At 42.1% G+C, this 72,089-nt stretch overlaps 3 protein-coding genes and 1 long non-coding RNA gene across 5 annotated transcripts; 1 reads left to right on the plus strand and 3 right to left on the minus strand.

Moving 5' to 3' along the window:
- Positions 1 to 532: 532 nt before the first annotated feature.
- LOC112572864 lies at positions 533 to 1,409 on the minus strand. The gene is made up of 2 exons (XR_003101090.1): positions 1,101 to 1,409; positions 533 to 1,056 (listed from the first exon to the last, which is right to left on the minus strand). It is a non-coding gene; the product is annotated as an uncharacterized LOC112572864 (long non-coding RNA).
- Positions 1,410 to 2,769: 1,360 nt separating this feature from the next.
- On the minus strand, positions 2,770 to 10,071 carry LOC112572857. 2 transcript variants are annotated; one of them, XM_025252790.1, is made up of 4 exons: positions 9,877 to 10,071; positions 4,536 to 4,820; positions 3,673 to 3,807; positions 2,770 to 3,304 (listed from the first exon to the last, which is right to left on the minus strand). In XM_025252790.1, exons 1-4 carry the CDS (start codon positions 10,052 to 10,054, stop codon positions 3,063 to 3,065), a joined length of 840 nt encoding a protein of 279 aa, XP_025108575.1. In that variant the 5' UTR covers positions 10,055 to 10,071; the 3' UTR covers positions 2,770 to 3,062. The 2 variants fall into 2 exon arrangements, with proteins under 2 accessions (XP_025108575.1, XP_025108565.1); XM_025252780.1 differs by having other exon boundaries at positions 3,048 to 3,304; positions 3,664 to 3,807.
- Positions 10,072 to 16,561: 6,490 nt separating this feature from the next.
- Positions 16,562 to 31,431, plus strand: LOC112566805. Its single transcript, XM_025243174.1, has 3 exons — positions 16,562 to 17,282; positions 28,605 to 28,757; positions 29,098 to 31,431. The coding sequence occupies exons 1-3, from the start codon at positions 17,099 to 17,101 to the stop codon at positions 29,802 to 29,804; spliced, it is 1,044 nt and encodes a 347-aa protein (XP_025098959.1). The 5' UTR covers positions 16,562 to 17,098; the 3' UTR covers positions 29,805 to 31,431.
- Positions 31,432 to 31,968: 537 nt separating this feature from the next.
- LOC112576202 (X-linked retinitis pigmentosa GTPase regulator-interacting protein 1-like) lies at positions 31,969 to 34,663 on the minus strand. The gene is made up of 3 exons (XM_025258491.1): positions 34,155 to 34,663; positions 33,620 to 33,787; positions 31,969 to 32,883 (listed from the first exon to the last, which is right to left on the minus strand). The coding sequence occupies exons 2-3, from the start codon at positions 33,753 to 33,755 to the stop codon at positions 32,030 to 32,032; spliced, it is 990 nt and encodes a 329-aa protein (XP_025114276.1). The 5' UTR covers positions 33,756 to 33,787; positions 34,155 to 34,663; the 3' UTR covers positions 31,969 to 32,029.
- Positions 34,664 to 72,089: the final 37,426 nt, after the last annotated feature.

Consider the following 72,089-nt stretch of genomic DNA (forward strand, 5'->3'; position numbering starts at 1 on the left):
AGCAAGAGCTCAACATCACAATTCACGCACACAACCAGACTGTGAGTAGGTCATTCACCCTAATTTGCTTTTTAACAAGGGGGCTACACTTATCATTAATCTAGGCAATGAACTATAGGTCCCTAATAGGTCCGTGTGTGTGTGTGTGTTAAGTACTTATAAATAGCTCAGTTAACACCTTATAAATTTAATTATATTCGTAAATTGGTCATTAACTTGTTGTTAATTATGGGGATGAATATAGTTCTATACACACTAGTGTTAAAGTACTTCACTGAATATAAATTGTAACCCCTTCAAGCCACAGATTGGGATTCTGAGAGGACCTGGCCAGTGTACCTGAAAGGTGCCAAAGTTTAACATAACTTGATATAATTTATATCTAGTTTTCTTTGTTGTCGTTGTACATTAAGAAAAACACTTGAGAGATCACATATTAAACTAATGAATTTTACCTCTGTAATGGCAAAGAATACAGAAAAGTGGGTTCAGTGCACTCTGCAAAGTCGGACACAAAGTATCTCCATAAAAATAAATCTCAATCAATTTATTGAAAAATGCAAGCAAATATATACATTCTGACCTTAAACGATTAAAATATATTATCTATATACATATAAACATTTTCAGTTATGGAGAAACACTCGGTCGCGGTAACCGGAAAGACGGGAAGACAAGCAGGTCTTCTGTCGGAAGACTAGACAAGGCTGTAGCAACTCGACAGGAATCACTCTCAAAAACAAATTTTTTTTTTTACAAATAATGTCACATTACAACAGTGTAGTGTTTCAGATACTGTCGACTGGTACTTCTAGACTGATTGGTAGTTAGATGCCTCTACAAGGAAATGTGTGTGCCCCATCACTCTACTTACGCGACACGAAATAGTTCAGAACTGTCTGCGAAAGCACTTTGTCACTTACATTATTTACACACCTGTCACTTACATTATTTACACACCTGTCACTTACATTATTTACACACCTGTCACTTACATTATTTACACACCTGTCACTTACATTATTTACACACCTGTCACTTACATTATTTACACACCTGTCATTTATATTATTTACACACCTGTCACATTATTTACACACCTGTCGGACTAGTGTGGACTAGCATAACAACATTGGTATATAGAACACTGATTCCTTCATTGATATCATGTTACACGATACTCAATGTGACAAGCACACAATTACATACAAGTTCAGTAACTAAGAACATTTTTCAGTCTTTCCTGCCGACAGCAGCAGCCTGTGGGAGGTGACATCACGTGACGCCGCCAACATGGACGCTGCTCACCACGTCACTCTATCATTTCGCAGTCTCGTGGGGCTGCAGGGCTGAGTAGGCTGGGTGGCTGAGTAGGCTGAGTGGCTGAGTGGTTGAGTAGGCTGAGTGACTGAGTAGGTTGGGTGGAATGAGTAGGTTGGGTGGACTGAGTAGGCTGAGTGACTGAGTAGGTTGGGTGGACTGAGTAGGTTGGGTGGACTGAGTAGGCTGTGTGGCTGAATAGGCTGGGTGGACTGAGTAGGTTGGGTGGACTGAGTAGGCTGAGTGGCTGAGTGGCTGAGTAGGTTGGGTGGACTGAGTAGGCTGAGTGGCTGAGTAGGCTGGGTGGACTAAATAGGTTGGGTGGACTGAGTAGGCTGAGTGGCTGAGTAGGCTGCAGATAAATTGTCTCCACATTAGCATCGATACAGACATCGTCAACTCACTACAGTCTGATTTAAAATAATATAAAGTCAAACTTAACATTCTTCTTTCACGTGTAAAACATTGAAGCTTAGACTCATTTCATAATGTCATCATGCCAGGTATAATGTCATTAACGTAGTATATCTCTCTGGGTTGTTAATCAACCCTTTCTATGATCAAGAAAAAGTAGTTGAAGTGGAAGACAAGACCTCGCAGCAGGTGATAAACAACAGAACTTTGATCATTGAAACGAGGACAAGCGCTTGCGCTACTACAGTTACTGTGGGGGGAACTTCTTTGGTTGTCAGACTTGACATTGTTTGCCATCCTATTAAACTTCAGATGTTTTTGGATGTAAAGTGAGTATGAACCGTGTAGAATCTCTGACAACAATGTGACCTTCTCAGGAAATGTCGACCATTGAAATCTCATCTCTACACTTCCTTCCGCTAACTCCACTCCACAGAACACACGACTCGTTCAGTGAAGTCTTTATTCACACACTCCATCACTCACACTTTCCCTTTTATGGCCTGCACTTGTCTCTCACTTCGAAACGAAAACTGTTTCAGAAATAGTATTTATGTTCATGAGTTAAGCTGACTCTTAGCGAAGATAGTTTTGTTTGTTTTATGTTCATAGCTCGAGAAATGCATTGATCCTCATTTTCTGTTTGTGCTTCCCGTCGCAGGTTTGTTGCTGGTTGGGACCAGTGTCCAGGTGTCCACAAGAGTAAGCAGACTGAACTTATCTCGTGCTCTAAACACGTGCATCCCACTGACCCTAGGAACAGGGGATGTATTTTCACTTTTAAGAAAAATCAAATTAGACATCTGAAATAAAATCCTTTAAATACCCTTTCCCACGGCCCACACACCTGACACACTTCCCCGTGCCCTCTAGGAAGGAAATAATCAGCAAGTTGAGGATTGACATCGAAATCCAGGTTTTTATTATCAAGCATTTTAAACAAATCTTTGAGCTGGTCTCTGGGCAAGAGGGTTATAACCACACCTCCCTAGTTCTAATTCAGACGAGCTTCCTCATCCTAGACTGATTGCAGTCTACATGTACTGTGTTGATTGTAGTATTGTGGTTGTGGAGTTTTTCCTAAGTTTTTTTTATACTTCCGTGAAAGATTAATTTTAAGAAAGCTTATATTCGAGACACCTGCTTATAATCTTGTAATAACGGGTTTCACAATCTGAGGGAGACATTCATTTCTCGGCCAAACGGTCAAGCGTTCAAAAAACAAAAGATCACATAAGTCGAATAGCCAAGCTCGAAACTGGCGATCCCCCTTCTTCTAAGAGAGAGAGAGAGAGAACACACTTATATACATGAGTATAAATAAACCATTAATATGTGTGTGTGTGTGTGTTCAGGCGCGGTAAATGTGCGGCTGTTAGCCAAACGGTAAATATCATCTTACTTGTATCGTCGTAACCCTTGAACTTAGAAGTCAGAAACGTGCTCAGAGCGCATGACAGGCATCCAACTATGTCCAAGGGAAGACACCAAGAATACTTGACCCAACCTCCGCGGAGCTCATTTTGCATTCCGTAAACAAACACCATCGCTCCAGTAAAACCTGCGAGACCTGAAAGACAGTTGGCATCGTTTGTACGGTGAATGCAGCATACATCACAGTGGGAAATACACTAAAATGTTATACTGAAAGTTTACAAACTGTTGATACCCTTACCTTTGTCATACTAGTGCTGCTAATGTTTATATCGCTTATACTACTACTACTACTAATAATAATAATAACAACAGCACCAACAACACCCATTCCCCCACAAGGAGGCAAAAACAATGCGCTCTGTAAGAGACGAGGACCAGTACAGAAGGATGTGATATAACAGAAACAGGCTTCTGAATAAGGCAAGACACACACACACACACTAATATTAGTTCTTGTAGTCAGACGATCATGAACATGTAGAGGACACTCACTACCCAGACCTCCAGTGACCTCAGTGAAGTAGCGACACGGAAGCCCGCCATCAAAGAAGTTGGTCTGCACTTCATTCCATGTTGCCAGGATGAGTCCTACCAGCCCCACACACTGTAAGGCCTGAACAGCTATGGCACCACTGTCTGAAACATTGATATGAACAGTAATCTTAAACATCAAACTCAGACAAATACAAGGATCGGGCAGTACCGAATGATGTTCTGCATTCATGTTTGTATTGGGATGATACTACTCCGAAACACACAAACAAACACATCCACCATCCCACCCCCACGTACACATAATTACGAGCTCTCAGACTCGTACTCACATGTGAAATACAGAGAGAGAAAGAGAGAGAAAACAGATCCCAAAAGCTAATTGAAAAAGTCCATTTATACAGAAAGGTAAAAACGCGTATTACCACAGAAAATTACTAAATTCAAAGACAAAACATGTCGTCTGTCAGGAAGTACAAATACAGACATAACCAGGAATTTTTCAAGCAAGGGAGGGACATTTTCTTTCATTCTGTGGAGGAACACAATCACGGCTGAAAGAAAGTAAAGATTTAGTCTGTGTAAACAACGACATTTTACAACAAACAGAAAATCACTTAGTAAAGACTCCGACTGCTGAAAGAGTGGAAAGCGAGGTGGGTGCTTGGAGAGAAAGAAGCAAAATGTTGTAATCAATCCTGATTTAAACATCGGTCCTCTACAAGAGTTTAAAGGCAAGGACTAGTATTTTCATGCCCAATATGCTGACTTGTGTTGGCCATAAAAATATATGAACATAGTGTACACCGTGCAGGAAGCTGCATAAAATTGCATTCTTTACAAAATTGAAAACCAAACTTTGGAAAACTTACCGAAATATTTAGCAAACAGCACAGGATGTACTGAATAGCAAATCGTGGGATATCTTGAGCTGTACTCACAGCGCTGCCAAAGACCTGTATACTCTACTCGTACATAATATTCTCCTTCTGACTCATATTCTCCTTCTGACTCACTCTTCTTCCAGAAAGGAGCACTAAAGGCTATGATGTAGAGGAGAGTCCCGATGACAAGAAGAATGACACCACCTTTGTATCCCCGCTGCTTGCCAGTGAAGACTGACATGTTGAAAGGCATGGCTTGTGTGTTGTGAGATCCTTCAAAACATCAAACACCTGTTCAGCAACCAATGAAGTCTTTTATATAACCAATTTGTTTTAAAGACAGAAGAGAGAAAACAATCTCAACACACTCCTACAGCCTGCTAATGTGACGAGGAACTTTCTGGAGCTCAGAAGCGATGTGTGGGCGGGTAAAGATGGCGAGCGGGTCAACACCATGAAGGGAAGAAGAGTTGGGCGGGATCGGAATGTGAATATGAAGACAGGGGGAAGTAAGTCTTTCGGGCCAATCGCGATTATCTTTGCTTACTGCACATACGGTAAGAGGGAAATGTTTACAAGCGGATGGCACATGCGCTTGAGTTGATACTTCGTCCAATGTCTGTGCCTGCCCTACAGAAACATGCTTTTCTCGTCCAACAACACAGGAGATACACAAATACCAAAGTTTAGCTCGATAAATGTACTTCAGGCAACTTTTCAAGCCACAGTGGTGTCGCTGTGACCGGGTAAACAACATGTCGCTATTAACATGAACACAGTAAATGATGAGAAGTATCTGCAACAGCGTTCCCCAAAATATATCTATTTTTTCATATTTTTTTTAATTCGTGGAAGTTTTTTTTTTGTAATTACTGCTATTTAGATGAACAAACTATTTAAGCAGCAGCTATGTCCATATACACGTGAAAAATAAGTCTCTATGGTAAATTGTCACCCGAGGTTTTGTGACAGCCCATAAGTAAGTAAACAAGATAACTTTTAATGGTCACGTGCCACATGACAAACATGAGCAATGCTTGCGATATAGTAGTATCAAGTTGTTCTTCGTCGTCTGTTATAATTAAATAATAAATAAAGTGCTGTGTTTAAGGCACTAACATGTATACAATATATTTCTATCTACCTACTAGATTGCTGTGTTGCTACATTGTCATCATCTGTGATCATCGGTACCCACAATGTTCACAATGATTAAATGTTATTCCAAGAGTTTCTTTCACAAAGACTTTGTAGCAGGTAGTAAACAACAGAATTTGATCAACAACAGTTGGACAAAGGTTTGCACCACTGCACCGATGATGAGAGGATCTGCTTTGTTTGCCAATATGGACTTTATTTTTACCAGCAATTAGTGGTTACAGGCTGTAGCATGGAGCTTGTCTAATTGTTACAGTGTGACCTCAGTCACTGTCGAACATCAACATCTCATCTCTCTACACTTCATCTTGCTCATTCCATTCCTGTGGACACTCGTCTCCTCCAGTAACATCTTTAGTCTCACAAATTCCTTTACCTGCTTTTTTCACCTTTTATGGCCTGCACTTGTGAAACACATCTTATTTCTGAGGTAGACATCAGAAGTCATTTTATCGTTCATCGAAACCAAAAAATGTGTCGTAAGTATTACTTATGTTCATCGTATTAGCTGGCTCATAAGGAAGATAGTTTTGTTTGTTTTATGTTCATACCTTGAGAAACTTATTGATTCTTCTTTCAGTTTTGCTTCTTCCTGTCGTCAGTTTGTGGCTTGTTCGGACCAGTATGTGGTAAGTTTCAACTGTCCGCACGAGCGAATAGGATGAACTTGTGCTCTAAACAATTTTAAAACTTACTTTCACTGAGCCTACGCAAGGGGATGTGTTTTCACTTTTAAGAATAATCAAACAAGACATCATTGCAAACAAAAAATCCTTTGAATATTCTTTCGCACGGCACACACCCATGACACGCTTCCCCTGCCCTGTAGAAAGGAAATAATCAACAAGATGAGGATGAACATCGAGATTCAGGTTTTTATTTCACTGTCGAAGCAAGCTTTTCGTGCAGTACAGACATGACTAACATGACTGACATCAGACAAGTCTGACACGACCGACATCAAGTAAGTCTGACACGACCGACATCAAGTAAGTCTGACATGACTGACATCAGGTATCTCCATGAAGCTCAGTTGACCGTTAGAGTGTTTTGTCAGAAGAGTTGTGTTGATGAAAAGATATTTCTGTTTGCGGAAGTTTGGCCAAGGCACCGAAGATTGGGAGTGTGCTGTCCATACAAATGTCACAATAAGTTTCACATATTTTCGGATGCAGAACTTTACTGACATTGAAAATTCCATGTAATGACAGGGCTGCATTCACCGCGTGTGTTCAGTGTGACTGTTGGTGTCCAACCCTCCATTGTCTTCCCTGTAACAGGACAGGTCAGCGCAGAGTGCGACCTCCCTTGGTGGTGATGCTACTGGATACCAGAGCGCAGATTAAATGAAATGAAATTTTCAATAGAAACTAAATGAAGACCATCTCCGGGAAAGCTACAGTTCAGAAAGTTAAAAAAAAAACACACACAAAAAAAAACAACACACAATATAGTCTATTCTGACTTGTTTGTTGATGGGTAATGTCCCTTGAATTCCTGAGACCAATTACAGTCATTATGGGGAATTATCTCAGTCATGAAGACAATGAAATCAGTGAGAAGAAAGGTGGAGACCACGTGTGTTAACAGGACATTTGTTAATTGTCAACAAACGTCGACAGACTGAACGGACTAATTTTTTATGAGATCTTCTCCAAACTAAAAAATGTTTAGTCACTGTGAGGGGTTTATGACTATACATGCATATGCGCCCATTGTTTTAATAAGTAAATACACAAAACCTTTAGCGCGATTTGATTGGCCGGCTGAATCACGTGACTGAAGCACACGGGTATCTGTTGAGCTTCGTTTTGTGAATTGTAACGTGAACGTAAATACAAAACATGTCTAGACAATATCAAACAAAATACAACTTGGAATCGAAGAAAAAAAAGCAAAAAAAAAAAACAAAAACAAAAAACAAAACAAAAAAACAAAAACAAAGAAGAAAATTTTAAGAGATCACAGATAAAAAATTATCTAACATCTGTAATGACAAAGAATACAGAGAAGTGTGTTTAGTTCGTATCACATTCACTCTGAAAAGTGCGGACACAAAGTCTCTCCATGAAATATATCTTAATCAATTTATTGATAAAATACAAGAAAATATATACAGTTCGACTTAAAACTATGAAAATTGGTTATCTCTCTATACTGTATATATTTCAGTTATAGGGAAACACTCGGTCGCCGTCACAAGAAAGTCAGGGGAAGACAAGCAGGTCTTCTGACAGAAGACTAGACAATGCTGTAGCAACTCCACAGGAGTGACTCTCAAGAAACATACATTTTCATCAATAATGTCACAATACAACAGTGTAATGTCTGTCGACTGTTATTTCTAGACTGGTTGGTAGTTAGATGCTCATACAAGGACAGTTGTGTGCCCCAATCACTCTACTTACGCGACAAGAAATAGTTCAGAAGTCTCCTGTAAAAGCACTGTGTCACTTACATTATTTACACACCTGTCACTTACATTATTTACACACCTGTCACTTACATTATTTACACACCTGTCGGACTAGTGTGGACTGAGATAACAACATTGGTATATAGACACAGATTCCTTCATTGATATCATGTTACACGATACTCAATGTGACAAGCACACAATTACATACAAGTTCAGTAACTCAGAACATTTTTCAGTCGTTCCTGCCGACAGCAGCAGCCTGTGGGAAGTGACATCACGTGACGCCGCCAACATGGACGCTGCACATCACGTCACTCTATCATTTCACAGTCAGTCTCGTGGGGCTGCTGGACTGTGAGGTCTGAGTAGGCTGCAGACAAATTGTCTCCACATTAGCATCATATACACATCGTCATAGACTACAGTCTGATTTAAAATAATGTAAAGTCAAACTTAACATTCTTCTTTCACGTGTAAACATTGAGGCTTCTACTCATTTAGTTCTTGTATAATTTAATGAGGCCAGGTATAACCTCATTAAGGTAGTATATGTATATATGGGCGGCAAATCGACGGTTTATATGATCCAGAAAGAGAGGTTAGAGCGGGAGACAAGAGTGGGTGAAGTGGACGATGGCCACATTTCTACATGGCTAAACGGTTGTTTGTCAGGTTTATCTGTAATTAACAGTACCCATGCTGTTCTTGGGTTACATCTACTTGCAGAAAGAATCTGTTTCTTTCACGTAGACCTCGCAGCAGGTGATAAACAACAGAACTTTGATCATTGAAACCTGGACAAGCGCTTGCGCCACTACAGTTATTGTGAGGGGAACTACTTCGGTTGCCAGACTTGAGATTGTTTGCCATCCTATTAAACTTCAGTTGTTTTTGGCTGTAAAATGAGTATGAATCGTGTAGAATCTCTCACAACAATGTGACCTCAGTACATGTCGACCATGGTAATCTCATCTCTACACTTCCTTTCGCTCACTCATTCCACAAAACACGACTCGTCCAGTGAAGTCTTTATTCACACACTCCATCACTCACACTTTCCCTTTTATGGCCTGCACTTGTCTTTCACTTCGAAACGAAAACTGTTTCAGAAATAGTATAAAATTGTGTATAAATATACCTGTACTGTGTGTACACACTTAAATACTTATGTATAAATAAACTATTAATGTGTGTGTGTGTGTGCACTAAATGTGCGAGTATGAGCTGAACAGTAAATATCATCTTACTTGTATCGTCGTCACCCTTGAACATAAAAGTCAGAAACGTGCTCACAGCGCATGACGCGCATCCAAGTATGTCCAAGGAAAGACACCAAGAATATTCGAACTGACCTGTGGGGACCTCATTTTCCATTCCATAAACAAACACCATCGCTCCAGTAAAGCATGTGAGACCTGAAAGACAGTTGGCATCGTTTGTACGGTGAGTGCAGCATACATCACAGTGGGAAATACACTAAAATGTTATACTGAAAGTTCACAAACTGTTGATACCAATAGTTTTGTCATACTAGTGCTGCTAATGTTTGTATCGATAATAATAATAACTACAACAACAACACCCATTCCTCCACACGGAGGCAAACACAATGCGCTCTGTAAGAGACGAGGACCAGTAGAGAAGGATGTAGTATGACAGAGAGAGGATTCTCAATAAGGCAAGACACACACACACACACACAAATATTAGTTCTTGTAGTCTGACGATCATGAACATGTAGAGGACACTCACTACCCAGACCTCCAGTGACCTCAGTGAAGTAGCGACACGGAAGCCCGCCATCAAAGAAGTTGGTCTGCACTTCATTCCATGTTGCCAGGATGAGTTCTACCAGCCCCACACACTGTAAGGCCTGAACAGCGATGGCACCACTGTCTGAAATATTGATATGAACAGTAATAACAAACATTAGCTCAGATAAATATAATTATCGGGGCGGTACGAATAAAGATGTTCCCCATTCATGTTTGTATCTCGAACCCAAACACACTCTCACACACACAAACACAAACACCGTCTAACCCCCACGTTCACATAATTACGAGCTCTCAGACTTGTACTCACATGTGAAAGACAGAGAAAGAGAAAGAGAAAGAGAAAGAGAAAGAGAAAGAGAAAGAGAAAGAGAAAGAGAAAGAGAAAGAGAAAGAGAAAGAGAAAGAGAAAGAGAAAGAGAGAAAACTGATCCAAAAAGCTAATGGAAAAAATCCATTGATACAGAAAGGTAAAAACGCGTATTACTACAGAAAGTTACTACATTCAAAGACAAAAATGTCGTCTGTCAGAAAGTATAAACACAGACATAACCAGGAGAGCGAGGAAGGGAGGGATAGAGAGAGATTCTCTTTCATTCTGTGGAGGAACTCACTCATGACTGAAAGAAAGTAAAGATTTACCCTGTGTAAACAACTACATTTTACAACAAACAGAAATCAGTTAGTAAAGACTTCGACTGCTGAAAGAGTGGAAAGAGAGGTGAGTGCATGGAGAGAAAGAAACAAAATGTTGTAATCAATCCTGATTTAAACATCGGTCCTCTTCAAAGCAAGGACTAGTATTTTCATGCCCAATATGCTGACTTGTTTTGGACATAAAAATATATGAACATAGTGTACACTGTGCAGGAAGCTGCATAAAATTGCATTCTTTAAAAAAGTGAAAACCATTCTTTGGATAACTTACGGAAATGTCCAGCAAACATCACAGGCTGCACTGAATAGCAAGTCATGGGATCTATTGAGGTGTACACACATTGCTGCCACAGACCTGTATACTCTCCTTCCACGTAATGTTCTTCGTCTGGTCTAGCCTTCACCCAGAAAGGAGCGCTAAAGGCTATGATGTAGAGGAGAGTCCCGATGACAAGAAGAATGACACCACCTTTATATTCCCGCGGCTTGCCATTGAAGACTGACATGTTGAAAGGCATGGCTTGTGTGTTGTGAGATCCTTCAAAACATCAAACACCTGTTCAGCAAGTAATGAAGTCTTTTTATATAAATAATTTTTTGAGGAACGAAGAGAGAAAACAATCCTAACACACTCCCTCCTACAGCCTCGTCATGTGATGGGGAACTTTCTGGAGCTCAGAAGTAATCTGTCGGCGGGTAAAGATGGCGAGTGGGTCAACACCAGGTAAGGAAGACAAGTCAGGGCGGGATCGGGATGTGAATATGAAGACAGGGGAAATAAGTCTTTAGGGTCAGTCATGCTAACTGCATAGACGGTGAGAGGAAAATTTTACAAGCGGAAGGCAAATGCATTCTTATTTTTAGAAATCGTTTGCAACTGATTGCAAAGTTTCCTGGTTTTGCAGATCTGCTAGAGAATGTTTTATGTTCATTGCTCGAGAAATGCATTGATCCTTATTTCACTTTTGTTCCTTCTTGTCGTCCTTTTTTAGCTTGTTAGGACGAGTATCGAGATTGAGAGTTTTATTTTCACTGTGTTCTCGATAGTCAGCTGACAAACACTTTAAACCAATCTTTAAGCTGGTTACTGGGCAAGGGAGAAGGTGAACTTCCACTTCTTCAAGTTTTAATTAGTGGGAGCTTCCTTATCCTATTTATTTGTTTGTACTTAGTTTGTCTGTACAATATGTGTGTACGATGCTGACACCAGTATTGTGCTTGTGGAGTTTTCCTGAGTTTTGTTCTCTTTCTATAAAAGATGTGTTTTAAGAAAATTTATATTGAAGACATATGTTTATAAACTAGTAAAACTGTTTTGATACCAAAATAGTTTGTGGCGAGAAGTGTGTGTAAATAAAATGAGAAGAATGGAAGTCTCTTCCTCTAACTGTCTAGAGAGAGGCTGTCCTCCCTCACTGTTTGTATTCATCCGTAGATGTTTGTGAAGTTTTGTGTCTAGTGTTCATCAGTTCATCTATGTTACATGTTTAAGTGATATGAAACGGTTTCTAATCTTTTCATTGTCACGAAGTTTCTATTTTAAACATTAAAAAATAACTTGAGCCGCCGATCTGCGCCTGTCCACTTTAAACTGCTTTAAAAAAAAATTCACTCATGATAATCTCAAGCAGTTCTTTGAGTCAGACTTTCAATGATAGCAGCGCCGTCTGTAAAGTGAACAGCGAAAGTGAACATCAAAGAAGATTTACAAGCTGATTTCTTTATAATCAGTATTCTCACAGAACATACAGTGAAAGGGATTTGCCAAGGCAAGAGCCAGGATGTTTGAAACAAATACTGTTAGACTGACAACAGGCGCAGACAAGATGGAGATGAATTAAATAAAAAAAAAAATTTATGACACGAGGAAACAAGACTCACAATGCAGGCTTTTCGTTGTTAAAAAACTTTCTAGGGGCAGATAAGCATTTGAGACCACGGGAGGTTATTGGTTATTTCCCTTATATATGTTAGCAAAACAACTCCATACGAAAACAATAAAACAAAACAAAATGCAAGCAAGCAAGCAAACAAACAAGAACAAAAAAATACAACCTCGTTGTGGGTGTCATATTTCAGTTGTATGTCTGTGTAATCGTGACGTCAGTCCGGCCATGCGCATGTTTGTAGGACAACGGAGGGGAAGGGGAATTTACCCAGAGTTTGGGAAATAGTATCTTGCCGACTACACCGCTACTTTTTAAATTGTCCACCCCACTGGACCTTTAGACACTGTCCCTGCCTGTGAAGCACGAGGGAGGAGAAGTGGACAGGAGTAAGACGCAGCGGTTAAGTGATGTGAGCCCGGTGTGAGTGGTTCACTGGCTGTGTGAATGTAACAGCTGTCAGGTACACGTGTGACGTATCGATTGATCTGCTTTGTCTTGCGGGTAATACAACACCCAACATAGGTACACTTATAAAATAATCGATTGGAGAGTTATTCTGGTCATCGTAGAGCGTCCTGTGATGTCCTTGTTAGTGTCTTTAGAAAGAGAGAGACCTCTACCTTGTCCCCTTCCCTTCGTGTGCCCTTTGCGAACTCCTTACTCCAATGGCCGTAGTCAAGTGCAACTAGTTCAATGTCCGCACTGTTTTTAAATTTTAAACACTAAGGTATTAGAAAAGCAAAATAAATGTCGTTTTCCCCGAGAATTTTCCCCTGGTGGCACCCACTGAGAGTATCAATGTCACCAACTCTCTCCTCGTCCTGCTGAATTGTTTAACAGTTGTGAATAATGCAGCCCGGTTGTTTACCACGTTTCCTTGGAAACAGCCCAGACACAAACAACAGGATGGCCTGCACCTTCCTGCCACCCACAGCTCACATCGACTTTTTACCTGGTGTCTGTCAGTGTGGAGTGTCCGGACAACTTCCCTACAAGGTACACGACACGCTTTGTCCCTCCCTCCTCACACTGCACGTGCACACCTCCTGCGTGGCGCCACCTGCTTCATTCATTCCTGCTTGTTCCTGCTTTACCTGAAGGCAGGTAGTCCGGCAGGTGGCGACAAAGGGATATTGATTTGTTATCGATCCTTCTCTCAGCTTCGCCGCGCAGCAGATCGCATCTTCCTCAGGTCGGTGCACGGGGTGGAGAAGCGGGAGCAGTTTCTTTGCTGGTCAGGTCAGGGGAGGTCAACATTTCGCATTGTTGACTGCATGAGCTGCGAGAAACCTGTAAGGTGTACTTCAAAGACTTTTTGTTGTTTGAATCACGTGATTTGTCGAGGTTTAACTGCAGTTGTTCGAGTCTTTCCTGCAGCAACTGCCTGGTTTGATGGGCTTCAGCTTCATGATTCATTGAAACATTCGAACCTCTGCCACGGTCTGGTGAGCAGGAAAAATCGAAAAGCAGGGATGCCGCAACAGTGTGTGGTCAGGTGTGTCAACGCTAGAGGCTGTGGTCAGCATATCGACCTTCCGCCTCAGCTTCACGTGTGATGCAGGTGTCATGGACTTCCGGTTCGGTGAGAGGAGTCTGCCTCAATGTTTTAATTGTTCACTGAACACAGTCACTCACCGGGTACTTGCCAACTTCAGGTAGCTTCACGTTGGCGCGGATACTGACTGCTACGTCTTGTAACGGCCGTGACACATGCAACGTCACAGGTGTCGCCGTGTTCGTGACCTTTTGACCCGTGTCAGCGAGGTCACCGTACTACGCACGCCGACGCCAGAGGCTGTCGCTGTCCGACCATCAAGCCATGCGACGACAGCCACGATAACAGTGTAAGACTTTGCCTGATGAGGGCATGAAACATCAGCAGGTGGATGCTCCGTCTTCAGGTGGAAGCAGTTCAGTGACTGTGGTAAGACTGAGTCGACTACAACATCCTGAGTCTTCATTCTTTTTATTCCTTTACACTTGATTTCTGATTGTTTTCTTGTAGCATAGACGTAGTCATTACTATACTACAGTATTCATAATAATGACTTTTTCTTTTGGTAATTACAATAACAGTGATGATGATGGATGATGGATGATGATGATGATGATGATGTGAGACAATTGTTCTCGATGAAGGGAAGTGAAACGATAGGTAGATTGATTTCATAATGTGTTCGTTTCTGTTTCAACTCACATGTTCAGAAGCGTTGTGTCCGCAGCGTGCACTCACCGTGTGCTTGATGTTGTCACTCGATCCACTTGTCTCAAACACAGTCACACACACAGTCTCTCACACACAGACACACACAGAGTCACACACACACAGTCTCTCACACACACAGACACACACAGAGTCACGCACACACAGACACACACATAGTCTCACGCACACACAGACACACACAGTCTCTCACACACACAGACACACACAGTCACGCACACACAGACACACACATAGTCTCACGCACACACAGACACACACAGTCTCTCACACACACAGACACACACAGTGTGGAGGAGCTAATCACCACATCGCCGCGGTGTTGTGTTCGCACGCTCGAGTGACCTGACCTCACGCATTTCCATGGCATAACGATGTCTTCAGGTCGTCTGTAGTCTGACTCTCTTTGTTGTCATTTGACGCGTCGTTTGACGATAAAGCATTGCTAAAATGGCGCCTGCTTCTCTTCTTTCGCATGATTCAAAGTTTCAACAAGATTCTATCTTACTCCTGTCTTTCTATACACACCCACCCACACACAGAGTGCAGCATCCTTGTTCCTGGCAGGCTGAAGGGAATTCCATCCACACAAACTCCTACAGCATCCAAACCCGCCAGCCATTTTCTTTAGGTGTGGGCTGTAAATTTTGTTTGTTCCTTTCTATTTTTGTTTCAGATGACTATTGACTCTAAGAACAGTTTCTCATGTACCCAACCTTCTAACATTCTGACCTTGAACTGGCACTGACCCGTCAGCAGTCTTGTGATAAGTACAACTATATAGTCTCCTGACAGAGCAACCTGCCAAAGCTCACTGGCCAATCCCACAGAAATAATGTTTATGAATTCCCTTATGTATGAGGAGGAATATCAGCATGTACATGATAATCCTGTGTGTGCTTTCATCTCCTGTACCTTCCGGCGTGTGGCAGACGCCATTGCACACCTGTGTGCGTGTGTGTGTTGACACCTGTGTGTGTGTGTGTGTGTGTGTGTGTGTGTGTGTGTGTGTGTGTGTGTGTGTGTGTGTGTGTGTGTGTGTGTGTGTGTGTGTGTGTGTGTGTGTTGGTGTGCGCACCTGTGTGTACGTAGGTGTGCGCGCGCGGGCATGTATGTGAAATAACATTTTACACGTTCCCTGTCCGAGTCGTGCTGAAAATATTAATGTATATATTTATAATCTATATATTTTATTCTAACTTTGGGAGGAGAAAGTATTTGGTTTATATTTGTTGAGAATATATTTATATATGTTGTCCAACTCGTTTTATACACAATTCAATATTTACATATTTAGCTTGTTCATTCATTTTATAGTGTTGGGTGGTAGTGGTGGGGGTGGTGACAGGTGTGCAAATATTAGACAGACGAATCTGTCACAAGTAGTCCTGTACCAGACCCAGAGGGTAGTAATACATTGTTCACGTGTTACTACGGTTCCCCACCTCTCATACAACAATATAAAACAATTACATAAAAATCACGATTGTGATCCAATTCTTGAAATGTCAACGTTGAGGAGAAGGCAGTGTACCAAATGACTATATATTATATCTACATGTTAGTTTAGGCGTGACTTCGCTACATAATATTATCAGTAATTACCACTGGGCTAAAATAAATGAGAAGGGGGGTTAAGATGGCCCATTTCACTTCACAGAGTGGAAATCACAGTCACGTATACCCGTTCACCATATATCAACGCCTACTCAGCAATCCTCGTTCACCCCTCCCCACCTACCCACCTACCCGCCCTCCATGAAGTGAGCAAATAGAAAACTGTGATTGTTTAAAAAGGTGATTGTAAGCTCGTTTCTTTGTGAACGGTTTTGTACCTGGGATTTACATTAAAATTAATTTTCTTTTTCCAGGTGTGTACCTGTTTTCCTCGGCAGGCACACCCCAATGAGCTCAGGTGTCGTGTGCGCCGTGAGGAAAGCGAGTTTACGACACAGAGTGGCCGCCCCTCGCCAGGGGCCTGACTCATTGAGGACCTGGCCACAGAGCTACATCAGGGCTCACCCACAAACACACAGCGTGACGGTCGAGGTCGCAGCCAACCCGAGCTGTGCCCCCATTAAATGTAGCTCACGGACCCTATAGGGGTGTAGGTGTACCCCACCCAGCAGGTTATCGCCGTCGCACCTGTAGCTCTGTGACCTGTGGTATGTCACAAGCACAGCCCGCGGTAGTCGCAGCCCGCCTTGTGTTTTCATTCCATCGTCTCACACACACACACCGACAGGGCGCAGTCATCACCAGCAACAGCAACCTCTCACCCGTCTGACCACACCATCAGTTTGGGAGATAACTATTTTGTTGAGAACGAGGAGTGAGTGGTACAGTGGCGCCAGTGAATGTCCCCCGACAGGTAAACAGCACAGTTGCAAGGAGCGGGTGTCGCGGTGCTAGTTGAGGACAGACTCACCATGGGGAACCGTCCCACTCTCTACGTCCTGTCTGCTCTGCTCTTTCCGTTGGCCTTGGCTGGCTTCTTCGTGGGTTTTGCTTGTCCAGTGTGGACAGTGGACAACAACAACAGGAATTACGGACTGTGGCAAACATGCGAGGTTGTGATCCAGAACTGCAGCTACCTCAGCTTCTATGACCACGGTAAGTCACTAAACCTAAAGTATTTCTGTTTTGTAATTTTTGTTTTTACATCTCTCCCCCACCCCTAATACGCTTGTATCTATGTATCGTTGTATGTTGTACCCATCCTTGGGTAAAGTATGGGGGAACTTTTCGTGAGGAGTTGGAGGAAAGACCCTTGCGTGTGTGAGTCCCAGAGACCGCGTGCCATCTGATACCCGTCACATTCTGTCCCGGGTGGCGGTGACTGGCATTCATGTTGTACAGTCGCTCACCTGTGACTACATCAGACCCTCTACAGACCGGGTGGACGAGACTACAAAGTACACACCTACTGTTGATGGGCGTGGACCTGTCGTCTGCACTATCTTCTGTTCAGTTCAGCATCTCGTGATCATGATGTTATCAATGGCTGCTCACCGAAATGTTCATGAGTATGTAAAGTGGTATAAAGTTAGTTTTCTCTCTAATCTTCTATTTGATGTTTGAAGTGAGCACTGATTGCTCCATGTTCACAGTATTTGTCGTCTACGCCCTCTGTAGTTGTCCTTCTACACCTACCTGTGTAGATAAGTAAGCTGCACAAATACGCGCGGACAAATGAATATGTATAAGCATACACAGGCACAATCGCACACATTGTGTGTGTGAGAGACAAACTCTGTCTACCTGTTGAATGTTCTTTCTCTCGTTTTCTGTTCTTTGCCCTCTGTATTATTCTGTCTTTTATCTCTTTCTCCTCCACCTGCCTCGAGCCGCGACTCCAGGTATCGCTCACAGACAGGTATAACAATCAGGAGAAACTCGTGTTGATCATAATAAATGTTCAAAGCAGACCTCACCTTCCCCAGCCCCTGATACAACCTCAGTCTATAGTTAACAGTGTTTCAACGAGCTTGTAAGAGGATGAAGGGGTGTTTTACCCCCGGTGCTGACCAGCTACAGTCACCGTTTCCATGACACTGGGTCATTTACCACTTGTGCTGGACATTAACAACTGAGTGACAATGTTAAAACGAGGACAAGAAATATTTTCCAGAAAAGTTTTCTTAGTGACTGCTCCTCCTAGCCCCGGTGGCCCTAACAGTCCCGCCTCTGAGGTTTAGCGGAGTGCATTTAAAAAAAAATTGGTAAAGCTCAGCACAAGATACTGTTCACAACATTGAGTGAACACTCCTCCCTTCCCCGTCCACTTTCCCTTGTCGAGAGCCACGCCCACAAATCCCGGCATGCTCCGTGCTCAAAAAGACGTCAAGACCGCGAGGCTGTGTTTGTCCATAAATAGACTTGATTAACATGTGACCTAATTAATGCACAACTAACATAATGATGACCTCAGCTCTCCGACTTTCGCCGTGCAACGTGTTCCTAGCCATGAATAATTGTGATGTCTGCGGTGCTGACCCTCACCTGTGGGTCGGGATGAAGGCGACGGTAAACAGGACTTTGCCACAAATGTCACCACCTTAATCATGCACTAAAGTAATCATCAGGTTACTCAAACTAAAAACTAAGTCCATGAATTACTAATGAGTAAAGTATGCCGGGCAAATGTTAGTCGAGGGTTTGGCGCTGATATGGCGCACAGTGTAACGCCCCGTGTAACGCCCCGTGTAACGCCCAGTGTTATTCAGTGACTGTAGACGGCGCCACCCGTAATGTGTCAAGAGTTACTGTCACTCCTCTCACTGTCGGGGCGACACCTTTGATGTGGAGGCTACATCCTGCTACACTCCCACTATTGTCCCAATGTACTTTGATTGTGTCTTCTTTATTCCTTTTTTTTCGTACCTTTCCTTCATTTTCTGCTCTAGCTCTTTGCTTTATCCTTTTCCTGACACCTATTTATTTACTTAGTTTTACATACAGGTGTAGTTCTATCTGCCAAGAGCCTCGACAACACGATGGTTCTTTGGGGTCAATTGAGGATATTTTTACTTTGTGAACATTAGTCAACATTGAGCAACATGCACTGCAGTCACATGTGGACGGTTTAGCGGACGAGTGTTAAGAGGTGACCTGACCAGAGGGAGACATAATTAATGACACCTTGAGTCAGCAGCAGACACCTCATGTGGTTCAAGTACCATCGTCACTTAGTGGTCTGGGTGGTGACCACTATTTATTTGTTTATCTTTTTGTGCTGCTGTAGCGGGTGATACTATCATTGGCTGCACTTGTCATTGACTAGCAACAGTGGGTTCAGTGTTAGACGTTAGTGAAGTGAAATCTTTATTTGTCTCACTTCACTTTTTGTCTTGTCTTTATATTTTGCGCATCCCTCCACCATCTGATGTACAGTTTCGTGCTCAGCCACTAAATGTGTCTTATTCCCATAAATCATTGACTCAACTGTAAGGAGGAAGTCGTGACAGAATTTTTGAATTTGCTTAAGTGGTAAACAAGAAGTACTTGATTACACGCTCACATTTTCCGTGCTTTTTTTTTTTTTTTTATCTGACGATGCGCATATCACAGGAAGAATAAATCCCCATTTGAAATTCCGGTAATGAAAGTGTTTCTCTGAAACCTATGTCCTGCGGCAACATCCAATCAGCATCTAGCAGTCCTTAGTGCCGTGCGCAAAGAGGATGTTGAGTGAATGTGGGGGACGTCGCTGATGGCGTTCTTCACTGTCGGTGTCGTCCACAAGCGACATCAGTTGACCTCTGTTGACATGAGTAATTAGTGATTTCAAGCAAACACAAGTTCTGAGTCTGACAAAGTCGCTTTCATAGCCGCCTGCTCTCACCAAAGTAACGATTGTAAACAACGGGCAACAGCAACAAAGCAAAACGATGAAAGAGAAGCCTGCTTAAGCATGAAAGAGTTCAACACAGTTTCTCTATGTCTGGCTCTTTCATCTTTCACTGTGCGCTGGCAGAGAGAAGATTTATCGTCTGCTACTATCGTCAACATCTTTCTTCCCGAGGGAGGGGTGGGGCAGTGGAGAGAAAGAAGCCGATGTCCCATTTGAACCCTTGATGTACAGTAACTTGTACATGAAAAACATATTCAAGTGAACAAGAATAAATTCGTTTAAAAATTAAAACTAGTTTATAATGAGAAATTTAAACAATTATTTTGTGACTTGTATTTTTTATAGTTTGCGCGATAGATTTTACGAACCGTGTACTTGCTTGTCACACGAACAACCGCCATTGTTTGTGTTTGGCAGGGTGGGGTCTACATGGTCGTTAAACTGTAATAAAAGTATCCTGTTGCTTTATATCTTTTGTTAATCACATCGCCGGGAAATTTAAAGACAGTAATCAAAACATTCCTCTGACTATGCAAGGGTTTTTCCTTGAAAAAATATTTTATGACAGATTTGTGGCTTTTGATATACGTGTATTTAGCAACAGTGCTGACTTTCACACTTATCAAAGTCATTTCTCCAACTGCTATTTCCGAATTTCTTAGATTGATGTTGTAACATGTATAGAGATACTTTTCCCCAAGCCTCGCAGTATCCCTCACAGCCACAGTTTAGTTTTAGAGTTTTATGTATTTACCATTGAAAACAGATAATAATAAGTTTTCTTTTGAATCTTTTAAGATTTATTGTAGTGACAGTTGATACCACAACATCGATATTTTCCGTCTGTTTGCGTTCCTATGTCTCGGTGAAGACACCGAGTGGCTAACAGACCCCCACTTCCGTTTTAACCACCCGATGAATGTGTACCGTGCATGCGCTGAATATTGACTAAATACCCAAACTAATTCAATAGGATAGTATATTTATTTACACGAGAGTGAGTTTCATTCACCAGACCTTGTCATGAACAGCTTACTACGACCTCTACATGAACTCTAACGGCAATGGCTGCAGGTCGTGCTGAGTTAAAACACGTTTGGAAGGGGACACAACTGAAGGTCTGCATTTTCCTTCAAGGAACTGCGTTATCGCAATTTACTTAGTTAAGGAAAAGGCGACATCAGTCATTTACTAGGACTATTTCTGTTTTATCTACAACAAGCAGCTTGCTATCTGCTGCTTGCTCTTATCTCCAGCAGTGGTGTGGTGCTGAACCAGACACAAGGTAAAAAAGAAGTAGATAAAGGCGTCCTCTGGTGTTGGGATGACAGCAGTGAGTTCATTTGTCGCGGACTGTAACTCAGTTACTCAGGTACTCGGTGTTAAAGGTTTTGAGAAGTCAGAAATGAAGACATGGACACAGACAGGCTGTTGACTGACTTTTGTCCTTCTGTTTCTCGCTCTTAGACGGGTAGACAAACGGTTGGCATAAAGAAAGACACTGACATTTGCTCAACCTGTCTTATCTCGGCACAGTGTAGGTCAAAGGGCACCATTTAGCCGTCAACCATGATGTATGTGTCATTAAATGTCGCGATAACTCGCAAATACAAGAGTAGACGAGAGTGCTGATAATGAATATTGGGATATTCTTTAAAAAGAAACTTTTTCAGACTTTGTTAGTTTGTTTTGAAAGTCTTATTTAAATTTCGCTTTGTGCGATTCCTGTTCCTGTATTATATCATCTGTGCCATTGGATGCACCTAGCCAGGTGAAACATTACTGTTTGAATGAAGCTAGGGGTGGTCAGAGTTGAACAGAGTCAACGAGCTGATAAGCATAATTGCATCAGAAGGTTGTAGACATATTCAGGACAACTTGAGGTGCAGATACCTTCGTTGTTACAAATGTTGAAGGGTTTGGGTCCTGCAGGTCTCCCTCCCTCTCTCTCACACACACCCACGCACGCACTCTGCATGCCTTTTAGGACTGGTCTTACATCGCTTTTAATGTGTCGACTTGTCCTACGTAGACCAAGTCGACCACTGACAGCTTTACTCGCTCTGACTACACGTGCTTGGGAAGTGGTCTTGACTGTCCGCTCGTCAGGGAACTCTCGAGACGGTCTTCGAGCTCAGGACATCAGTCGGCACGTGACCTCGTGGTCGTCGCTTTGCTGTGGTTGACAGCTTCGTCTCCATCTCTTGGATGGACAAATACTGTCATAAAACAGTGACTAAAGAGCTTTGTTTACCGGATGTTTGCTGTCAAGTGTGAGAGCGTGTTTGACAATTTGTTTTATAACCGTCATACGAGTTGACCAAACAGTCGTGTCGTTTACGGTATTTACGGTTAAGGGAACTAATAACAACTTAATGTACGATGTTGCAAGGTGTGGGTAGGGTTACAGTCGTTTGAGCTGATGTGTTTTCGTTAGTGTACTACATGACGTCAGCCTCTTCACCAGTAACTGTCATGTGATTCGTGTTCACTGGTTACCGTTCACAGTAGTTCGTCTTCACCAGCAACAGTTTAGGTAATGTAACCATGCAACGTGTCTTGCACGACAGAGATCGAACGTCACGTGACATGGTTTTACTGCTCTTGCACTCAGTCCTACGCTCGCATAGAATTTTGGGATCGTAAATGTTTGTATCAAGCAGTTAGAAGTTATTACCGGGATTAATGTCAATCAGCAGCGAGACAAAGTGCGATCGCACGTAGCCTTCTAATATAGTCCGCGTTGTTGGTTCACTGGATTACACCTAGTACTATAAGGTGATTAACCAGAATGTCAAGGTGGGACAAACAGAAACAAGAGTGTTTATCAGCCTCCGGCCACTGCGCCACCCGCTCCAGTGACGTCAGTCGTCAGCACGGCGCATGCGCAGCCCGGTCCCAGCCGTCTGCCTGCAGGGCGTTGGCAGCTTGTGTTGCTGTTTACAGTCGACAGAGGCTGTAAGTGTGTAAGTGAATCTGTTTTGATTCAGTTTCGTCTTCCTTGTCTCCTGTACCCGCCACGAGGTCCTGGTCCTAGTGAAATGATAGGTTGACTTGTGAAGACGATTCGAGTCTTTGCTTTGTTTTTTCTTCTAAATCTCGGCAAAAATGTCCGATGCAAAAATATGTAAATACGTTTTTAACCGTTGATGGCGTGTCGTAAATAGTTATGTTAAACAAATGTGAAAATAAATTATCATATGTTTTTTTGGAAATCAGCCATTCTAAGAATGGACAAAGCGACACACGAGAGAAGCAAGAAATCTTTCTACAAGCGAACTTCACTTAATTCAAGATTGAAGACAAGAAGGATCCTTGTGTACGATGTCATCAGGAAAATTAAAAAAAAATCATTTCATTGTCGCGACTTTCCGCATGCTACTATTCTTAAAAGGTCACGTGAACTTGTGGATACATATAACAGGATTTTTATTGCACGAAGGGGTGTGACGAGGACTAAAAGTAGAAACACGTGACTTCTGGCTGCTACCATCCATCACGCCTTCCATGAATACTAAAACTCGGGAGGGACAAAGTGGGCGGGAGAATGAACAACTTTCGTATTTCGCACCAGTCTCAACCCTGGCTTGTCATGTCAGATTCTGACAGCGTGTCATGTCAGTCCCTGACAGTGCATCATGTCAATCCTGACAGCGTGTCACATCCGTCTCTGGCAGCGTGTCATGTCAGTCTAAACATTAGAGGCTTGTCACCACTGGAGCTTCAATGTCTTCCTTGTCTCTCATACCAGTCGCCAGCTTCATCATGAATGTTTTATATCAAATGTCAGTGTTAGTGGCTAATGTCAGTAGGAGTACCTTATGTCAGTTTTGACCATTAGTGTGTCATGTCATTAGTGCCAGTAGCCGCAGTCAGTATTAGTGTCAGTGTCTGGTCTTATTAACCATCGTTTGTGTGTTGCAAGAGAATACTTTACAGCCGGGTTACCGGCACGCCCACAAAATAAATCGGTCAGTCGTGATGGATGATGTGTCAGGTTGTAGTATCTGCTGGCTTGAGGATGAAGAAGTCCTCAGCATCAGTAAGAGGGTTGTCTGGCTTGTGTCCATTTAGTCCTCCTTACATCCCTCTACATCGCCCACCCACTCCTCCCACACGGGTACTGCCTCGTCCCTCCCAGGTGGGAGGAGCTCCATTGTGTGTGAGTGCATGAGCATAAAACAGTTTTCCGCTGTTCGCATCTTCTCTTCCTTCCCTCACTCTTATCGTTTATCGTTAAAGATGTGCAGCCCCTGGAGCTACAAGTCCATCATCCCGATGCTGTATCCTGGTCACTCGGGTACCGGGGTGGGCGGCAACAGGACGATCCTTCATGAGGACACAGTCCGGGATGATGCAGCAGCTACTGCATTCTCATACACTGTTACAACGGCTTTGGTGTGAACAGTTTATGAACACCAGCGACTAACATTAATTCTACTCATCGCGCAAATTTGCATAATTTAGGTGGGGCAGAGCAAAACACAGACTTCTAACAGCATATCTGTTCTACTTTCTGTCTGAGCGAGAATATTGTGGACAGTAGCTGCTGTCAGTGCTATTTTCACTGTGGAAACACGGAAACACGCGCTCACACACACAAACACGCACACACCATGAGAGGAGAGGGAAGGACGGAGAGATGGGAAGAGCGGGGTAGGCGGCAGTTGTCGTAGTGACATGTCTGGAGGGCAAGTTCTCTCGTCGTGGCAGGGTTAAAATATGCTTTGTGTTCGCTAGTCTCTGTTTTTGACCCAAGTATAGTTATTTTAAATTATTTTTTGGTGGATAATTCCAACTTACTAATGGAGTGCAACATTTTTATTCTAATGATAGACGTCAGAATAGTGTATGAGTACATAGAAAAACCCTCAGCCAACGAGAAGACTGGGAATAAATGTTAAGTAGATATATCGTGTTATCAGGCATTAAACTTATTCATTTCTGTGTGTGGCGATGTTTGTCAGCCTGTTTCTCGACAGCAGAGATTCTGGAAACATCTTACACTGAGCTTTACTTTCTCTTCAGCAGCTCAAACTGACATTAACAGACGTGACAGTGTCTGAAGTATGTCCTTAGCTCTGTCTGTCTGTCTGTCTGTCTGTCTGTCTGTCTGTCTGTCTGTCTGTCTGTCTGTCTGTCTGTCTGTCTGTCCGTTTGCCTGCCTGTCTGCATGTCTTACGTTCGTTCGTCAAGTCCATCAGTCGACGTGTCAATCCAACATTACCATTAGCCCATGCTTAGTCACTATTTTGAGAGCACGTGACCAGACGTCATGGCGCGTGATAGCTTGCAGGCCAGCGCCAGGTACAAACATCCTCACGCCCTTGTTGCTTTGTAAATTTATTCTTTCTACCGTCCACATTTTTTGTCATTTATGGCTTACATTGACAAGTGAAACTGACTGCACGGTTGACTTCATCTGCCGGTGTCATGACAGACTGGTAACACCTACATCGGGTACTATATACACCTACAGTCTCTTTTCTGGTATTTATTATCTAGCAATGCCGTCTGATGATCATCAGTAGTTAACTATTGAACTCTTCCAATTTAAAAACCCAGTGATTAAGAAAAATTCATTCTCATATTCCTGGACAACATTTATGTCTCAAGTCTCTGAAGTGCGCCTGGTGGAGGGTGTGACAAGTAGTGGGGGTACACAGCCGGGTGTGCAGTAACCACCGGGGTAGAGTTTTGACCCTAGTACGTGTCGCATGCTGTGGTGATCAGGGTGGCCACATAACGGGTACAGGACAGGTGGGGGAGGGTAGCGGCCCGGCTACCTTACAGTCTGTACGTACTTTCAATCAGTAACACGTAATCTGCTCTTCCTGGTTGGGCTGGGTAGATAAATAATATTTATCGACAATAGATTACAGAGAATCGGACTACGGAGCCTTCTTAATATCAGTGGCTGTAGATAATTGTTATGGTGGGGATAGCTCACATGTCTAGGCAACAATGGGATCTTACAATTTATAGAAATGCATTAATAATTTATAATGCTCTCACACAAAATCATAATTATATTCCTCGAAACATTCATTACTTCCATCAAAGTGACTTTTTTTTCCCACTTTCACCCACTCGCCATACACATACACCTCCCCTACACACACACACCTACCCACGAATATTATCATTCACACGCTACACGTTAGAAGAGCTACCCGACTGTAAACTTTTGTGCATTAGAACCTTCTTTTAATGATGGACCTCAAGCTGAGGTTGTCAAATCCCAGTGGGTACGACTGTTTTTGTAGAAGTCGGGTAAACACCCTAAGCCAGCGGCGCATAGACACACACACCAGTGAAAGGTGAAGTCAAACACTGCAGACATGCACATTCTTTTCTTCCATCGCTCGTGGAGCTACAAGGTCGCAACACACAACTTCTCAAGTCTCAAGTTTCCCACACAGAATGCTGGTCTCATCCACAGAAGAGAATCCTGGCCACTGACTGTTTGCAAGTCAAGCTAAGGGAGATCACCTTCACTAACACGATTTCTAGTCACGTTTGTGGGGAGGGGGAGGGAGGCTGGCTCGGGGAGGTTTGCTGAGACAAGATGAGAGGAAAGATGATCAATCACCTGTAACAATGACTGCACCCTCCTGTGTCTGTCCGCCCTTTAGTCTCTTTCTCAACAGTTATCTCCCCCTTTCATGTTTTAGAAGGTGATGGTTTTAAGTGAATGTAAAATGTCAAATTAAGGATGGACGAATTTCTCTATATCCTGGTGGTACCAGTAAAATACTGAGAATAATATTTGCTGTAAGATTTATTCAGTCATGACAACACCCTCCCCATCCTTCGCGAAATTTCGCATTAATGTACATGTCACCAGGAACTTCAATAGTCGGCATCCAGGGTCTTGTCGACGGGTGACAAGTGAGAGATTCACAACAAACTTCACTATCCTGCAAGTGTAACTGTACTGTTTCCACCAGGTGTTTGCCTTTTTCATTGTTTAGATGTTATCTATCAACTACCGAGTACCTGCATGTGAGTGCTCTCTTTGGACCTTGAAGTACCCGTTGCCCACAGCAAGTTGCAACCTGTCCACTGAATCTCGAGGGCTGGTAGTTTAGTTTCTAACATCGGCATCCTGTTTGCATAACAATGAACATAGATGTTTCAGGAGATTCTTTGTCTCATTATTATTCCAAGCTGCTAAAGATTTTGTGTCTGTAGAATTGCACCATTTTACAAAGTCTTTAAATTCGAGGTAAATCGTTTCTAACCCAGAAGACAGGTCCCTTTGTTTACAATTCGCGAGTGTAAGGAATGCGCATTTCTGTTTTGTACAAATTCCTCATCTTCATTGGTCGTCTGGTTTGTAACTTGATGTTTGTGAGCCGATGTGTCCTCCAGGGGGGATATAAATGCTTTCACAATAATCTCCCTTCGTAGGTACGTATGCGGACGTGCATACCTGACACTGAGAAAAAGAAAAGGGAGCAGAAAGTTGTAAACTGTCTTGAGTCGGTGGACATGTCACCTGACAGACGACACTGGGCAGGAGCATGCACAGAACACAGAAAACAACGAAGAAACATTTTTGAACGGTAAATAAGACGGGTGGAGGAGGGTATGGTTCCAAGAAACAGCGTTAAGGATTCCCGGCATTCATACCCCAAGCTTTGAAGAGTTGAAGGGTTGGTTTTGTAATCATGCTGGTAATCATATCATGATTTGAATAAACTCTTCAATTTTTTTCAGGCTGCGATTTATCGCTGATAGCTCACCCCAGTCTTCCTTGACCACTTGTTCAAATGCTCTTTGTGTGTGACAAGCTAATCTTGAATGATTATCATTGTGAGATTATTGTTTTTATCATTTGGGGATAGGCAGGGAAATAACCTGCTCTTACACTTGTTTCCCACACCATGTGTGTGTCAGTGCATGTGTTCTAAGTGTGTGTGTGTGAGAAGAGAGAGATGTGGTCTTAGTAATAAATTTGTAAATGAATTTGTAAGACACATTGGATAGCTATTATTGTGTGCTTGTGTAACTGAGCTTACCTGAGTTGCTGAGCAAAGCCGTTCTATAAATAAACATCATTATTACCATTTCTGTTACAACTACTTCAGCTTTTATTTATCCAGGACAATCACAAAAGGGGTTTATCAATACTCTGTCCATCATAACAGCCTTGACAACATCAATTTGTTGAAAGTGTAAAGAAGTAAAGAAATGTAAAGGTATCCACTGTCCTTATGAAACTCAACTGTTAAGAAGATGATTGTCCAATCTTGTCAAACAAAGAATAAAGACAGAAGGCATGCAGCCACAGTGAGCAGGGAAACTACCTTCAGACCCCGAGTTGAGTTCAGACAGTTGCTTTGTGTACATGTATACTGTCAAGCTGTCCTCATCGCTCTCATCAGCCTTTCTATTTACCGCGATTTTTGTCTGCCCAAACCTTTTCTTTCTGTCTGTCTTTCTGTTTACTCACTTGCTCGACTGCGCTCCACTCGTCATTTTGTGTTCGGCTAACCGCTAAAGTTTGGGAAGGGAAGAGATGAACAAAACTTTGTACTTGGGTCTCGGTGTCAGCAGGTGAGTGTTTTGTGTTGCAGACTTCGTGATGGGCACGCGGGCGGTGGAGATCGCTGCTGCTGGTCTCTTCTTCTTGACCACCCTCTACCTGATCATCGAGAACATCGTCTCCGACTTCCAGGGCCGTATTCTTATTGCCCGACTGGGCGCCGGTCTTCTGAGCATATTAGGAGGTTGGTAACACATACACACAACCTCTCTGTCACACACAAACACACGCACACATACACAGATTTCTCTCTCTCACACACACACACGTGTGAAAGCGTGTGTTATTGTCTTATTATTTCCAATTCGACTGTTTATTCTTAATTCTTGCTTGCCGTGTGTCTGTTATTATATCGAAGTTCTTATCAGTTGGTTTGTATCATGTGCACATCAGTATTAATGCCCCCGCCTTATATAACACGCCTACCCAGGATCCACCTGTCAATGTCTACCCAGGGTTGCGGGGTGAGAATGTTTCCTAAAGTGTCTATCACACGTTAAGACTTGATGGTAAATCTGTTTCAGGAATGGCGGGACTAGCAGGGATCATCACTTACGCCGTTAAAACAAACGAATCGGTGAATAACGTTAAATACGGGTGGGCTCTTGCCATTAACGCTGCTGGCTCGGGGTTAGCCATAGTTCTCGGAGTCGGCCTCTGCCTTTCTGGAGCATTTTTCGAAAAAGGTAAAAAAGAGAAAAAGCCTTACTCACAGAGCAGCGACTACGAGCTTTCGGCTTACAACAACCCCGCCATGACTTTCGATGACCTGACTCACCAGCCTCCAGCAAGCGCACCCGGATATGCCGTCTACAACGGCCACGTCAACTACCCGGGGTCTAGGAGTAGCATGGCAGGTGGGAACCCTGGGTACGGCCCTTCCATGTACCACAGCCCCGGGATTTCCAACGGGGAATCCATGTACAACAAGGTGCCGCAGCGTCACTCGTACGTGGATGATGGCCGACTTCTGCCTCCGGGTCATGTCTACGACCTCAGCGAGGGTTACAGACCTTCTCGTTCTCGCAGCACTAGCCCCCGACCTCCCGACTATGCCACCCCCATCGCCCGGCCTGCTGTGGCCGTGTCCTACCCTGGGTATCTAGACGAGCCGGTGGGTCGTACCGCCTTTCGCGGCGATGATGCTGGGTACTTGAGGAATTCACGGGTCGTACACCCGGAGTCGAGGGCCTACTCTAACGATGACTATTACCGAGGGGTGCGTTACTGAGCGGATCGTCTGCGTAGCCTCTCACTGGTCGCCTTGGAGTCCTCTTGCCCAACACACGAATATACATGGAATATACAATTCCACATATATATTATGAAATGCTGTATACATTAATATATTGTACAATCCTATAATTCCTGACAAAATAATTTGTTTTGAACGTCAAAAGGCTGGTGACTGGACGAGTAGAAGGTGGACAAGAAGTGGTCCAAGAAGTGCGAGGGCATGTTCCTGTGAAAGATGTCGGTAGACCACATATTTTGCTCGAATTTTGATTTGCATATGTGTAATCCGAGTAAGTTCCAGCCAGTCGTGAGCCACTTCTCAATGAGTTGTGCACAGAGAGCTGATTCTAGTGTAGGAGGAGGAATAAAAAAATCCTGGTCACTAGCTAATGGCAGAATTTCTACCCGCAGCTGTCGATGTATTTTGTTGCTGTTTACAAGTTGGGTAACATGTTTCTAATCACCAGCATTATTTTCTATCGTTACTTTTGCAATAAAAAGCACGACAAGTATGCTCATTCTTCATGGTACAGGCTGGTAAGTTCTGTGGCTCCTTATCCTAACACAAACGTTGCTCACCTTCGCATAAAAGTTATTAACCTTTGTACAAACCTTTACACACACAGGAAAGTGTCATCCTTACATCGTCTCTCATCCTCAAACATTTCAAATATTCGTTAGATTCCTAAACACGCTCATCATCACACGAATAGTCCTTATTCCTACAGAAACACACACTAGTCGTTTACACGTAAACTTCATGCACTTGCGTATATATATATATATACAGAGCGATGTGTGCTTGCCTGGGGTAGGACGCTTCAATTAAGACGAAATCAGGAATCCTAGAATTCCGAATTAAGATGATTGCATGCAATGTGTATATTTGTAATCAGTGATATTACAAATGTTGGGAGAGATGATGTAATAACTATGGCGATCATTGAATAAGTTCCCAATGACTTCAAAAGCAACACACCTATAGGGATGAGAATCGTTGTCTTACACGTGTTCATGTAAAGTGATAAAGAGTTTGTCATCATCGTCATCATCATCACCCACGTCGGAGTCTCCCCATCACGGTACGGGGGACAGTTAATTAACTCGCAAGTCAGATTAACGCCCTCGACATTCAATGGAAATGTAGTTGAGCTGATTCACTGCGTGTACACACGTGTTTGCTTGTGTGCACGCTTGCGCGTCCTGACGCCTTTAAAACAGTTTGTGTTCCTTGTTTATTTATTTCCTTTAATTTTTCTACTTGTAAATCAAAACAGTCATCATAATTCTGTCACTATTTTTACTTTCTTTGTATTATTTTAAATGTTATTTTTGATGTTATTGTTGACCACCAGTCAACAATTTTGTTTTGTGTTTACTGTATGTCGTGCTTGCTTTATTTGATGTCACCGGAAGCATTTCTTCAGGAATGTACAGCTGAGGGTATTTGGTTTGGGCGCTGTACCTGTTTATTTGTACACCAATTTAAACTTTATTTTAATCTTGTAAACTCATTTCAACGCATATTTTAATGAACTGTATCATTCACTGTTTAACGTATTATACTACATTAATTAAATTAAATTGTCTAACGATTATTACAAATTAAAGTTTTAAATCTACCGGTGCTTTATGTGTGTTTTATTCAACTGATGCATAGTGTGTGTGTGTGTTTGAAATAATTTGAAATAATGTTTTTCGATGGGTTGGGGATAACGGAGGCTTTTTCCCCCGAGGCAGATTCGCACTGCGTTGGAAGAAATGACAGAAGTGAACATTGGAGAAAAGCTCGGCAGTCTGATTTATCTACAGAGAAAAGTACGTGTTATTTAAATACAAGTATGAACCTCACTTATTGAACGACGAGTGCCCCATCGACGCTAGCAGATCTCTAAGACATGGGAGATAATCACTAAAGAATTGAAGTACAGCATGCACTGAGTAGTTATCCCCCTTGGACAGTAGACGTGTTCAGCGTCTCGTTGCCAAGCACAATGAATGGCGTCAGATAATAGACTCGCCATCCATATTTTAAACAAAAATCAAAAGACAGAGAGGGATGAAGCGATGGAAGTAGATTCTTAATCAAACGTCTACGTCACAGTTGTACAGGCTCAGACGCCATTCATACTCTCTGACACACCGACAGACAATAAACAGTCTGCTCGCTCGCTGTATTCAGAAATCAAGAAGCCCGGCAATGCATGGTCCGTGACCAGTTCATGAATTGCAACACAGTTTCATCTTCTTTTTCTTCTTCTTCTTCAAACTTTCCATGCTTGGACACTCTGGAATAAGAACTTTGGCGTTTAGTCGATCATCGGCGATGTCAGTGCTCGATTTTTCCTCTTCTTTGCTTTGTCCACTTGCCACTTCCTCCTGTCTGTCTTCACAGGGCTTTGCTTCCTCTTCCAACTCTTCATCTCTCAACGTCACGGTGCTGACCACTTCTTCGTCCTTAGTTTGGATTTGCAACATGTCATTATTTTCTTCTAGTTCTCGCGGTTTCTCATCAACTTCAGATAGGCAGTAGATCAGTTCGCTTGTTTTCGCTTCTTCCTGTTGTCTCTGTCTGTCCAAGTCTTCCTCTTGTTGCCTGCGAAGTTCTTCTTCCATCTTTTCCTTCAATTCTCTCTCCAACTCCTCCTTTTTACGGCTTGCCTCTTCCCACATTTCTTTCATCGATTCTCTTGGTTCGTCTTTTCCCGCAACCGGTGTCTCATCATTCTCCGCCTCAGTGCTAGGGTTGTCGTACGTTTCTATGGAAATGTCCTCCGCTTGATTGACTCCAGTCATCATGGCATCGTCCACGATCTCATATGCACCTTCTGCCCTGACACCTTCATCGCGGGGGGTGAGCTCGTTGTCCTTGACTTCGAGGTCAAAGGTCTGGTTTCTGCATGAGATGAGGATGACGCTGAACACTATCATGAAGCAGTAAGCAATGATGCTGACGATGATAGCCCAGCCCGGACGTCGATCGCTGAGGAGAGTAATGACTTTCGTATCATCTGTCGTTGTGTAGGTGATGAACGTCAGGTAAAACGCTAGGACTCCTCCAAAGGCAGCAACACCTGAAAATACACCCAAGCTGATATCAAGATGGGAAGATTGAGTAGTTTTGTTGTTTTCAGTACTGGCTTAGGCCCCGCCCCCATCTGCTCATCACGGACAGAATAACTTGCCACACTCTTGTTCTTCCTGTGAGTCTTTCCCTCTCTGCCGGTTTTATGATGGGGCTTTCTTCTCATTTAATTTCTGGATTAGGTTATGATAATTTCGCCCTCACCCAATATAATTACTTCCAAATCCGACCACATTTGTTTTATAGGAGGAAAATATAAACTGAGTTACCAGAAAAAAATCAAGCAAGGAAACAAAGATAACCCCAAAGACAAATAAATGATAAAAATAAAATCTCAAAGCAAAAAAGGCTTTGAAGGAAGATTGTTTTATGTTCAGTTGTTGGTACTCTGACATATCAACAAAAAAACCAAAAAAATTATAGATCTGTTTAACGAGTTGTTAAGTTTTCAGCCAAAACTATCGACCACAGTGTAAAGTGCTCAAACCTCCTATTTACTAATTTGTTAAAACAGAAGTTGTCTTTTACTTGGTACACAACTCCTATGCTCTATAATTAACTAGACAAAAGTTTCTCTCTACAGAGTGCTAAGTGGCGTTGAATGAGTCAAATCATTCGACTGCTTGAAGTTGGGGGGAAGGGCGCAGAACTTTCGACGAGACAGAAAATTTAATTTAATTAATGGTCAGCAAAGTCACACAACGCACACTTTACTGATGACCTACCAGAAGAGACCAAAAGCAGATCCAGAATGGACGGCAAGTAGTTCCTGCGCCGGCACTTGGAGCGTGGACAACGTATCTTACACGAGACGATGATTATCAGAGACAACACATTGAGGATTACGAGAAGGGTCTCCATCAGTTGGAAGAGCCGTAGGATGGTGGGCTGGGCTGTTCCGGGAAACAGACGACAGAATGGAGTAGGGAGTGAGGGAGTGGGAGATGGGGCAGTGTTAGCCGCTCTTCGATCGCTCTTCTTTTCACTATTTGCATTCATTATTGATTCGTTGGTTCATTGGTTTATTCGAACTCGCAACACGTTCTTTTTTTTTTTTTCCTTTTTATTTCCTCTTAATCCTTCGGGCAGTCGTTCTTTTGTACTTTATACACTACATGAACCCACCGGAGAATTACTGCAAATGTAATGTATATAATCATATAATAGGTATAATATATAATAATTATAATTATATAATTATCTATTTATAATTATATATATAATTATCTATTTCACTCAAGCAGCACTGTTTTAACTCACCGTCCCATGGCCCGAGCTTGTAGAAGTAGTCACAGTCCTCAAAGGACTCGATGGTCAAGCAGTACCCCCACACTCCAAGAAAGAGGGTATAGCGTCCAATCTTGACCACCAGCCAGCTCGGTTCCAGGTAGCAAATGAGAGTGGTCAGCTGACAGACCACCAAGGCTGACACACATAGCAATATCTGACGTCAAATCTTCTAAAGAACTTCTTCTGGCCAGGTCATCGCTGCTGTATCGCATTAGCACCAGATAACTGTTTTTTTTCTTCACCATTTGAACTCGACGGCTGTTTATTGCTCAGCGTATGGCAATTTTTTTTTACATGGAATCTTGTCAGCAAAGTTAGACAGGTAAGGTCTCTGTCGCAAACTAAAACTTCAAGCTGTTTCCATTGAGCGAAGCTTCTATGGTAAGGCTGTCGCTTCAGAGTTTCGATCGCAATAGCTTTGTTTCTCGCTAAACAACGTTTCTGCCGTCTGCTCCTGAAGACAACAATCGGCCTACGTCATAATGAGCAACAGTGACGTTTCTCGTGAGATATGGCGTCATGGAATTGTAGCTGAGATATAACGTCATAATGAACACCATCGACTTGTCACTGAGATATGACGTCCATAATAAACATCATTAAGTTGTCGCTAAGATATGACGTCATAATGAGCAGCACCAGCGACTTGTCGCTGAGGTATGACGTAGGCCGCGTCCTCTAGCGTGTTGATCCTGACGTCTGATAACGTCAGACAAGGACACGCATGCGCGGTGGGTGTGCGTGAAATATATGCGCACGAACACGCTTCTGCTCGTCTCAAGCATCTCTACTCACATCATTTACTCCAATAAAAACCGCCGGAAGGGCAGATTACTTTGAGCTGCACCCAGTCAGTTGTCGTTTATGAAGTTAGAGGGAAGGGTTGCAGGTAGCGCTAGTGAATAATTATTATCTGAATATTTATCCTTTGCTGCTTTAGGACAATCTTTATAAAGGTAACAACTTGTCAAGCGAGAGAAGCAGACGACAACGAAGCACAATTTTCGGTTTCGGTTCTTTCTAATACATGGACGTCCCCGCTGGCATTAAAACAGACAAATGTTAGAAGAGAACATGGCATTGAGTCAAAGCTTTTGTTTAGAAAAAACACACACACATGAAGACATGAACTAGAAGACGTTTGTTTCGTTCATATAACAATTTTTAAGTTGTTGTTGTCTGAAGTTTCTTCTGATTTCCCTAGTCAGCTGCCATTCTAGGATTAGCGAAAGGCAAAGAAGAAATAATGAAAGATCATAGATCATCCCCACTCCCCCACTGCCCCCAAGCAGTTGCTATATACGTATAAATATCTTGTGTTCCGGTTTCCAGCTTTAGAACTGTGTTCTTGTATCGCAGATCTTGTTTTGCGACCAGGTAGAGGAGACGGCAGGTAGACGAGATGAAAGATAGTCTAACCCTTTTCTTTCCCTCCCAGCTGACCCACACCTTCCTGTCCTCTGTCTCTGTTCGCTGAGTTCAGCGCCTTTGGTCACATCCGGTTTCTGGCTTCCCAGACCAGGACAAATCCACAGGGTGGCGGGTGGCTCTATGGTCCTAGTACTTCCTCTGAGAGACAGCAATGATTCCCACCCTCCCCCGTAAACAGAAACCCCATCAAGCATTTGATTTTATCCGGAGTGGAAAAGGAAATCTACACCGGAAACGCGCGGAATAGGAAACCCAGAAGCAAAGAATCAAACCTGAAGATAATTCGGTTCCCATGACAACCAGACAGTAACAGCCAACCAGAGCCGAGGGGAGCAAAAAACAAGCAAACTACGTTTTTCTCCAAGGCTTTAGGGTTTGAGTCGTCAGTTGATTCGGGAGATATTGGAGGAAATTGATGCCCTAATCCACACACTCCAAACCAGATCTTGCCTGTCTCTTTCTTGATGACTTCTCAAAAGAAATCACTTCTAATACCGAGAATGTAGCTCTGTCTATCGATGACGTCTTGGAGGCAAAGTAATTAATTCGGAACTGCTAATACACAGTGTCTGGCTCCTTTGTTGCCCCACAAGAAAATTCCAGCCCAGAACATTTACCTAGGATCAGGAGATAAAAGAAAGAAGTGGCGTACGCCTGTTTCTGCCCCCGCTTTCCCACGAAAACTACAAAATTCAAAAGACCGTCTAGCAGGTGACAAAAGTGTATTTCACGTACCAAACCAAAGTTTTGTTATCCTCGTCAAACCCGTGTATCATGACTGAGCAGAGTAGATTACAACTACCGGCAGTAACTTCACAAAGCTACGCTATCACGACATAAGATGCATGAATAGGACAAAGTTTATAGTATCACGATAGTTGGTGGACTGAATTTTATGCAAATATGGTTATCCTACGTAATACGTATGGAAAACAAGCAAACAAACAATAACAAAAACAAAAACAAAAAAGCACAAAAAGAAAAAAACAAAACAAAAAACAAAAAAAGACAACAACAAAAACCAACAAAACTATTACATATGAAATATCAAAGTTGCACGACGTGTATTATGAACGTTGTACTATCAAGGCATACCTATGTTACCTGTAACAAAACTACTTTATAATGAAAAAGCTTTTTGCACAAAATTTTTATGTATCACCAAGATAAAGTTGTATGAGAAAACACTCATCTAAAAAAAATTCTATAGAACTGTTGGACTATCCATGATTTCACGAATTTCAATACGTCTTCGTGTCCACCATGGCCAGACTATATCACGTGACCAATCAAGTAGTTAGTCAAGCGATCAGACCAGGAACATCGTGATGTACATAGTGCAGAAGCTAGGGCATAACACGGGAACAAAATTTATTTTATAAATATAAGGCGATAACCTAGACGACATCACACAAGCACCAGAGGGGAGCAAAGTGGCTAAGCGGGCAAGCCGAATGCACGCAGACATAATGAGAGCAGGCAGGGTCACCAGGTCGTAAAGGTTGTCTGACGACTCTCATTAAACCGCCTCGCGCGGGTCGTCATGGTGTGCAGGTGATTACAGCAGATAGTCGAATTACTGGCGAATCATCGGCATAAAAGACTCATCGCCAGGGTCTCATCGTGTAACATGCGGCCCGTCTGCTGCACGATAAAACTCTGCGAGAACGACCCGCCGTCGGTTTGGTCATAAGAGTGGTCTGGTACAGGGTCTGGTACAGGGTCTGGTGCAGGCCCCACTGGGTGTCTAATGATCACAAGGCAGATTGGGTGTCTAAAGATTACAGACTGGGTGTCTAATGATTAAAGCACGGACTGGATGAATGGTGGGCATGCTGCACTCTTGATGCCTGGGGACTGAAAGAAAAAAAAAACCAGGCAGGGTACTGGGTAGACTGAGAGCCTATGGATACCGGGAAGATTGAGCATTTGCAAGCAAATAAATAAGTCTGAGGTCGATCTAGTCAAAACTGAGTATGCATTAAGGGATTTATTTGTTAAATTCATACCTCAAAATTAAATATGGCGGCACTAACAAGTTTCTGATTAATAAACTCTCCTGTAAAACTTGTAGTTCAAGGCAGCCTCATGTCCAGCCATCAAAGCAGACTAGTAATGGAGGGTGTTCATTCTGTTTTTCCTCCCCTCCTATACTGTCTTCCTTTTTGCCAATCATAAGCAGATTTCCCCTATCTGTATTCTGATTGGCTTAAAATTGCAGATAACTTGACAAACTTGATGAACCTAAGACAGGGAGCACAGTCATCAGCAAATTCCACAGAATATGTTGGGACAGCTGGGAAGACCATCAAGCAAGAAGTTAATCTGATACACTGATAAACGAAATCACGAATGACGCGCAAAAGAAGGAGGGTTAATTTAATCGAATCCTGGCACATTTTCAAACCATCGATAGTTGCCAGGAGACATTCAGAAACGCTATCGCAGCAAAACGAATGTTACTGGGGAAAAGCACGTTCATGAGACTGATGTCAAAAGGCGAGCATGCTAAAATAAGATTTCTTTACATCTTCACCTGGAGGAAAATATCTAATGGCATTCATCCTTCTGAAAAACGCTCGTCAGCTTTCCTCATCATCCACAATATCCAAAGCAGATTATTGGCCTGACGTGGCGCTGCACACTTCTGAAAAAGAGCATCTTGGGGTGAGATCAGACTAATGTTGCCATGCATTGCAGTTCTTGGCTCTTGCGTCAGAGATTTGAAGAGTTCTTTTTCATTCCAGAACTCGGGGAGGAAGCTGAGCCATCGCGGATCCCCAGCTCAATGCAAATCCATCCGATACCCCGTCCCCACCCCACTTGTCACGTGTAATTAAAGCGAGACACACTGTCACATCCACAATAGTACAAGATGTCGACAAGGCGTTCAAGAAAAAAAATTATTCAGGAATAATATCGAAGATGAAGGAAACCGTAGGGCAACGGCCTGCAGTATCGGAAATTACACACACTACACATCCTCCAATCTTCGCGGTCCGAGCTGATAAGAAAGGACAGACGACACCATAAAAATGTCAAGGGCAGCCTCGGCAAACATCGAGTCCAGAAAAAGAAGGGAAGACAATTACAAAGTAGCTCTCCACGAGGGAAACGTTTGGCGGTGGGGCGAGTGGTCAAGAGACCTTACAGCTGTCACATGACTGGTCGCCACGCGACGACTCATTGCGGAGCCAAGCCAGCTGTGTGGCCAGAAAAGCTGGCAACAAGGTGCAATCTGCATGTATCCATGGAAACCACAGACGCTGTTATGAATATTTTTAGTGGGATTTAATACTAAGCAAAAAACTGCTGAAAACATTAATTCATTTTTCCATCTCTAAATAACATGATAGAGGATATATTAGATCAACATAGGGATGATTATTCATTGAATTTACGATATCAAGGTGTTGGACCATTTTAAAGAATAAAAACTAATTTTTTAATTGTTTTCTTTCTCCACTTTCTTCTGAAAACATTTCCACTAAAAGTCTCACAGCGATTTGTTTGTTATACTGCAGTAGCATCCTCATAGTTTTGATGTTTTTCGTTTTTATGGCAACCATCTATCGAAAAAAGGAACAGCCTCTGGCCAGACATGGAATGTAACTTAACCGTAGTCAAAACGAGTGCTCTAAAATTTGCTTAGAATCGAAAACATGGTGTGAGTTTCCGTAGAAAAGAGACAAGGGCACCACAATCCAATTTATTTAATATATATATAACTAAAGCACCACAATTCAATTTATTTAATCTGTATTTGGTTTTGCAAATGATACAAATTTTAATATAGCTTTAATATTTTTACGTCCTGGTGTTTCTTGGGTGACCCAAATACATTATCAAAATGTGGAGCGTGTGTGGACACAACATGTGTGCGTGCGTGCTTGTGTCTGTCTTTAGCAGCTGACATTGCAACATGTTAGACGAGGACAGAAAGCGGAGAAGGAAAGGATTGAGACTGCATCATTTTTCAAATAAAATAAAGAAAAAAAAACCCACATCGACCTTCCTTGCCGCTTGTTTGATTGAAACCCTTCCCTTCACTGTCTTTCGTCACCAGCAAGTCTGCCACATCGTCTGGCCCACTGTCGTAAATGTCATTATTGTGCAGAGAGAAGATGGTCCTGGCGCGGGCCATGGGGGAGATGGACACAATTGATTTCTCTTTCTTCTCTGTCTGCAGCAGGAGGTCAGCCTCTTCCGCTCTGCAGATGCCGGTTTTTTCCCCCAAATAACAGCGAGCGAGATGAACATTGGAGGTACCAATGAAGGAGGACATGTTGACGAGATTTTGCAGGACATCAGTAGAAGTGGTTGCGGCTGTTTTAATAGCAACAAAATATGTTTAGAAGTTTTTCGCAGAGGAAGGATTTCTGAAGAAGACTTGTCACCTTTCCCACTCTTGTACTTAAAACATTGTTTTCTAAAAGATTTAGACAGCCATGGCAAGATCATGCAAATGTAAAAAGCATCGGCAGCCTGTGACATCGGTGGTTTTAGCAATGGCTTTAGTTCGCGCCAAGAACTCGTCCTGATACGCTGCAAGTAGTGATGTAGGAGATTTGGCATGGAAGCCACCACCACAGCTATTGACCCGGGCATACATGAATATGAGTCAGCCAGTGTTTATGCAAAACACATCTACAGAACTGATTTTTGTCGGTGAAATGTAACCTACAGAGAACAAGATAAAGGAGTCAATGCGGACAGGACGGCAGGGGAGAGCATCGAGTATTTCCGTGTGTGTTGGTGTGGTAGTGTGTCTGTGTGTGTGTGTGAACACTTTGTAAAGTAAGGGTAGTTTGAATGAAGATATTACTGTCTCTTCTAGAACTGTCGATAGCCATCCTTGACATTGATTACATGGAGCACATTTTAGTGAAAATATCAAAGAAGTAGGTTAGGGTGCGTTACAAAAACCCAAGAGCAAAATTATTTTTAAAGTAGCCGCGGAACATGGCAGCTCCCGGGTCGATTTCCACTGCGAAGACTTTCCACAAGTGATTATATTGTCAACCTGAGACCTAGCACTTTATCGAATCAAACCATTCCACTGAGCAACTGATATGTTTGGCATCGGCGTCAGGAAACAAGAAATTTCTTGTCTTTTGCACGCGGTACTCTTGCTGTCCTTTCTTAACTTCTCTCTCTCTCTGTGAGAGTAACATGAAAAGTTACTATGTTGTCATATTTTAAAAATTTGTGGAGTAATGTCAAAATGTCGAAATTAGCTCTGTTTAGTAAATTTTATTTATTTGGAACCTGTGGTCACATCTTAGAACCTGAAATTAAACACTGAAGACATGGTCTGCAGCAGCAAACACTAACCACACAGAGGAACGATTCTTTCTATCAACAACGTGTTTACTCAGGGACCTGTTTGTCAACCTGTCATTCCATCAACCTTCTTGTCAATGGACACTATTGGATGTGATTTCCACTCCTGATCAAGTGAGAAGTCAGGAATCGCAAAATTTTAATTTTGCAGCTCACATAATTTGTCGCTCATTTTCCAAAATTAAAATGGTCTGCTTTTGCAGTGTCCTTTGATCTTGTAGTGAATTCGTTGTTTTGTATATTGATCAAAAATATTCAGAGTTATGCCGCATGAGGCATGGATGGTTTATTTCGTCTTTTTTTCTTCCTGACGTTTTGCCAGAAGAACGCGAGTGTCGATGGGGGGAGGAAAAGGATGAAAAGGATGAGGAGGAAAACCAAGTGGAAGACTCACGGCAAGCGGATGGCAACTTATGAATGAACTTGTTGCTGCGGAAACCTGATTTGTTGACGTGCATGGGGTTAATAGCCTGTCCCTCCAGCCCAGCACGAGTCGTGAGTGTGGACCGAGCCCAGAAATTGAGGGCAGCATGGGCTGGTCAGGGTGCCAGTCCCTCACACACTGTGGCATGGACCGGCGCTAAGTGGTTCATGCACCGTGAGTCTCTATCTGTAACACACACACAAACACACACACATACACACAAACACACACACACATGCACACACAACGTTTGTTTTTTCTTTCCGTTGATTTCCCCGTTCCCAATACAATACACGAGGTTAGTCTAACGGGTTCTAGTAATGCAAGGGTTTCGCGATGTCTGATGACTTGGAAATGTCAGAAAAAAAAAATCTTCTGGGAGCAAATGGAAGTGAAAAGTCAGTCGTGAAGTCTGTAGAGATTCCTGTGTGAATTTCAGAAGTAAAAAAAGCATCTAGCCCCATTGCCAAAATCCACTTCTGCTCGTGATTTCTCTGTGAGACGGAAATGTCCGACCCTGGGGCCAACACTCACTTCCACAATTTCCTTCACTCGCTTGCTTTTCGCCTACGTGTGTACCTCTCAAGACTCTCCTCTCCAAACTTCTCTCACAATTCAAAATTATATGATAGGCAATATAATGACACTACAAGCAAGATGCTGAGAGCAGGAATTTTTCTTGCCTTATTTTCTGAAAAATTCTTTTGACATATTTCTTGAGTTTGCTCTCCTAAGCTGTTGGATGGAGAAGTCAATCAGCCAAAACTCGATGTAATGAACCACTTACACCAAAAAGGTTTTGGCTTTCTTCATCTGAAGCCAATGCTTCTGGCTGTACTTCGTGAATGCTAAGTAATGACGCAGTGAATTGTATTCACGCCTCCGTAGAAAAAAGCTTGAAGAAACTTCGCAACATTTTTTAGAAGTGTCTGTAAAGGTACAGCGCGGAAAAAATATGAATTATTTTTTTTTCTTTGAAAGGTAGTTTTGGAGACAGGCGACAATTCTCACAGTCCTTAAAACTTGAAATAATTTGTTTTTAAATGAAAGAACAAAATGCTTGAAAGACGAAAGGTAAATACGCTTAGTCTTGGATTCCAGTGAAGTGTCGTGAAACACACTTTTTGTCCCCTCGTCTGTCTTTTGTCTTTCTTTGTTTTGCAGAAGATGGCGATCTAGCAGCTTCTGATCTGCTTGCTACCCACAAAGGTCAAGTAGGGGGAGGGCTGCACCTTGGCTTAAAAACACGAAATGAATGGAAGGGCATGCCTCTTTTTCTTTTTTTTCATTTATGCTCTCTTTTCCTTGCTTTTTAAAATTCATTCTTTCTTTCTTGGTTTATTCTTCTCTTTTGTTTTCTTATAAATCTGGGCTGTTTTAAAGAAAGATTGGGTGCGGGATAAAAGAAGCGAAGAGAGATGGACTGGAATAAGCAGGCAGGTAGAGCAGAGAAAGGGAACAAAAGGAAGGAAGGAATTCAGGAAGTCAGTATTGTCCTTTCTGAAACAATTCAACTTAAAAAAATTTAAATCCACAAAGATTAGTAAAACCGATGTACAAACTGTTGTATACTGCACTGTACAGAGATGTACACACTGTATTGCTCTGAAGAACTACTGTTTGATTGGACTGTTTTGACAGCCGCATAGACAATTCAGCAACTGGGAGTCTGGCACCCACGAGATGTCGACAGCTCTACAGTCTATTGTCGTCTTAACTGCCGTCCATCCTGGTGCCACTGCATGTCTGTGTGAGAGTGGGAGCAGTAAAGTGAAGCTTAGTGGTACATATATATTTATTAAGAACAAATTCTACCATTTACCAGTGCTAGCAACCACCATGGCAATTATTCGGCACTTCTGGGACCAGGCGACAAGACAACAGGGCGACGACCAGCACCGAAGGGGTTAATGGAGAGCTTCTCGAGTCTGGGTTTGAAGGAAGCTGGGCCATCAGCTGGACCCGAGATTTACCTCTGTAGACTTATCACGTGATCTGCTCCGCCACACCACAGGCTGCAAGGCGTCTGGTGTCAGACAGATGACAGCAGCTATCATCGTCAGCATCAATCCATTGATCGCCGTGGTCGTCAGGGTGGGTGTGGGTGGGTCAAGACAGCCGACAGTCTGCATTTGTGTCTCTCAAGAGCTGCTGGCGTGAAGCTCTAGCATGGAGGGTTTGTCCACTTCTTCATGTTCAACATCCAGCTCTTCTCTTTTTTTGACCCCCGATGGGAGCGTCTGCCGGGTCGGGCGGAAGTGTACGTCTGGAAAGCTTGTCATGACGTGGAGTTTGTCCAAATAATAAAAGCACTTGCCTCTTACCCCGCAGCCACAAAGGGTTCTTAAGGGACCGCCACATTTTAGCTCTTTTCTCAACTCGTTTTCTTTTCGGACATAATGGATGCAGTAAAGATTCCCCACAATTGTGTTTGTTAAAAGCTTGGATTCCTGCAACCTTTACCAGCACGTAAAGCCCCGGATGATTGTAAAGGAGTAAGAATGTTAGCAAAGGACTCATCAAGGCCGTGGAGTCCTCTTTCCCGACCTTGTCGAGCTTGACCATTAACGTCAAAAATGGATGCCGGCGGTTCGTGTTCCACGAAGACTATAGTACTTTTTCTTTCTTTTTCAAAGTTTGTATTTGGCCTACTTTGTATCCCGGTACTTTTGCTGCAAGTGATGATGCCATGTATACCTTCACACAGTGTCACACATACGCACACAGCTATGATGCTTCTTTTGCTATCGGTAACCCACTTTTGTTTCCCTTTTATAAATTATTGTATGACATCATCGCAGGTTCAAGCTTCAATCTCCTCTAGAAAATGAAAGCATCCTCTTTTGTTCTTCTTTGTTTCACTCATGTTACATCGTTCATTTTGAGTACAATGATCTTTAGTTTCTTTACCATTTACTGATTGCAATCTTACTTTCAAAGATTTTCATAGTCACTTAGTCCTTTGACTGTATCCTCTGTCAGTCAGTCTTCAGGACTTATTGATGTCACTACACTACGGCGTTGCTCAGCTGTCCCAGAGGGAGCAGGAGGACCCTGGTTTTTGCTGAAAGAGTTTTGCTTCGGGTCATCGGTCGCCAGGCGATGTGGAAACATTGATGTTCACGGCCCGTCACTCCCGAGGAGTCCAACAACAAACCTGCGGGTCTCGAACTCATTCCTCAGACAATACGCCTTTGGGAGAATAGTAGGGAGGACTATACAACATCCTTCTTTATTTTGTTTTCGTTCTGCTATCGACCTCAATACGTTCAATGAAAAGAGTTACGAAGAAAGACGATTTTTTATCAGCATTTTTGTCGTCCTTATCACAGCCACCAACACTTGCACTACAACCAACACTACAACTACTACACTAATGCCACCAACGGTATCACTGCAACTAAAAGGAATCATCATTAGCTTTCGTTATTTGTGTCCTGACGTCCACCTGCTGGCATTCTGACGTTGACGTCATCAGGTGGAAAGACGCTGAGATTTGACGTCATCATGTGGAAACACGCTGAGATTGGACGTCATCATGTGGAAACACGCTGAGATTTGACGTCACTATGTGGAAACACGCATAGAGGTCTGACGTCACCATATGGAAACACGCTGAGATTTGACGTCACTATGTGGAAATACGCAAAGAGCTCTGACGTCGCCACGTGGAAACACGCAGAGGCTCTTAGTCAGGACTGGATGCAAATGGCATGTTTAGTATATGGCGGATCATCATCATCATCATCATCGTGACTTTATATCAACACCTGCTGCACCAGACCAACATCATCCCCGTCACGTGCTGCTGCTGCTGCTGCTGTCGGTGTCCATGCAGGGGAAGCACGTGAAGCAGTCTCGCTACGCACGGCACGTCACCCACCCCTGTCCTTGTGCGTGCTGCTTCGAGTGCTTGCGGGCAAATGCTGCCCGTGCTGTGCCGAGTCACGGTGTTTGACGAGGCGTACCGAGGTTATTTTTTGCCCAGTAAACGATCACCCAGGAGCAGTTGTCTGCGAGTTCTGGAATCCTCCATGCGTGTGACGTGGTCTGTCCCTCCGCACTTCTTTCTCCCAGAAACGACTGGAGGGCTCGGAGCTTGTGTCGGGTCGACGTATCTGTAACTAGTACCTCGGCTCCTCAGCCTCCACAAAATGTCAGGATTGATCCTAAACGAAGCTTAAGAGAGCTCAAGGACCCTGAACCTTGGTTTCAGCTGTTTTTTCACAGTCATGCATAAAAATGCTGAGGTCAACTGTCTCGAACCACAGAAACCTGACAGTACTTTGCTTTTTTAGCAGCAGAAAGTTCTCGTTCTCTCTCTCCACTCGGATAGAGAGTTCTCACAGATGGCGGCAGAATTTAAAAAAAACGAAAATCACTTTCAAGAGTAATGCAGGCATACAGACATAAACTCTGGGATTAGAATAATGGTGAGCTTGCAGAACCACTGATTTCACCTTTGTCTTGTTCCTGTCTGCTCGTTGATTTGGTGAGTGTGGCCTAGTCTCACAGACTCAAACGATTTCCACCTGCAGTGTGTGTGTGTGTGTGTTTTCAATACAACTTTATCCTATCATGAAAGACATGTGTGTACCTATGTACTTATTCACGCACATGGTGGATGTTAGGGAGCCATGTACCAGACCTCAGTCCATCAAACAATATTTATAATTTTTGTTAACCGTATCTTCCATTGATCCATTGTGTCTTCATCTACAGCTGTCTGCGCCTTCTCTGCCGAGCTCACATCTCTTTCTTTTACTGTAAAACTTTAGAAACATACTTTCTCGATAGTTCTGGTCAATCTTTAAAAATTGTCCACGCACTACTCTAGCGTCAAGCTGCTCTTTCTACATTTGTTTTTCCCTTCTGGCTGAATCCGATACAACTCTCAAAGTAAAAAGAGAAGTACATTGCTGCATCAGTAAAAAGACACTTTTTGTGAAGTTAGTGGCTTTGCTCTTTAGTATTTGTTCTCCTTTTCATGAAAGCCTAAGGGCTTATTCCAGCAGTTGAGAATCCTCTTTCTAATCCAAGTTCTGTCTTTATGATTCCCTGCTTCCTTCTTCGCTTTTAAGAGTACACGTGCCTTTTGAAATAGATTTACAGTATAAGCTGGATAAAATTTCTGTTATTTTTCTGTTGTTTTTGCTTCACTCATTCTTTTTTTCCATCAGTGTATCTTGAATATCGGTAATTAAAAGACGGTACTCATCTTTTTTCAATGAAGAAGATGAAGGTGATACTTCATTGAGTGATAGAGGAGAGAGATTTAATGAATGAATAAGTGACTAAGAGGGAAAAACAAGAGAAATAAATGGAGATATAAGGAGAGAGAGAGAAAGTCCAGAGCGAGGGTCATGTTACAACATGCAACAAAGATAACCGCCAAGGGAGCAAACTGTGGGCGCGTGACTGAGGACAGATCGCAGGGAAAGATAAACTTTGAAAGTTCAAAGCAGACTCAAGGGTACGCAAGCTAAACCAATCAAAACATTGCTTGTGGTTTTGTACCCCAGACCCGTTACCACACAGAAGCAGATGACTGGACTCCGTGACGAGGGCGGCGTGTCTGCAAGTCGTGCTCCGTCCTGGCGCTGGACATGAAGACGTGCAAAATCTCTCGTCCTGCCGCTCGATCAGCTCCCTCTAGAAGGGCTGGGCCACTCACTGAGGGCTATAGTCACGCAGGAGCTTTGCCGCCCACTAATGATTCATCGGACTGAACAAGTTCTGGTCTCTTTCATTGGAATTGTTCTCGATAATATGTTTTCTCTGGGGCTTTCTGTGAGCAGAACAAACTGTCAAGCTGCCATCGCTCGATGGTCCGACTTATTGTATTGATACAGAAGTTCACTTCTTTTGCTGTCTATTGGTGTACAACAGACTAGCCATCATGCATCCACCTCTTGCAATCGTCTCTTTGGACTCTACCATTATCTCTCCCCCATCTCTTTGTCTTTTATTATCCCCACTGCACCAGTGTAAATGAATCAGAACTTCATTTATTTGATTTCTCCCGGTTTGAGTGTGAAATGTATTCCCATAAAGTTGCGTTTAGGAGTATCCATTTTTATAACGCAGGAGAATTAAATCAGTTTAAAATGGAGATATGTATTTTAAGGCATTAGAGGTAAGTAAGTATGTTTTGTAGACGGTAACAGTGGAGAATAATACGTAATTGTAATGGGACTAGCAAGTATATATAGATATATCACTCGTAATCATGATTGGACTGGTTCTCATATCTCTGCATATAACTTATCAAACCCCTCACCTAGCCACTGCCTCCCGAAGATAAGTGTCTCACAAGTAACCATGGATACGGATTCATGCAGTGAAAAAGAAAGAAGAATGTTTACAACCCGCGTTGGCTTCATTAGGGAACTGTGGTCTCTGTAACTGTCGCTGGGGGGCCAGGAGTAAGTTCAATGAGTTTTAAAAATAGTTTGAACATGTTTGTACGCATCTTTATGCATTGAAACATTTTATTAACATCTTTTGAAAATATTTTGAGAAAGATGTTCATAGCGTTTTCCGAAGATGTTCTGGGAGATGCAGGACAAAACAGTCTCATCGTGAACTTTCCAGAAAAAAGTTCACTTATGTCAAGCAGACAAAACAACCGCAAGCTTGTCTAGACAGTTTGAAAAACAGTTTCGGAGTTTTGAGAAGAGTATTTTAGGTTATGCTCAAACAGACAGCTGAGTCTGAATAACTACTGGACCTTACATTCAACTTAAACAAAATCAGCTTAAAGTAATTGGTCGGTAATCAGACATGCTGCACAGAAAAGTATCATTACATTCATGCCATTTGTCACAAACGCCTTGTAACAAAGTTTGTCAGAGTTTTAGTGCTTTGTTCCTTTTTTCTCAAAGACTCACAACTAATATCAACCAAGACCATTGCTGATATATGTGGCAAAAGCAAAGAAAATCATGTTCTTTTTCTTACAATATTCGGACATAAGCAGCAGGAGAAACACAATGTTACTAACTTTAAATTGGACAGATGTTCATGCCAGTGACACAGAACTCCATTAAAAGTAGTTCCAGACTTCAACTTCATCACAAAACCCTTTGAGTCAGCTCAGACAGACTGGTTTTATTTATTCTACAACGAATCTGACAACAAAAGACTAATGCTACGGGAAGTAGCCCATCACTGAGTCTTATGTATATTTTTGATACTAGCTTGGATTATGTCTGTATTTCAAAGAACTTGTTTCTACACGAGGATGATTTCGTAACATAAAAGAAACGTGGAATGGATACAGAGAGAGAGAGAGAGAGAGAGAGAGAGAGAGAGAGAGAGAAAATCTGAAAAATGTTTTATACAAACAACTGCCACACACAGACGGCGTGTCCGTGATGTGATGTGAATCCCGCACCTCAGGATTCTGTTAGAGAAACCATTTCCCACTGAGGTACTGGACTGTCTCGTCTTCTGTACTCAATGGTGCAAGTTGTAAACAGGATAATTAACATGCCTGTTAGTCCCTTCACCATTTACTGATCTGTCTGCCCCAGCTGACCATTAGTTGCATCCCCAGCCCCCGACCCTCACAGAGTGGAGGTGGATTATTCCCCAGGTCTCGTCTAAAGTTTCCGAGCATGCCAGAGCCAGCGCAGCAGAAGACACCAATCCCAGACGCAGATCCAATGTTGGTCGTAAAACCGCCATTACCTTTGACAGCGCATGCGCAGTGAATGTGGGACGGCATCGTTATTTTTTTCTCTCTTGCGTCCTCACCATTCTCCTCGGGATTAGCCTTTTTAGCGCTGAGCTTAGCTTTGTTACTGGTGGCTATACTTCTCTCGCACAACACTCTCCCCCATAAAGCTCATGGAGGACAGTCTTCACCTCGTGTTCTAATCCTTGACTTTGTCATTACGATAAAAGTCTTTGGAGCTTGTTTTTGTCTAGAGATACTTGTGAAAGAAAACATTTTTCACAATGCCTGGCTAATCTATTTTAGTACCGATAACAGCCTTGAGGTACATTAAGTATATTATTTTTGTTATGCCCAGTGATACCTTTGTACTTTGTATCAGACATTAAAAATTGTCTTGTATTCTTGGTTCACTCACTACCCGCCGTCTTTCTCCCAGCTTTCACCCACCCTCACAATGTCCAACTGACTGAAATTGGGAACACAACCCTTTGTCGTTGGATTTATTTCAAAGTTCTCTCATCTGTGGCCACAGCCAGACTAGTGGCTTTCTTATCAACATTCAAACTTCATGCTCAGCGCCTTTGCTGGATCCTCCATTCATGGTTTTCTTTCAATTATTCTTGGCATTTCTTCGATTTGTTGTCGGCTGAGATACATTCATTCCTAGTGAAGACTACAGTTATAGCGGGTCTGTACATCCTCTCTTCGTCCTGTCTGCCACCAGGAATGGTACCCGTAATACGAGCTTCAACGATCAATTTTTACTTCTTGGCTTTGATTGGCGTTCGTTGTGGAATGTAGAACCGAAAAAATGTTTTGCTGACGTGGAAACATTGTTTTAGTTCTACAATAGAATTGTTATCAATTGTGATAAGTTATTTCCTTTCTGTACGGTTTGTAGTCACCCGGGTGGTGCTAAGCCACCTTGTATTTAAGAGCAGGGGTTAGTTCGCATACTTCATTTACTGCAATCAGTGTGTGAAATATTTCGGCCTAGAAAGACAGAGAGCTTCTGGAATGTGGCCAAAACAAGCATTAGATGAAATATCACATCACTGAGACGTGGCGAAAGAAGTATTTTGCACAATCTCTAAACCTAATCAATTTTCTAAAAAAATTTCTTTTCATCGTTGTTTTTTTAGTTTTTCGTTAGTATATTGCTGTCTCTTTTTTTTCTTTTCGTTCTTTCCTCTTTCGTTATATCCTTTCTTTCTTTTTTTCGTGTAGCTAGGAGATCCGACAGCAAGCTGAATGAAATAACATTAAGGATGATCCCGCTTGACCCTAACTTTATGTGAAGTTCTGTCAACTAGTCACTTCTTTTGGGTGGAAGCTTTGTTTGATGAACGGTTTCCTCCCAAGCAGTTTACCCTAAAGTTTATATAAGATTGCATAGCAGGAACAATTTATCTAGACACATCTATTATCGACCGACGACAACAAGGATGGGCGTATGGTTTAGTCGCTCCATGGGATTGAGACATCCTTGTATAAACCCAGGACCACATCCGAATGTTGCGACACCAGAAGGTCTTCCACATGAAACTCAATAACTTGCAGTCCTTAACCTCAAAGGCTTTTCTCCGACTCTCCAACAAGATTGCTGAAGCGATTCAAACAAGACCTCCGACAGTTCCAAAGAGTGCATTTATTTTGTAAGGACAAGTGCTTTCTATTCAGCGCAAACTTTATCTCAAATCTCATTTTGTTTCTTTTTTATTTGTTGAGCATGCTCACGCACACTTGGAAAGCCAGAACATCCGGGGACCTCTGTGAGAGGAAATCCAGGTTTAAAGCCTTTCCGAACGGGGACGTAAATGAAAAAAAATTGTTTATTTCCCGAATGGAAGACAGCATTTCGCTGCACGCAAGACGGTGGTAAAGAAAAGTGGCATGCCACTTAAATGTTCACTTGTTCTTTCCTTCACAGAGGACGTGCAAATTCTCAGGACACCCACGCAAGGTCTGTGCACATCTACAACTCCCTACTGTAAGGACTCATGCAAACATAATGAGAAGGACGGACAGACACAGCAACTACGAAATGTAGATGTCTGAGTTGGAGTTAAAACAAACAAGAAGTACACGCGCGTATCTTTAGTTCTGTATTTCTATTTTGTCTGTCTTTGTCTTTATAGGTATACACATACACAAAAACATTAATTTTAGTCTGGAATAAAGTATAAAACTGAAAGATTTACTTAGGAGGAACTGAAAGGTATTTTGGTGGAAAATGATAAGTGAAAATGAAAGGCGTATAATGTGGTGTACTAATCATCATTTAAATGGACATCAAAGGTTCAAAACATTTAATATCAGTGCATGACCAGCTCTGTTCCTCTGTTAAGAGCAGTTTGATGGCCTCGTCAGCAGATTGCAGATTTCCCTTCAGACTTCCCCACACCGCCATCTCACCTCTCGTTTAACAGGACCACTCCACAATTCCCAGAAACTCAACCTTTCTTGCTGGATCCCTGCCATTCTATTACAAAGTTGTCAAAGTCTTTGAGGACTTCTCATTCCACGGCATCTTTATGTTCTTAATCTTTGTCGAGAACAAGACAAAGCAATATTGGAATGCATGTGGTCATAGCAATTTCAGCTTTAATCATCAAGCTGGAAATAAAATCTGTCAGGCAACAGAAAAAAATGCGAAAATCATCAAACTTGTTTAAGACACGACTCGGTCTGGGCAGTAGAATTTATTCTGTTCATATTAGCTGTAGTGAAAAACACGGTTTTCACGGGAAAGTGCTAATAATCATAAATAATTTAAAAAAACTCCACAAATCCAACTCAGATAATCGTAACTTACAAGGTTGTTATTTTATATAGTCACCAAGATAATAGTGAATTCATTTGAATCCGTCCTCCATTTGTTTAGTGTTTCACCAAATATAGGGAGAAGATATAAGGAACTGAATTATTTATATTGTAGTAGTTGTGAGCAGAATGCAGGAAGGTGGCATAATTAAACAAATCCCTCATAGTTAATTAAATTTACATAAACTGAGAACAAAACTACATGATATTCAAGGAACTTAATAAGGAAAGGGAATTCAAAATTGCCGGTACATACACCCAACACTTCGAAGAGTAGGACAAGCAGCATGGGTCACCCTGTACAGGTCAAGGAACTGAATGAGTGAATAAAAGTCAAGAGCATTGTCTTTATTACTTGTTCTGCAAGCAAATATACATTGTTTGTGCGTCCTCACAATGTGGACATTTTTTTTTTATTTGAAAAGTACAGCCCGAATCCAAAAAGTTTGCAAGGTACAGTTTTAGGGATAAAATAGCACTTTTTTTGAACCAAAATCATGCCTGATGTAAAAAAAAAAAAAAAATGAGCATCAGTATCTCTTGGCCGCACTCAGTGGCGATTCGCCAGACAATGGATGTGATTGCCGGGCTTCACTCCATCTCAGTAAACTTTACACATTCACCTCTCGCTCCGTCAAGTGAAACAACAGTTCAGTTAGTGTTGTGTTCTGGGGGCGATCCCTTTGAACTGTCTGGAAACTAAAGTGACAGATAGTTGTCTTTCTCTCCGTGATGGCAGACGCAATAAAAGAAAAAAAGTTGATAGCTATTAGGACTGACAGAATCGATGGCTGTTATTTCACTGTGTGATTGCCTGTTGCTGTAGCTTCCTTGTCCGTCCACCTCTCCATTGGTGTGTTCCCCTGAGCAGATGAGTAACTGAGAAGAGAAGACAGAGAGAGATTGAAGGAGACTGTACATGCACTTGAAATGCATTTTTTAGAAAACAGTTGCACGAACATGAGCTCACACATGCATTATACGTATATACTTATAATATTCAAGATTTGTATGGACATACTTCCCCTCTGACAGTGAAGAATTTGCAAAAAAATATACTTCTGTCCGTCCAATCAGGTTATACAATCAAATGTGCTTGGAAAATAAAAAAAAAATAAAGACTATTATAATCGAACATTTCTGCAATCCAATCAGTCCATACTCTGATTCAAACGCACACAACAACTGGTAAACAATGTATGTTGGGGTCGGGTATCTTCTTGGACTGGTACCGAGATCAGAAAAGATGGGTTTTTAAAGACTTTTGAGAGTGGTCTGCAGTATCTAAATGTCAGATAAAGGAAGGTAAAGTGTTCCCGACTACAGGGCTCTGACGATGAAAAGAACGGAGTCCCACAGTTTTGGTTTTGCTTTGTTTTGGACCTGGGATCATTAAGGTTCGAAAATCAGATAAACCAGCATGAAGCACAGAGCTTTCTAAAAGATTTAAAGGAGGTGTCCGATTGATAACATGGAAACGAATGGCAGGCAGTTTATAATCTATTTGTTTGGGGATGGGAAGCTGGTATAGCCTTAAGGGCTTTCTGAAATCCCTAAAGATGACATCTGTGGCATAGTTCTGCCTTCTCTGGAGTTTCTGGCTCCAGCTACAAGCAAATTTCCATAGTCAAGGAGATGATGCTAGACAGGTAAACCTTATACATATTGCAAGTTTTAAATAATAATCAGATAATAAATAACAACAACATTTGTATAGATCATTGCTCGGCTGAAGGAAAGCTCCATGGGCTGTGTGCCTCCACCCAGGGTTACACTGTGATGAATCGCGTGTGTGCATTCCTGTAATGCTCTCTCATGAATAAGTCAAAAAGTAATAATATATACAATAGACACTACACTAATAAACAGTCCCTATAATGTACTAGTACTAGTGGCAGATGCCGCTCACAGTCATAACCTTCTTGAGTCACACTGTCAGTCTGTTTGTCTCTTATGATAAGCAAATTACAGCTGTCTGTCTGTCTGTCTGTCTGTCTGTCTGTCTGTCTGTCTGTCTGTCTGTCTGTCTGTCTGTCTGTCTGTCTGTCTGTCTGTCTGTCTGTCTGTCTGTCTGTCTGTCTGTCTGCTATGGTGCTTAGAGCCAGGAAACAGGACCACGCCACCCTCTCCTTCGTTTTGTACTCTGGCTTCCCATCCGGTCTGGCATCCCGTACAATCTGTCTGGACTGTGTTTTTTTTCTTTGCAGACACCTGCCCTGATTATTTCTGTGAATTTGTCCAGCCAGAAAACTCCGTTCTTCGTCTGATGACTGTCTCCTACCTATTCCTGTCACCATAATAATGACACATGGTCACAGATTTTGTCGTTATTGTGCAGAGAAACATATGGAACTCTCTTCCCTCCATATCCACTAAAACAGTTTTTCACACCCAACCATATCCCCTCCATCCCCCCAAAAATCCCTTTTCCATTTATTGCTACTTTCCTCTCGTCGTCTTCTGCTGAATCACAACACACTTCTTGTTACATGATTCCTCTTTGCATTCTCTACATTTGTCTTTTATCAGTCATCAGTCGTATTGTTGTCCCTCTGTTCCTTTGTTGTCCAGGTCTCGTCCTTGTCTGAAGCTCCTTACGAGGTGAGTATAGGCTACACAAAAAACGCATTTATTGTTTTTTAATATGCATCAGATAATACTAGGGACTCAGCTGGCGACATTGTAGAAGAAACACAGATGTCGTTGATCCGGACATGATCTGACAGATGGTGGACTATAAACATGGCACTGGACCACTAATGAACACAATCCAAACTGACCAACCAAGAAAGCGAGGGCTCGTACAATGCAGGAAACTCAGCTTTCAAATAAGTACAACTGCTCCTCTTCCCCTGACAATATCAGCCCTATAAGCCCTATAAGCCCATAAGCCCTATAAGCCCTATAAGCCCTACAGAAGGACGGCGGGAAGGATGTGGCCAGTGTTAACATGCGTCGTGACCTCACAGGGAGGTTGAGTTTTCCTAACGACCAATGTCCGACTTGTAATCTTGTTGGTTTGTCTGTCGTGGAAGCTCGGTGTTCAAAAAGCCCATTCAGCTGAAAGTTGTACATTCGACAAAGAAAACTCAGACAAGACACAATTTATCTCAAGGACTGTTTTTAACACTGAAAGTTACAAGGTGAACTGTAGCGAAAAAATACCAACAACAACAACAACAACAACAAACAACAACAACAACAACAACAACAACAACAACAACAACACAGCAAATAAATGTGGATAAGGAAAAGGATAAATTTTTAAAAAGTTGTGAAAGGTCAGCGATTGAAAGCCAAACTACAAATCCTCCCACAGCAGGTGCCAAGAAAGCCCACAGCCCTGACCTCTGTCAGCTAATTGCTCGTGCACCAGACTCATTTAGCATCGCCATGACATCGCCCGTCACGTGATGGATTCTGTGGCTGGCACGCACTCCACTGTTCGCCCAGAGGTCAGAGAGTAACGAGGTGACGAGAAGCTGGAACTCTCTGGACGTCCAAACCCCACAGCAGTTAGCCAATCAGGAGTCCAATGTCAGCCTTCAGTGACATAAACCTCAGCCACTGCGAATAATTAGCATCTCAAGGACCGGGTTGAAAGCTAAAAGTGTTTTCCCGTCCTGCTCTCGTTCCAAGACAATGGCATTTGGAATGGCTTGCGACGGCGAGAAAACAATTTTTGTGTTTTGTGTACGGAGACATGAACTAATATTTTCATTGACTAATTCCAACTTGAACTTTGTCCTTGAGAGAGACATTCACTCACACAATTCATTAATTAGAGGATGCTTGCAAGAGCTGTGATCACGGAAATCTGAGCTCTTCACAGAGCTACATGAATACTGTCATAGCAAACACACAGAGCTACATGAAATACTTTAATAACACACACACACACACACACACACACACACACACACACACACACACACACACACACACACACACACACACACACACACACACACACACACACACACACACACACACACACACACGCGCACACTCAAACAGATAATTTCAACGAGTTTTGAGGGTTTTGTGGGGGCTATCTCGTGCTACAAAGATGAATTGTCCCAAGTTAACAGTAAACAAGAAAAAATCTTGATCGTACATTTACAGTTTCTGCAAGTGAACTTGTACCTTGGCTTTTCAACTTTTTAAAGTTTCTTATTTTACCCTGCGAACATTATACCTTGAATCTGTTTTTTGTAGCAATGTGCCCAGAAATTGTTTGTGTGTTGTGAGAGAGAGAGAGAGAGAGAGAATACAGGCAGAACGAGAGATACCACTTGGAAGACGCTCTGACATCTATTACATATTTTCTGATATCTATTACATATTTTAAGATGGGGGAATCGGTGTTTTCACACCGATTTCATTGATTCGGGTCTCATGGTGAAATCAATGAAATCGGTGTTTTACCCCGACCCAGCAACTAAGACTAAATCACAGTAAGACAGTCAGCCCTGTAAATATGTAAATAGATGCCACATGCAGAGAAAGAACAACGTTCCTGAGACGGGAGCTGAACCCAGGACAGTCAACCTTCACTGTATTGGCGACAGACGCTAACCGCCCTGTGAAGCAGGGAAGACGATTTATAAATTATACGGTTTTATTCAATAAAGATATCACAAGTTGGTTATCTTGACTGATGTCTAGCAGACACTTTAAGCCCTCCTTTTTTAAAATCCCATTTTACTGATTTTTCCAGCTGGACTGGAAAAGACATTACACCATAAACCTCGCTGTCCACTCTGCAGCCGGGTGTTCACTGCCAGGAGGACACTTGCGCTGCAACATTCCCCTCGTCGAGCAAAGAAAACGAGGACTGTGATTGATGTCGGGCAGTGGCAGGCTCCCGAAGTTCAACAAGCATGTTTTATATCTTTTCCCGATTCCGTTGGGCGCTCCCGAGAGCCACCCAGAGAACAATTTCTACGTCTGCCAGACACTCACAGGCAATCAGCATGACTGAAGTGCTGCCACTGGTGCGCTCAACATGTCTGATCAGATGTGGTGACCCCGTCATAAGAGGTTACCCACATGTCTCCGAGTGTCAGTGAACATCAAAAATGTTGGAGCTGCTTATCTCTTTCTATTTCTTTCCCTGTCTCCTCTCCCCCCTCTCATCAAAAGTCTTTTTTTGTAGAAGGGGAGGGGCAGCGCCGACAGAATTGCCGATGTAAATCTTCATTCAAGTAGAGAAAAGCGTGTAATTTGCTTGCGAGCCTTTTCTTCATCCTATAATCGCACAACGGTTCCCTAGATTATCTCATTCTAGAAGTCTTTGGAACAAGGCGACTGAAGGCACAAAACTGTTATTGTCATTACATTCTCACATGTGGTCCCGCTACTTTTAAACCTCTAGCCTTTCATTTTATTGCATATATTTTCCCACAGCCCTCACAAATACAGGTACATTTCCGTCCCGTACTTCTTTCACCAAGTTCTGAAGGTGTGCAGACTTGAGGTAACCTCCTGCCCACTGCTGGCTGAATATTGAAGTTCGATCTGTTGCCGATACTTGATGCGAGCAGCTAATGTCGACCTGCCCTGACTCACCTTGTCCCTCGACCTGTCGGCCTCTGTGATGGTTCAAAATGAGTGAAACTACTTGTAAACTCCGGTAGAATTTGTTTCTTCCTGCTGTTAAACACAATAACAATGTTTCTATTTACAGATAAAGTGTGTGTGTATGTGTGTGTGTGCATAGTGGATGTAATATAATAGAGCAGCGACCCAAGCCTTCCACGCCAACACCAGAACAACTGGATTTTAGTCTATCCTTCGTGTACTTATTTTTTTCTTTGTTTTACTGACATAAACTGGACTGTTTGTATGTGTGCTACATTTTTTAGAATTTTTCTTGTGAAGCGCAATGAGCCTTCTGCTGAGTCCCTTGATGATGATGACGATAACGAAGACGATGGTTGTTGTTGTTATTATTATTATTATTATTATTATTATTATTATTATTATTATTATTATTATTATTATTATTATTATTATGGTGAGGCAATCTGCTAGTTGCCACAGTAGCTGGCGCTCAGTAAAGGTGAGGATGGGGCGATTCTATAAACTGTGCTAACAGCTGTCCTGTTGATCATGTCCCATGGTTGAGGGCCTGCAAACCATTCAGTAGTAGAGGACACACTATGACCATCAAATCTAAGTTAATTAACTGTGTTTGCGAAAAGCTTGACTTTCCCTAACAACATTCGTGGTGTCCAGCGCACGTTTGCTTGTCTCAGTGTTTGAGGCTTGGACACATCCTGTTCTACTGTACTTGTTGTTGTGAGATATCCTTGTTACAGGCAAACGCTTCCTAGCTTCAAGCAGACCGGTTGACTGCTTTTTTGATATTGCAGTGATTATGGTAGCACTATTTTATCCAGGTGCACATTCCACCACTTAACCTATATAAAAGCTTGCTCTCCTGGAAGACTTCAGACGCTTCAGTCAACTGGTCTTTACGGCAAACATTCCTTTACTTGAATATTCTTTATCTCTGGACATGCGCAATTCACTTTTTCCTCTCATTAGTATCAAAAACCACTTTTTTCTGTCTTTAGCCATTTCCTTGAAAGAATTTTTTGTTGGTTAATTCGTTCAGTGATGTGCCCTTTGACCTCTGCTGAAGCGTTCAGAATTTTCCCTCCGATCGAGGCCACTTGGACGACAGGCGAATTATCGCATTGCATCGCTGGAAGAAAACTCACTTGGCTGCCCATGACATTGTGAAGACACTAGAGTACAAAAGCCACCTAAAAACATCCATGTCACCCTCCACTTCCTCTTTCTCTGGACTCTAAAAATAACTTCTTACCACCTCCACCGCCCCTTGACGTCATCGATTTCCCAGCCTCCTTCTTCCTGCAGCAGGGCTTCCCAGTGAATCTGCGAAATCTTGTTCCCCAATTGATGAGAACACGTCCGACTTCTTGTTTCTTTAACATGAAACCCCTTTTCATGTTGTCAAAACTTAAACTTATTATCTGTCTTCTGTATTCCCTGACCCCAGATTTTTCCATCACTTGATCTCACATAAAATGAAAGTGGCATACACGATGTAATTATTCGTGTTGAAATAGGTTTTTATTTATTTAATATTAGTTAAAATGAAGCCATTTCTGCCTGTGGCCCTAGCTGATCAGCGCCTGCACTGAATGTCACATAAAACACTAATGTCTCTCCTGTGTCTTGCACTAACATTTTCATTCGACACGTTTACACGCGCTTTATGTGTCTAAATGTCCGACACGACCCACAAGCACCGGTTTTAATAAAGATAATCACATGACATTTGGCATGGACTGGCATGAACGAACCACAATTCCTGAGGGAAGTGAACATTTTCCTGACTTCTCTCGTGCGAATGTCCTTCCACAGGGCATCTCTCCGGCTCCTCCTTCCTCCTCTCACTCTTCCCTGATTCTGGTCTGGAACATTCTGCCGCTTATTTAACTGACGGAAACGACGTGTCTTACAACTGAAAATTGCACCCAGACTGCGCCAGATAGGGATGTAGAAATGTAGGTCCTCTCTGATGGGATGAATCTTCCAAAAATGAAATCAGTTGCAGATAGACCAGAAACTCTGACCTCATACGTTTATAAATAAACTCGCGATTCTCGATTATAGTCATTTTAATGAGGCACAAATTCCTTAAAATACATCGCTGCAAAATTTTAATCTTAAAGATTAACAGCACTTGAAATGTTGAGCAGACTATCACATTAGAGACAAGAGGAAGAATACAAAATAAAAGTTTTTGTGAACTTTTATCTCTGATAACCTCTTTTATGGGAAATATTACAAATGTTTGACATTCCCTTATCGATATTTTTATTTTTATCATGTTGCATTGCGGAAATAACTGGTCTTTGACAAGCAAAAATCATAAAAAGTGCTTCCACTGACAAAAAACGGAGACATGACATGTGATTGATTCTACACGACGAACGTAAACAACAACAAGACAAACAAACGCTTACACAAAACAAACTCTCACAACAAAGGTGTTACACACAAAATGTCTTCCTCTCACAATATGCCAGCTTGACTTTTTTAAAATACAAGTTTTGGGGAAGTTGGCCAGTTACATAATTTCGCCATATAGAGGTATAAAAATAATAGAATAGAAATCACAAGTAAATAAAAAGCAAGTGGAGGAGACGAACGTGGAAATGGGAAAAAGGCGAGGATATCAAAGGAAGACGATTGGCAGCAGTGGAGCGTGACGTGTGAATGGCGGCCATGTTTTGCCTACAGCCTTCAAAGGAAAGGGCTTAAGCGATTGGCTATTCGCTCTTACAAACGCTGCGTCCGTTATCTCCTCTCCTATCAACTTTTTGTTCTTGTGAGAAGCAGCGAGAACTCTCTTCTCTGAAGTGATTTGCTGTGATGTGCAATTTCCTCCTCGCCTGTCATTCTGCAGCCTGCCGACTGTAATTTGATGCCTTCCATTTTCACCACCGGACTAGAATTTCTTTCTTCATTTGTCTTAATTCTTCGCAGTTATGCAATAACTGACGCTTTTTCTCCACACTGAACTGTCATTTTTTCGTTGTCACCAAATTGGACATCCTTCCTTTTAGTAAGTTAATATTTTTTTTTAATAGAGAACACGAAAAATTAATGCTCAATTGCCTGACACACAGAAAATATTTTTTCCAAAAATAAAAAAAATAAAAAATAATTGAATGAAACAAAAAAAGCCTAAAAAGAGGGGGAAGAATAAAAAAAAAAATGGATTGGTTTATAAATAGTTCATTCACACGAATAAGACACATTTTGAATAATAATAATAATAATAATAATAATAATAATAATAATAATAATGGGACTTGTTTAGTACATTTCCTCCTATTATTTGCTCGTAAATGCGGGTGACCCCCCTTTTTTAACCCAGTGCCGATGGAGGATTGCGTGTCTGTAGGTTGGCCAGACCACTCTAGCAGCAGGAGCCTCTCAGCCTCTCACAGTCTACAGCCTCGCACCAGAAACTCGCAGACATTCAAAGACTTCCTCTCTGTGGGTGATGACAGCTGAGGCTGTTATCTGACGATAAACTCTGTCCTCTTTTGAAGACAAGTCACTGACATTAGCCACTGCGCTCATCTCCTCCCCTCCCCATCGTCCGTGCACAGAGCTCGGCATGTCCTCGCTGTCGTCATCCTCATCACCGCTGTCTTCTGTCTGCTCGTCTCTGTCTCCGACTTCTCGCCTTTCACTTGACCTCCTTGCCCTGGGTCTTTCCTGTTTGTCTGGAAATGGGAGAAGCACTTTTACTGTAAAAGGTTCAGAGTGAAGAATTGCAACCCACGCGGGAGGGTGGGGGATTCACCAACGGCCTGATGTCAGAAGTGACACAATTTCATTGACAGCGATTTTTTTTGTCAATGTGTTGTCGCTTTTCGTTACTTTTTGATGAGATGAAAAACACTCACAAAAAGCTAAATTTAAACAAATAAATAAAATCTTGAAATTTGTTTAACATAGAAAAGGATTACCTTATTTCACAGACCTATGGTATTACAAAAACCACAATTTCCATGTTAAAGATAAAGGTCTTAAGCTTCTGTAGAAAGTATTTTTAGAATACTCCACCTTCAGGTTTGAAGGCCCAAGATGAAAAAAGGTAGACATAACAAGCATCAGGTTCCCCCGACCTAGTCAAAAGGGAGAGTAAGCACAAAAAAGCAACAGCAAAAATCACTTTCTTCCTCGGCTCTGTTCTTTACAATTTCTTGTCAATGAGAGCCTGACATCAAAGAAAAAGCGGCCAAGGAGATGCTCGCACCAACCTACACACCTACGCACTCCCACGCAGCTCACACCTCAGCCGCCCCCTCTTTCCGTTGCCCGGTCTCTTGATTGAGAAAAAAAATGTTTTGACAGTCTTAGAGTTTATCTCAGAAGACTTTCTTACACACGCAAGGGAGAATGAATGTAAACACACGCTTTCTTCAGCCTACCATCGCCATATAACAGCTTTTTGTCACGTGATGTAGATGTTAATAAGAACAGCAGTATTCCAACAGATTCTGCAGTCTCGTGTTTCAGGCACTTATTTAAGAAGGATACACCTTAACATTATTCTCTGTAAAACTCGTGTGTTTTTATATTTTTTTACCGCTTATTTACACCCTGGACAAGGAGTTATTCCCAGTTTAAGCTGACTGGTTTCCTGCTGACGTCAGAGGATAGCTGACAAAGTGTTTGCTGCTTACACCTGGAACACGACACCACAACAACAGCTCCTGGCTATAAACAAAATAAACAACATCAATAAACAACAGTTTTTGTTGGCCCAGCGCATCATCGTAGCGACCCTTGGAGCAAGATGGCCACAGTGTTGTCGTTGTCCGGGTTTCAATTTCTTTAAAGACTGATTCAAATATTAACGAATCAAAAGACTTGTCTGCAAAAGCTTAGGAGTAAACAAGTCTGGTCGTTGTTTTCGACGCTATCCAATGGGAGAATCGGATACTAAACTTTCCTTGGTAACGAAAGAAAGGCGCTGAGTGATTGGCTGAAGAGGACGAAACTTTCCTTTGTTCACACGAGCTGTGTAAAGTGAGAGCATGGAGAATATGTGTGAATGACGAAGATTATTAGCTTTTAATCCATGAAATCAGTGACACATTTTATGATTTTTGATTGAATGAAGGGTGGAGTGTTTATTCAGTACTGATTGAATAAACAGAACATGTCTATAAACAAACAGTTTTGCTTCTAGTTTTGTGTCACACATCAGTTCTCCATGTTTTCCAGTATGTCAAGCATGCAGTTTTTTTTTTATTTTTTACTTTTTTTCCTCTACTCAATTTTGTCACACTAACATATATTTTTTTTGTAGTCTGTTTTTTCTGTGAGTTTGCGTGCTGATCAGATTGCGGTAACAGTTTTCTTCCATTTCCGCTTATTTTGCTAACAGGCAAAGGCACTAAAACCACAAAAAATATTCATTTCTCTGTACTTTCTGTTACTTGAATGATGTGGAGTGCCGTATTTTATAATGACACAAAATCTAGCACAGCGTGAATAACTAGAAGTGCCCGTTGCTAAGCCGTTGCTAAGGAAAAACCTGATGGAATTACTGAAAATCTTTGAACCCGCTTTTCTCAAAAAGGCCATCGCCGCACTTCCACACTTCAAACCTTTATAACTCGCTCACGTTTAGGACTAGAAGAATAATTTTGGTAGCAAAAGAAAGTCCAATTTGGAAAAAAATCAATGTGACAAATTTCAACTTTCCGACCTAGGACTCATCTAGTCGTGGCGGGTCACAAATTGTCAGATATATTCGGAGCTTCACACACGGAGATACTCAACTAACCATGGAAGCATCATGGCGGCGGTCTCTAACACAATGTATCCAGCCAGTCCCTCAGTCTTTCCAACAACAGTTGGGCAAAAGCTGTTGAAACTGTTTCAAGAATGTTTTAGCAGTGACTAAAATAGGATCCAAGGAAGTGACTACTAACCCTGTGATGCCAAACATGGCTGCTAAGGGTTTGTGACTCCAAGATTCAAGCCCAGGGGCTTCTACATTGAGGCTAAAGGTTTCTAAAATTATGTTCTAACGGGTGCTAATACTTGTTCTAAGTGATCCGTTCCTGATGTTATGCTTCGAACAAGTAGAAACTAAAGCTTTTCACTTCCACAAGCTAAGTAATGCCGTTGGAATCATTAGCCTTCATTCTGATAATCCAGTAATACCAAATATCACAATTAATTCAGGAGACCACGTAAATCAATCAGTGTTAAGTTTGTATTGATCCTGTCTCCTTGTATGGCAAATGGCAGTCTAGTGAAGACAAATTTGTCTACAAACAATCAGGTTACTGATGGAGGCAATTTACAAAGAGAAACGTAGACGAAGAGAACGAGAGAGGAAGACAGAAAAATGCAGAAACTTTTTCTTGGGAAATTAAAGATCCCCTTCATTTTTACCACTGGTTCTTCATCTGTTTGTATTTCTATTTTCTTGACGAGTTCTTTTCTTACCGCTGACCCACATCTGCAACCGATCACAGAGGTTGAGGGGTTGAGTAGGGGATAATCACCAACTTGTCCTTTTCCGTCATAAAATTTCATTTTTTAACATCTTCTCTGCTGGGAACGTAAAAATTTTGTTTTCTTTCTCGCAAGCAAACAATTAACAAAAATTTAACAAAAACGTAATGAAAAAAAAAGACAATATGAAGAAATTTAGACATGTGTGTTAGAGAAATGACAGCGTAGTAGAAGAGGGTGATTTTATTTGACTAGAAAATCTTGATACCTTTGCATGAAAGAAAGAAAAAAAAATGAAAACAAAGAAAAGATGAATAAAAAGAGAATTATGAGTCAAGAAAAGTAAAGACAAACAGCAACAAACCAGAAAAGAAAAAAGGAATAAAAAAAAGAAGGAAACGAAAAACAAAAAGAAAGAAAAAGAAAGAAGAAGGAAAATTACAGAAATATTGAAGAGGGAGGTGAGGGAAAGGTGGAGTGGACGGGGAAGAAATCGTATAACGTGAGCGACTGCCCGCAACGTTCCCATTTCCTTCTAGAAATTGTCAAGTCGCTGCGCGCCGCTGATGTACACCCGGCGATACCACGTGATGCGAGATTCCACTCACAAAAACCTCCACACACGCATATCCCTCCGCCTGCGATTCTAGACATGTGTCTCCTCCAATATATGGACAGACATCGGCGAAGATCCTCCAAGCATCCAGGGCAGGAAATAAGCAAGGTGTGTATGAACGACGATCGCAAGGAAGCGGCGATGACTGGTCTCCACAAATCTCAGTATTAGATATCTGGCTTCTGGCTTCTCCTCCAGTCGCAGACAGCTTCAAATCCCAGGATAGCTGACGTCAGAAATGGTGGTTTCCTCCCTGATGTTGCCACTTGTAGTCGTCTGTCAGGACAACTCTAACTCAACACATCAACCTGGGAGCTCTTCTGTGGCGACTAATAAGTTTTCATTTCCACCGCGTCAAAACCTTTTACAGTTATCCTAACAGGAAATCAGATTTTTCACCTTTTTTTAGCAAAACGAACATCGAATAAAGGAACTTGTTAAAATATAAAGATAACTGTTGTTGGGCATCAAAGATTTCGACAATTTCACATTTTTCTTTGTGATTACTGACCTAGAACAAGCTGGACTCAAAATGGTGAATCAAATGTGAAAATAAAATTGTACTTGGGAGTTTGCAGGACGAATTACCTATTGGAGTCGACACCACTGCACTATAGGAATATATACTTAGTAACTTCTATGTATAGTATCTACTCTCTAATACAATAATCTGATAAATCTGATGTAAAATAATATTATGAATTATAAACTGAGATTAGCAGCGATGGAGGATGGAGAAGCCGTAGAACCATTTCCAAAATCCAGTTCACGTTTCACGAGTGAGATTAAGTTTTGTCTTCAATGATGAGGTTCTTCTGTCTCCTAAGAGCCCACACTCTGTAGAAACCTTGCCTTCCAAGTTCAAAGGACTGTATAAACAAGCGGTTAAAAATAACATCGTCTGCTTCTGTAGGGGAGGGAAACAAAAGTCTCCTTTCAGCCCAGAAGGTTCTCCAGACTGTGGAGACAATCTATTAGCGTGCAGCGGGAGTAGCTAGGTAAAACCCACAGTCAGCGTGGGTCGTCTCCCAGTCGTTACTGTCGCTGCTGACGTTGAGTATGTTGGTGGTGGTGTGAGGATCACCCGCCGTCTGACTAATGAAAGTCTGGTAACCGGGGTGGCGCACGAGGGTATGTCGAGGTTTGACGTCAGCTCGTCAGGGTGATTACCGTTGTCTTACGATCGCTGATCGGCGATGACCGTCAAACCTGTTATTTTCAACTCTTTCCAAACATTCTTTTTTTTCTTGCTAATCAGGCCAAACATTCTCTTGTCTAACTAAACATTCTGAACTTTGTTTTGTCTTATACTGTCGAGAATTTAATTGCTTCACAATGCAGTTTTTTCATTCTTCTTGCATATTTGAACACTAATTTCTTTGGCTATACAGATCAAATGCTTAGATAAAAGAAACTTTATAACTAAAATTTTAATTTTAAATTTAGGCTTACTCTAGAGACTCAAGGATACTCCTGTTCTCACCGTCATACAAGCATAATGAGCGAAAAACAAAACCGTCATTTACTTTGGCAAGCAGACATTCAGAAATTTTAACTTACACATGGGTATCCTTATTTCCATAGAGTAATACATGAAGGTTATTCAAATACATGAACTGCTGAAGGAGCTGTATGATTTAGAGGCACATCCAAATAATGTAGAATGTGGAAGTTTACTGATGCGTTTGGAGAAAACAAACTAATCTGCACATTATTAAATTCTATACTGTCCCCTCTAGTTATAAATTTCACTCGACGTCCAGATATTTTGAAGTCACTTCGAAGCTACTGGATAATTCCTTTCTTACATTAAAAATCGTAAACAATGCATTCTGCAATCACTAGTGTTAATATGTATACAAGAAACCGTTTTAGAATTAAAAGGAAAGGAAAAGCTAAAAAAAAAAAAAAAAAAAAATGATGATTGCAATTTCTCTTGATATGTTACTAAGGCAACGATTTGTGGAAGAGGGATGCTCAAGGAGAAATCTCTGCATCAGAGAGCAGAGGGAAGGGGGGAAAAAGAACGAAAAGAGAGGAATGGAGATGGAAAGAGAGAGAAAGAGAGAGATTCATTTCGTTATCCCCGCTGGCTTGACGCTCGTTTAAGCTGGACATTAGATACTATCCCCTCAACTCGGGGAAGAGTGCTGACACTGTCTACAAACCCTTTCACCGACAGCAAACATCGCTGAACGGAACAAACATGGAAGACTCGGAGTTCAAAAGGCTAAGACGATGGAGACGAGAATGAGTGAAAACGAGACACACGACCATTCGTTGTCAAAGGCCGAATCTCTTTGGCCAAGACGCTCATCTCCCAGGAGACCTTCCAAAGTTCATTGACCGCGAGCCGCTACCCCAGACCTGCGTGACGCTGCCACCCGTAGTTTACACATCAGAGCTCAGGTTAAAGGTTGTAACAAGACGACTCAATCAAGAGAGGATTTCTGAGTATCAGTGAAGCTTCCAATTCTCTGATGTGTAGGACGACCATTACTGTAATGTACAGCCTGTGAGGTCGCTTCTGACCTGAAAACATTGTTGTCTAATGTTTAATTAGCCAGCCTACCTGCTGGAATCAATCCCGAGCTAAAAATGTAAACAGCTTCTCTGGGGCAAATCCCATATGAATAATGTCACGTGCTCCTCATCTTGGCCACAATGTAAACACTTAAAAACTTCTCTGGTTATTATGGCAACATAAAAGAACTGGAAATTACTTTTTTTAAACGCCTGCTTGTACAAGGGTCGTCTGGTTTGATGAGGTCACTGTTTAATCTCCTTTTGTTATGTTTGGCGATGTCTTGCACTCTTACAGACAGTTACAGAGGCCAACAAAAGCTTCAGATGAGATGCTAGATTGCAGAACCCTACAGTTTCTGGCTTCAGCAATATTTTTAGCCAGCATCTGAGCCCCACAACACTTGGCTTTATCCGTCTTACCAGTTCTTCTCAGCAAACGTAGGTGATGCTGGAAGTTCAGATGGAAAAAAAGTTCAGTGGAGCTAGTGGTATATAGATAACTATACTTTTGTGTGATTGTTCGAATAATATGATTATGGTTACATTTTAAGGTTCGCAGAAACGATAAAAGTGGATTGAAATGACTATAAAAGAAATGCACATCATCTGCTAGGACACCTAAGTAGCTCATATCTTTAGAAAGTAAACTGCAGCAGTATTTTTAATAAATATAAACTATAATTATTATCATTTTTCTCAAAACACTTCGCCTACAGGAGCAGGAGTTGCAGCGCACCAACCATGTAGAGTGTAGAGCAATCTTCTTTCTCTACTTTTCATCTTGTCTTCCCTTGTTTTATGACGACCAAATAAAAAGAGGTAAAAATACTTCCCTCAGTCGTCAAACTTTTCAATTTGTGAACAAAAAAAAGATGGTTGTAAAAAAAATTGGATCTGTACTTATTGTTACATTTGGCTAGTAGTCCCACCACCAGTCTTGCTGACAGAAATAGAAGAGACATAACATGAAGCAAATAAAAGAAGACCACTCTCCAGCAAAATGGCGAGAAGGTAAGAAAACATAGCGGCACCGGCTGAGATTATTTTTGTGCCAACTTCGTGTTCTCTCACCAATAACCAGATGGAAAAGATTCAGGCCTTCAGTTATTAATTCTTGGGTTACCCTGGGTGTGCGTGTGTTGGGGTGGCCTGCAGTGAAAATACGATCTTGTCTCCACTACGGTGAGAACATTCAGTCCTGCACGCAGTTTTCGTCTCGGGTACACCGTCTGCTTGCTGCTGGGGGATTTCTCCAGGCATTTCGGTGTCATACCCTCCAACATCTCCAACACCTCATAGTGCGAAATCAGCTCTAGCTGAAAGTCTTTTCCAGCAACAACAACAACAACAACAACAACAACAACAACAACAACAACAACATTAATCACTTGTACAGCGCCGCATCCTGCCCTATAGACTCTCTAAAGTTTTGTTTTCGATCTGCCTTGGACGAGCACAGCCCAGTAGTTCGAGCACTGGCAGCAAACTTCTAGCTGACCCAGTCGTCGGGGTGGGCACAGACTCCACAGAAGGCAGCGAGGGACAGGACATGGGCACCGCCCTCGTAAAACACCTGCTTCCCACAAAAGTGAGGGTTCTAACACTACACTCCGCCCACGACCGGAAGGGTTAGAGAATCACCTTGACCTTTTTTACATGGAGGACACTTGCACATCGACAATTGTCTTTTATGGAGAGAAGATGGCAGGAAAGGTGTCCGGCGCTAACGCTCTATGGCCGAGTGAAGCGCAACTTGAAGCCGGGTATAATCCCCCTCCCCTGTCCCCAGTCCTCACAACGACTTGCAGGAAACGACATTCGCTGGTCCACAACCACAAAGCGCAGCTTAGTCCTCCAATTTCTTTCAAGAAACAGCAGCAGGCTAGAAGGAGATGTGAAGGGAAAAAGCTGCCATTGCTGTGTCATTACTAGCAGCTGTCAGTGTCATTACTAGCAGCTATTACTGTTTGAGGATGTTAGTGTCCGAGCTGCCAGAAAGTCTTCTTACTTACTGTTAGGCCAACGCCAATAGTAGTCCCCCTCCCAATTGCCATAAATGACATGACACAGTCGTAAGAAAAATCCTTAATGTAAGAGTCAAATGAATGATGCATATCTACAGAAACGGGAATATTCACATCAATATAGCATTTCCAAGTTTTAGCGAAACAAAATGGCAAATTTCTTTATGTAAATATTAAATTCAATGTATTTTTTAAAACAAAAACTGGAATATTGATATCAAGAAAGAATTTTCTGTTTTGTAAAGCACGACTGTTTCTTTTGATGATTGGTATCCTACGGAAAAAAGCATTATTAGAATAATCGTCTTTTCAGTAAACAAAATTCATGTCTTTTTAATACATGATGGTAATTTCGCAGTCGGGGGTATTAATGTGTAACTGGCAGGGCTGCTCAGCTGGTAAAAACTGCTGTGTCCCCAACTGTCGATGTTTGCCCACCCCACGTTCGCTACCCAGTGAGAGGGCGGAGGACGGGCAGGCCAGCAGGAGACACGCCGCATGGTAATTCTCATCACGAACGTCGCAAAATTCGCCTGTGGCGACTGCCAAGGCCATGTCCCGCGAGAGTGGCTCCATCCTTCAAATTACATTCTGATTCTGCTCCCAGCCCCGCAATATTACAGCAAATGCCTGATAAAATGTCAGGAAGCAGGCAGACGAGCGACGTCAGTGATGGGCAGAAAGTGGGCCGCGGACATGTTCCTGGGAACACGTGTTCCTGTGTTTCACTCTGTTTGCAGGTGTGTGCATGCGCATCCTAAACTATTATCTCCTTTTGATGTAGCCATTTTTTCATACATATTGAGCTTATCGTACTTTGCTGTATGTCTACTCGAAAAAATGACTTCAAGTTGATAAGAAAAAAAACAAAAAACAAAAACAGTTGAAGTGTCCCTTGAAGTGTCTCCTAAAGGAAGAAGGTTACCGGGGTAACAAATAATAAATTATAGGATAAATATTTTGTAAAAAGACATGTAGTCTTGCATCCAAAGCTTGTATTCATGAAACATATCTACACAGCACGTTGTCCTACCCGAACTGAGTAAATCGCAAACCAGTGGGTAGCTTCTCACAACCTGTAGTTATGGTATCCACCCGAACCGGTTCTCGGCGGGGAATTCATCCAATGGAATCCCCATGGATTAAACAGACCTAGTCTAGTAAAAATAGGGAAGATAATGTTTGATCAAGTCAAACAGAAGCGAACATAGAATTTTTTCAAGATCTTGTGAAAAAACAGCATGATGGCGCTGAATTGTTTCTCAAATACAGTTTTTGTTGATTTAATTAGAAGATATTAGCAGACAGCATAAAAACAAAACTCTGCATCACATGTTTCTGATTTCCGTTGTTGGATTAATCACATCATCGGTTTTTTACCCCTCTGGGTCGTTTTGCTTTTGAAGTATTCAATGTTGTGGGTGTCTAGTATTTATACGACCGCCATCCTTTTATCAGAGTGAATGAATTGCATTCGCCAGTTTCTTGTGTGTGTGTTTTTTTTTTTTTAGCTGAACAAAGCATGCGTAATCTAATCCTTTTCATGGAATTCCCGCTATGTCAGTAGGCTAGCTAGTTTACCTTCTCCAATGGCTCGTAAATCTGAAAGCAGCTTGCCTGTGGGGTTAACTCGACCCATCGGTTCCCTAATGAAATGGGGTCAGCTTTTAACAATGATAAACTGCCGATGCATTTTGAAACACCAGTTCTCAGTGACCGGGAAAAAAACTTGAGCGAATGAATGCTGTAAACGACCAAGTTTAAAAAATAAAATCCTTCAACAGCGAAACTGGATCGTGGGTATTCTGTGTTGGCAAGAATAAGAAGTATAAATTTGTGATTCAGTGGGATCATGTGTGTGAACACGAAAGAACATTTTTCCAACTGACCAAAACCAGTTGTCAGTGGAATAATTTTATTCAATTTTCTCTTAGCTGGAGTCTTTAAAATATGTAATACACGCCGCAGGAAGATGTTAAGGACGATGGGGACTCGCTGTATGTATCTATACAGAACTTGGGGCGAGCTGGGCGAGCTGGGCGAGTTTACACAGTCCAGGAACGAGAACATCACACATGCTCTGTCGTGTAGAGATAAAAAGACTGGGTGCCTGCAGACTTGTCTGCATGTTGCCGAAGAAATAACATCGTATGATTGATGCTGTCCCAATGTCTCTTGGCATTTGCAAACAGCGAGCACCACCAGGGTGTCTCCGATGAGCTCGTTATTTTCAATGGTTGTCGTCATGACATTTGGCGAATGATTGTGGATTTAAATGTTGGTCTGGGAACGGCTTTGTGGGGTTTATATGGTTTAGTTCATCTATTATATATCTGTCCTTCATACGCAACTGAATATTCTTGCATGTATAGATTTGGAAGATTCAAATATTCATTAGGTTAAAGTCTGTTTTCTACTTACACTGTCCATCATAGAAATGTCAAACTATATTTCACACCATGTCGCAAATTCAGCAACACCTGAGAGACAATGAGCTCAAAGTCAGACATTACTTCCTGACACCATCATCCACCTAAACTATAAATTTCAACCGATGATGTGTGGTGTTGCTGTTTGCAGACTAACAATTTAGTTTAATTCTGCTTCATGTTTAATGCCCGGGGGTAGTTCTTCAGCTTTATCGTGGGTGTTCCTTTTCTGCCTGAAGTATTAATTTTTCCGGACTTCAAGGAAGCAGAACAACCGCCTACCTAGGGCTAAGCTTTTTTAAGACTTTTCTTCTTACCACCGAGGTAACACATTATTGGAGTTTGTGTGGGATCAAGGGAAGCTCTTCAGTCGTTAAGGGCGTCGTGCTGCCACATTGGTCGTCGTTCCCCTTTGGTGTTCATCATCTGTCACTTGAATCCCTCAAGCACAGAAGTAAGGACAAAGCTCTGTTTTTGTTGTGGCCTTTCAATGGTTTTGGTGGTCGCTGGAGGACGGGCTGAACAACTGGTGTTTGGTGAGGATCTTTGGAAGGTGCCATGCATTCTAATTGTTTCAT

The sequence above is a fragment of the Pomacea canaliculata genome, linkage group LG1 (genome assembly GCF_003073045.1).
Source record: "Pomacea canaliculata isolate SZHN2017 linkage group LG1, ASM307304v1, whole genome shotgun sequence".
In the NCBI taxonomy this organism is placed as follows: Eukaryota; Metazoa; Mollusca; class Gastropoda; order Architaenioglossa; family Ampullariidae; genus Pomacea; species Pomacea canaliculata.

Excerpts from the sequence above, each read along its gene's own strand:
- LOC112572857 (XM_025252780.1), bottom strand. The coding sequence starts at position 10,054 with ATGTTTGTTATTACTGTTCATATCAATATTTCAGACAGTGGTGCCATC. Across the intron at positions 4,821-9,876 it reads GGTCACTGGAGGTCTGGGTA|GATCTCACAACACACAAGCC; the intron begins GTGAGTGTCCTC and ends GATGTTTTGAAG. Across the intron at positions 3,808-4,535 it reads GCTGTTTGCTAAATATTTCG|ACAGTGGTGCCATAGCTGTT; the intron begins GTAAGTTTTCCA and ends TCAATGTTTCAG.
- LOC112576202 (XM_025258491.1), bottom strand. The coding sequence starts at position 33,755 with ATGGAGACCCTTCTCGTAATCCTCAATGTGTTGTCTCTGATAATCATC. Across the intron at positions 32,884-33,619 it reads TCTGCTTTTGGTCTCTTCTG|GTGTTGCTGCCTTTGGAGGA; the intron begins GTAGGTCATCAG and ends GTGTATTTTCAG.
- LOC112566805 (XM_025243174.1), top strand. The coding sequence starts at position 17,099 with ATGGGGAACCGTCCCACTCTCTACGTCCTGTCTGCTCTGCTCTTTCCG. Across the intron at positions 17,283-28,604 it reads CCTCAGCTTCTATGACCACG|ACTTCGTGATGGGCACGCGG; the intron begins GTAAGTCACTAA and ends TTTGTGTTGCAG. Across the intron at positions 28,758-29,097 it reads TCTTCTGAGCATATTAGGAG|GAATGGCGGGACTAGCAGGG; the intron begins GTTGGTAACACA and ends AATCTGTTTCAG.